This window comes from Ovis aries, chromosome 7 (assembly GCF_016772045.2).
Source record: "Ovis aries strain OAR_USU_Benz2616 breed Rambouillet chromosome 7, ARS-UI_Ramb_v3.0, whole genome shotgun sequence".
NCBI classification, from domain to species: Eukaryota; Metazoa; Chordata; class Mammalia; order Artiodactyla; family Bovidae; genus Ovis; species Ovis aries.
In genome coordinates this window covers 75,145,254-75,216,529 of record NC_056060.1, presented here as the reverse complement: position 1 = coordinate 75,216,529, position 71,276 = coordinate 75,145,254, and the positions used below count along the sequence as shown (strand labels likewise).

The following is a 71,276-nucleotide window of genomic DNA, read 5'->3' as shown; positions in this document are numbered from 1 at the left end:
ATGGTCCAAAGCCTTCTTGGGATGGACCACCTCACTCCAGAGAAGATGCATGTTTCACAGTCTGAGAGCAAGGAAAACCATTTCTGGGATGAGGAAAAAATGGCAGGATGTAACAACATTCAGCTTCAGCCTTGAATTTCAGCCAAATCTTCTACTTGGCAGTGGCTCTGAAAGGCTGAATAGATGGATGCCTTCTCAGAATCATCCCTGACATCCCTGGGCCAGGGCATGGCCAGTGGTCTCAGGAGTATGTGTGTGTTTCTATCACATCCAATCACCATCATGACCTCAGAGACACAAACAAGCTGTGTCACCTAGATTAATCGCTAACATCTGAATATTCACTGTAGCTAACAAGGAAGGTTTATTCCTGCAATATAATATCAAAATTTTTAAATTTGACTGATGAAATGTTAAATATTATAACTGTGACAGTAATTTAAAATGCTGATTAAATTTTCATATCTCTTCTTATGTCCCAGAAATTCATTCTATGGTGAAGATGTTCGGCCCCAGCCTTATATTGATAAGCTGATTTACATTCTGTTATTCACCCACAATGTGTAATGTCTCTATATTAATTAGCATGCTGTGACATAAGATGCTATTTAGCATCCTTTAAAACACTCATTTTCATAGGCAACAATGATAAAATGGGAAATGTCAGATTCCTGAAATAAATCCAGAGCCCTAATGTATTCTATGTCCACGAAGGAGGAACACTTTTTGTTTTCTACCCACATCTTACCTAAAGACCTATGAATCAAGGGACTTCCCTCCTTTACTGTCCTCTACTACCACTCCCCAAACACAGCTTCTCAGATTATAACCTCCCAATCTCCCTCCCATCTCAGTAAGGATAAAAGGAAAGCCCAAGGCCTCTACTCTTATGGTGGGTGACAAGGGAATGTCAAATGATCAAAGGTCCTCTGGGAACACAGAAGACATATGTCCACAGTGGACAGAGACTCAGAGAACAACAGGTGAGTCATCCCAGTGCAACTCTAACCACAAACCCCTCCTGAAGCCACCATGCCCCACAGCATTACCAAGTCCCACCACCTCCGGGAAAACAGCCTGTACTGGCCAGAGGGCTCCTTCTCCCTGAGCTGTTTACATAAACAGTGCCATTTGCTAAGCTCCAGCTGCCACTCATGACAAGAGCCATAATTCATTTTCTGAGGTCGGGGCTTTGGGTTAATGCAGAGATTTAGGTTAGCAGTTTGGAAAAAGACTTCTCTGCTTAGCTGATGCTTTCCTTCCCCAGGGAAGGAAGTTGAAGAGAATTTTACCACCTGGCTTTCCCTTTTTCTGACTCTTTTTCTGTCTTGGCGAATCAGAGTTTTCTAGCTAAACTTCTGTTTTAGGGAAATAGGGACAAAAAACAAAGACACAAAGTTAACTGAGGCTAGAAATATTTGTAATGCTCCAGTAAGTAAAAGTACCCAGAGACTGACTTGCCCAGGAGTCAGCGTGTGAGGAGGCGTCAGGAAGTTGGGAGACGTGAACAAGATCGGGCCAGATTTTAGACCCATAAGCTTCCCACCCAGAGAGAACCAGCCTGTGGCCCAACTACTCTATGTTCAGAGATTGTCTAGGAAAAGTACTGTAACATCAATATAAAACGATGAGCAAACACAACTTGAACTACTGATGAGGAAAGATCGCACAGAGTGATTTCAGAGAAGCAATCTGTGATTACAAGAGAAACGCCCTTATGAAATTCTAGTGTGATACATTACAAAACGGGGGGGGGGGAGAGAAAATGAAGGTTCAAATTGATAAGTTTCTGTTTATAATCCCCCTTTTGGAATTTCTGCCTCAAAAGAGCCTAGAAGGCTTCAACTTGCTAAGCACCAAGGAAAACAAAAGGCATTGTCTTTCTCACTTAAAGTGTGGCCCCAAGAATCTGCTGCACAGCCACCAACAAGGGCCAGGCTAGGAGAGGCTCAAACACCCCACATTTCCCCAGTCAAGTCATAATATACACTAAAGGAATCCATCCTTTGCCATCCCCCTGACTCTACATCTGTTTCAAAGTGTTACGTGAAAGAGAAAACTTGAGAGTTCTGAACACCAGTGCAGCGGGTCAGAACTAAGCTACAGGATCACAAACTTTTTCTCTCTCTCCATCTTCAGAGCTCAGAGTTCAGGCCCTGAGGGGGATCCCCATGTAACACCTGATGGCCCAGCTCAAGCGCACAACTCCTCCAGTCGGTATTTTAATAGTGGCAGAAGCTGGCGTCAGGAGCATCTTCAGGGAGCCACAAGGAGAGGAAACACCAGCCTCATAGCTACAACACCCCAAGGTTGGACAAGCTCAAGGAGGAGAGAAGAAAGGCTCCCACGGGAGATGGTATTTCCCAGATCCACTCAGACAGCTTACCTTGGTACAAGGTGGTTGAACTTGTAAGAACTGAAGACCTCTTGGATCTTTTCTTCTACTTTTGCCTGGTAAGGATGTAGCAGATGGGAGAGAGAAAACAAAAGCAGGTAAGACTTTCATCAGCTTTTTGTTCCTCTTGCCACAAATGCCTACTGGCTAGAGTTCCTTGGTGTGGCTTTGAGCCTAACAGCATGATATGACTGCATGCAGGAGCTCTGCAGGATGACAGATGTGGGACAAGGACAGAAAGAATGATCTGAACCACGTTAACATCACAACCCACTTCTCCAGTAAACTAATCCATAATATCCAAACTAATGGTGGTTCTGTGGTTTGGCATCCCGACACCAGCTACTCGGAGATAAAGACAGATCCCCTTTGCTTGAAAGATCTGTTTTTGCCTGCTCTATGAAGTTGTCTAGGTGTTCGTTAACTGGTCATTCTCAAATACTCAATTTCTGCCAAGGGTCCTCCTTCTTACTGTCAGATTTAATAATTTAAATACAGATTGAACAGTATTAAAATTCCTGAAGGGAATTACAAGAATATCGATCGTGGAGACACCAAAGAAACAGCACATCTGGTCATTAGACCTGTGTTACACAGCAACTCCACAGTCCCATAAAACGGAGAATCTCAGAAAGTCAAGTCACAAAGGAAATGAGATGACCACTCTCCTCTGAAGACCACAGCATGATGTAAGGAAAGAGCATAGTAGTGCCAGAAGGGACTGATCAGCAGGACACAGGGTTTCACCTTCCCAGCCATCCTTGCTTTGTGACGCCAGTCCTTGCTGAGATTACAAGATATGGAATAATGTCCTCTCGCGGCTGTTGTTCAGTTTCTAAGTCATGTCCGACTCTTTGCGACCCCAAGGACTGCAGCGCACCAGGTTTTCCTGTCCTTCACTGTCTCCCACAGTTTGCTCAAATTCATGTCCACTGAGTCAGTGATGCTATCTAACCATCTTGGGAAATATAAAAAATGCATTATTTAATATTTCTGAAACACCCACTGAAGTTAGAGCTTCTAGCTCCTTTGACAAGTGTGCAAGAATCAAGATGAGGGGAGCAATGATGTGTATCAGCTAAAACGGCAGCCAATCTAAAATTCGTTTATATTCGGTTTCAGGATATGCTTTGGTATTTGCCTTTGAACATGAGTTTGAGGGACTGTCTGGCTAAGAATTTACAATACTTCGAAAAACAGACTGAAGTCACTGCGAGATTGTCTCACGAGGAGTAAGAAAGTTGTCCCAGACTCCTCAGGATTCTTTCGCCCTGCCAGACACTGATACGGGACTAATGCAAAGCAGCAGACTCGGCGGAACACAGACTGTATGGCCAGTCATGCCTTCCCGGGTATACGCTGAACAAGATTTAAAAAAAAGAAAGAAACATATGTCAGGAAGATCATTACATACAAAGACTTGTGTACTATATACTGGGGGGTTGTTGTTTTGTTTTTTTTTATAATATACTGTTATAGTGCAAGTGAACTGATGAATTTTGAATAAAACAAAAAGCAAGTAGGAGGAAAACTCACTTCCTGTACCTAAACACAAATCAATTCACATCCATATGACTTAATAATATTCAGAGGCTAATGGATGAGCATTCTAACTGACACTTAAGACCCCCAGGAGGCAAAGCTTCCAGCCAAGAACTTCTTAGGGAAGTCCCACCATCAGTCACCATTTGGGCAACATAAGCAGCCAGGAACCAGGTGATGAAAACCGAGGTTTATTTCTAAAGTAAGACACCTGACAGAAACACAGGTATGTTATACCTGCAAAGAAGAAATTGCTTAAACCATTCCCAACAGAGTCTCATTTCTCTTCTGGTTTCCTAATCACTCCTCTTCAGAATGAACAAGTGATAGTCCAATGAAGTTAGTAACTGACTTGTGTCTGAAAATATACATTATAAATTTTAATAAATACAAGAGTATTTCAGATCAGCTGTTCATGATAATGAACAAATAATTCACTTTATTTTCTCTTAAGAATGGGTACGTTTTTCCAACAGTTTTATCAAGATATAACTCACATACCATTCAATGTACCCATTAAAGTGTATCATTCAGAGCTTTTTACTATGTTCACAGAGCTGCATATCATCACCATAATCAATTTTAGAACACTTTCACTACTCCAAAAAGAAACCCTGCACCCCTAAGCAATCACCCTCAATCCTTCCAGCCCCTGTCAATCACTAATCTACTTTCTTTCACAATCCATTTAGCTATTCCGAGTATTTTATATAAATGGAATCAGTTGATGAGCATTTAGGTTGCTTCTACTTTTTGGCTATTATGAATAATACTGCTATGAATATTCTTGTCCAAGTTTTTGGATGGATATATGTTTTTGTATGTGTATACCTAGTGAAACTTCCCAGGTGGCGCTAGTGGTAAAGAACCTCCCTGCCAATGCAGGAGACATAAGAGATATGCATTCAGTCCCTGGGATGGGAATATCCCCTGGAGTATGAACTGGAAACCCACTGCAGTATTCTTGCCTGGAGAATCCCATGGACAGAGGAGCCTGGTGGGCCATAGTCCATAGGGTCACAAAAAGTCAGACACAACTGAAGTGACTTAGCACGCACGCATGCATGAAACTGAGAAGGACCCTTTGAGCCTCCTGGGCACAGGAGCCTTTCTCTGCCAGCACCCTTTGCCCATTCCTTGTTTGTAGGGAACAGACACCAGCCTCCATGATCTTCCCTGATTTCCAAAGGGCAGATTCAAACAGTTGCTAATCAGGGAAAGGAGGGAATGCGGAGATAAGGGAGTGTTAGCCAGGAAAGGATGGTGCAGCCTGGGACAGGGTCCTGGTGCTGTCTCAGTTCAGTCCAGTTCAGTCACTCAGTCATGTCCGACTCTTTGCAACCCCATGAACTGCAGCATGCCAGCCTTCCCTGGCCTTCACCAACTCCTGAAGCTTGCTCAAACTTATGTCAATTGAGTTGGTGATGCCATCCAACCATCTCGTCTTCTGTCATCCCCTTCTTCTCCTGCCTTCAATCTTTCCCAGTATCAGGGTCTTTAACATGAGCTAGTTCTTCACATCAGGGGGCCAAAGGATTGGAGTTTCAGCTTTAGCATCAATCCTTTCAATGAATATTCAGGATTAATTTCCTTTAGGATTCACTGATCTCCTAGCTGAGAAAAGAAGAGAAGCTAAAGCCAAAGGAGAAAACAAAAGATATACCCATCTGAATGCAGAATTCCAAAGAACAGCAAAGAGAGATAAGAAAGCCTTCCTCAGTGATCAATGCAAAGAAATAGAGGAAAACAACAGGATGGAAAAGACTAGAGATCTCTTCAAGAAAATTAGAGATACCAAGAAAACATGTCATGCAAAGATGGGCACAATAAAGGACAGGAACAGTATGGACCTAACAGAAGCAGAAGACATTAAGAAAAGGTGGCAAGAACACACAGAAGAACTATACAAAAAAGATCTTCATAACCCAGATAACTATGATGGTGTGATCACTCACCTAGAGCCAGACATCTTGGAGTCTGAAGTGAAGTGGGCCTTAGGAAGCATCACTATGAACAAAGCTAGTGGAGGTAATGGAATTCCAGCTGAGCTATTTCAAATCCTAAAACATGATGCTGTGAAACCCCTGCACTCAATATGTCAGCAAATCTGGAAAACTCAGCAGTGGCCACAGAACTGGAAAAGGTCAGTTTTCATTCCAATCCCAAAGAAAGGCAATGCCAAAGAATGCTCAAACTACCGCACAGTTGTACTCATCCCACACACCAGCAAAGTAATGCTCAAAATTCTCCAAGCTGTCTTCAACAGTACATGAACTGAGAACTTCCAGATGTTCAAGCTGGATTTAGAAAAGGCAGAGGAACCAGAGATCAAATTGCCAACATTTGTTGGATCATAGAAAAAGCAAGAGAGTTCAGAAAAACATCTACCTCTGCTTTAGTGACTATACCAAAGCCTTTGACTGTGTGGATCACAACAAATTGTGGAAAATTCTTGAAGAGATGGGAATACCAGACCACCTTACCTGCCTCCTAAGAAATCTGTATGCATGTCAAGAAGCAACAGTTAGAACTGGACATGGACCAACAGACTGGTTCCAAATAGGGAAAGGAGTAGGTCAAGGCTGTATATTGTCACCCTTCTTTTTTAACATACACAGAGCACATCATGCAAAATGCCGGCCTGGATGAAGCACAAGCTGGAATCAAGACTGCCAGGAGAAATATCAATAACCTCAGATATGCAGATGACACCTCCCTTATGGCAGAAAGCAAAGAGGAACTGAAGAGTCTCTTGATGAAAATGAAAAAGGAGAGTGAAACGGCTGGCTTAAAACTCCACATTCAAAAAACTAAGATCATGGCATCCAGTCCCATCACTTCATAGCAAATAGATGGGGAAACAATGGAAACAGTCAGAGACTTTATTTTCTTGGCTCCAAAATCCCTACAGAAGGTGACTGCAGCCATGAAATTAAAAGACACTTGCTCCTTGGAAGAAAAGCTATGACCAACCTAGACAGCATATTCAAAAGCAGAGACATTACTTTGCCAACCAAGGTCCATCTAGTCAAAGCTACGGTTTTTCCAGTAGTCATGTATGGATGTGAGGGTTGGACTATAAAGAAAGCTGAGTGCCAAAGAACTGATGTTTTGAACTGTGATATTGGAGAAGACTCTTAAGAGTCCCTTGAACTGCAAGGAGATCAAACCAGTCAATCCTAAAGGAAATCAGTCCTGAAATTGGAAGGACTGATGCTGAAGCTGAAACTCCAATCCTTTGGCCACCTGATGTGAAGAACTGACTCATCTGAAAGACCCTGATGCTGGGAAAGATTGAAGGCAGGAGGAGAAGGGGACGACAGAGGATGAGATGGTTGGATGGCATCACTGACTCAATGGACATGAGTTTGAGCAAGCTCCAGGAGTTGGTGATGGACAGGGCAATCCATGGGGTCTCAAAGAGTCAGATATGACTGAGATACTGAACTGAACTGAACCAATCTCCTTGCTGTCCAAGGGACTCTCAAGAGTCTTCTCCAATACAATTTAAAAGCATCAGTTCTTTGGCACTCAATCTTTATGGCCCAACTCTCATATCCATACCTGACTTCTGGGAAAACCATAGCTTTGACTATATGGACCTTTGTCAGCAATGTGATGTTTCTGCTTTTTACTACACTTTCCAGGTTTGTCATAGCTTTTCCAAGGATTAAGCGTCTTTTAATTCATGGCCGCAGTCACCCCATGAGCCAAAGTGATTTTGGAGCTCAAGAAAATAAAATGTTTAATAAAATAAAATAAAAAAGTGTTTCCACTTTTTCCCCATCTATTTGCCATGAAGTGATGGCACCAGATGCCATGATCTTTTGAATGTTGAGTTTTAAGCCAGCTTTTTCACCCCCTTCTTTCACCTTCCTCAAGTGGCTCTTTAGCCCCTCTTCACTAGCTGCCATTAGAGTGTTATCATCTGCATTTCTGAGGTTGCTGATATTTGTCCCAGCAAACTTGATTCCAGCTTGTAATTCATCCAGCCCAGTATTGTTTTCTACTTCACCCAAAACTCTGCCTCTGAGATTTGATTTGGCCCTAGTGCCCAGAGGCCGAGTTCTGGGCATCACTAGGAGTGAAACTGCTGGATCGTATATTAATGTGTAATCATTTGAGGAACTGCCAGACTTTTCCACAGCAGTCATACCATTTTATATTCCCATCAGCAGCATATGAGAGTCCCAGTTTCTTCATATCCTCAGCAACATGCTATTATGTGTTTTTATCATAGCCATCCTAGTGTTTCTGAAGCAGTAAGTCACTATAGTTTTGAATGCCTTTCCCTGATGGCTAATGATATTAAGCATCTTTTCACAGGTTTATTGGACACTTGTAGATATTAGTTGGAGAAATGTCTATTCAGATCTTTCTTCATTTTTTAAACTGGGTTATTTGTCTTTTGTCAATGAACTGTAATAAATCTTTATGTATTCTAGATACAAGTTCCCTATCCTACTCCCATTCTGTGGGTTGTTTTTAGGAACTGGTGTATTTTTTAAGAGAAAACAATCCAATCACTTCAAAGCACAAAGTACGATTTTCAGAGTACAACTTTCAAAATAGTACTAGCAATAAGCCTACAGTTTTTTAAACAAATAGTAGTGGACTGATACAGAAACTAAAAACTAGTCATCTGAGGATGAGAAAATGAAAGTAATCGCCAAAGCATGCAACATCCCTTTCTGCTTCCCCTTCTCCGCATGTCATCTGCCACTGTTATATAAATCTGAGTAATTTGGTCACTGAGAAGACATAAGCATTCTTTCAATGTTCTGATTTGCATAGCAGAAGGAAAGGAAAAAAGCTAGTTGTATATAAAACAGTTACCATAGCAGGCCTGAGACTGCTATCCTTAGGAAGGCCTCCTTGAAAGATAGATCCTCGCTGGAGTCTGGGAGCCTAGACCATGCCAGGGTTCCCACCATTCCCAGCGTTGACAAGACTGGCTCACTGAGCCTAAACTGTATCAGCAAGGTAGTTTATGCTGAGTAGCTACTTTCCTTCTGGGAGCCTGGAATTATTCTAAAAAGAGGGTGCTGGTTTTAGTGACCAGGCACACTAAAAACCATGAGCAACAAGTCTCTAATGGGCTTCCCTGGCAGTTCTGCATGTGCGGTCACAGTTTGATACCGGAGAAATTAAACTCCTTCTCTGTGACTCCACTGGGAGAGGACTCTTGGAAACTTGTCCTAGTTTCCTGCAGACTTCGTCCCATGAGCCTTCTCCCTTGGCTGATTTGCTTTCTAGCCTTTTGCTATAATAAATCATCACCTTGAGTACAGCTATATTCTGACTACTCTGAATCTTTGTGTAAGCAGAAAAGGTAGAGGTCCCCAGAGAAAGAAAATCAGACATGATTTTCCTGACATAAGAGAAGCCATTTTTGGCCTAAGCCAAAGTCATTCTGGGACCTAAGCCTGGCCACAATGCTTGCCCGTGAACAGGTCTTAGTAATCAATGATCTTAAGAGACCAAAGAATGCAGAAATTATCAGGCAAGAAAAATAACAGTAGCAAAGATAACACATCAGTTGGGAAAATTCCTAGTTCTCTTTTAATGGAAAAGAGTAGCTCGAGGCCTCAACCACCAGATCTACTGAAACCAAAGGCTGACCATGCTGACCTTTACTGATCCTTCTGACTTTAATCAACTAAAGCTTGGACTCAAGCCTAATCGTGAATATTCATGTACCCTAGCTTAAAACTTTTCCAGCTTTGCTGTTAAGGGAGATACTGCCTTGGGAAAGATTCCCCAGTGTCCTCCCTATTTTTATTAATAAATATTTCCTGCTTCCAATCTTTGATTTGGCTGTGTCTTTTGGCTCAACATCCACCAAGAGGGAAACCCAGTTTTCAGTAACATTAGTAGTGCTCAAAATCCTCCAAGCCAGGCTTCAACAATTCGTGAACTGTGAACTTCCAGATGTTCAAGCTGGTTGTAGAAAAGGCAGAGGAACCAGAGACAAAATTGCCAACATCTGCTGGATCATTGAAAAAGCAAGAGAGTTCCAGAAAAACATCTATTTCTTCTTTAGTGAATATGCCAAAGCATTTGACTGTGTGGATCACAACAAACTGTGGAAAATTCTGAAAGAGATGGGAATACCAGACCACCCGACTTACCTCATGAGAAATCTGTATACAGGTCAGGAAGCAACAGTTAGAACTGGACATGGAACAACAGACTGGTTCCAAATAGGGAAAGGAGTACGTCAAGGCTGTATATTGTCACCCTGCTTATTTAACTTCTATGCAGAGTACATCATGAGAAACACTGGGCTGGGTGAAGCACAAGCTGGAATCAAGATTGCCGAGAGAAATATCAATAACCTCAGATATGCAGATGACACCAACCTTATGGCAGAAAGTGAAGAACTAAAGAGCCTCTTGATGAAAGTGAAAGAGGAGAGTGAAAAAGTTGGCTTAAAGCTCACCATTCAGAAAACTAAGATCATGGCATCCAGTCCCATCACTTCATGGCAAATAGATGGGGAAACAGTGGCAGGTTTTATTTTTGGGGCTCCAAAATCCCTACAGATGGTGATTGCAGCCATGAAATTAAAAGATGCTTACTCCTTGGAAGGAATGTTATGATCAACCTAGACAGCATATTAAAAAGCAGAGACATTACTTTGCCAACAAAGCTCCCTCTAGTCAAAGCTATGGTTTTTCCAGTAGTCATGTATGGATGTGAGAGTTGGACTATAAAGAAAGCGGAGCACCAAAGAATGATGCTTTTGAACTGTAATGTTGGAGAAGACTCTTGAGAGTCCCTTGGACTGCAAGGAGATCCAATCCAAAAGGAAATCAGTCCTGAATATTCACTGGAAGGACTGATGTTGAAGCTGAAACTCCAATACTTTGGCCACCTGGTGCGAAGAGCTGACTCGTTTGAAAAGACCCTGATGCTAGGAAAGATTGAAGGCAGGAGGAGAAGGGGACAACAGAGGATGAGATGGTTGGATGGCATCACTGACTCAATGGACATGAGTTTGAATAAACTCTGGGAGTTGGTGATGGACAGGGAGGCCTGGTGTGCTGCAGTCCATAGAGTCGCAATGAGTTGGACACGACTGAGTGACTGAACCAAACTGAACTGAACTAGTAGTGAATCAGTGAATCTAAGAGTGGTCTTGGGGGCCTCCAAACATTAGTAAAATTAGAAATTTAGCCTTTGGGACAGAATTAAGAAAAGCAGTCACAACTGCATAGTGTCTATAAAACAAGAATTATAATTAAATTCCTTTTTAAAATTTTATCAAAATTCTCACTTTAAATATAGGAGAATTGAGGGTAACTATTTAAAAAGAAAGTTACCTAAATCATGAAGAACTCTAACACTGTATAGCTCTCAAGTCAGAATTAGGAAGGAAGGGAGTAAGAAAGAAAGGAAGGAAGGTTCAGCTTCAATATAGAGATGCTAAAGCATGTCCCCTTTCCCTGGCCTTTCATTTTATCTTGAATTTTATCTTGAATTTCCATGTCTCCTTTTTATCTCAAAGCAAGAGACTATTCTGTTCTAGTTAATCTCTCCTTTCGGCAGCTAGGCAAGGCAGCTACCAACTGGCTACAACACAAAAGGTATTAACAGCCCTACAGTAAAAGATAGTTTTCTCTTGTGTAAACAGCAAAAAGCCCATAGGTTCATTTTCCTTGAGGGCAAAGGACACAGTTTGTGACCATGTTAATGAAAGTGATTTGGCTCTCTTCAGAGGAGGATGACATCGGAAAGCATCTGTTTCAGAAACACTGCTACATGAAATGTTACAAGAAAGGTCATCAGGATTAGTCATAAGAAAATTCAATTCCCAAAGGATTAGCTCTTCAAAAATTTTAAACCACCTGAAATAAAGCATCTTTGATTGGCTCCAGATTCAAAACATACCAGAAAGCTATAAAAAGAATCTTAAGAAATTGGGGAAACTGAAAAACAAATGTGAATATTAGACGGTATTAAAGACTTCTTTTTAATCTTCTTAGTTCAGTTGCTCAGTTGTGTCCAACTCTTTGCGACCCCATGGACTGCAGCACACCAGGCCTCCCTATCCATCACCAACTCCCGGAGTTTACTCAAACTCATGTCCCCTTCTTCTCTCACCTTCAATCTTTCCCAGCATCAGGGTCTTTTCAAATGAGTCAGCTCTTCGCATCAGGTGACAAAAGTATTGGAGCTTCAGCTACAAATCAGTCCTTCCAACAAATATTCAGGACTGATTTCCCTTAGGATGGATTGGTTTGATCTCCTTGCAGTCCAAGGGACTCTCAAGAGTCTTCTCCAACATCACAGTTCAAAAGCATCAATTCTTTGGAAAAACGATAGTTTTGACTAGACAGACTTTTGTTGGCAAAGTAATGTCTCTGCTTTTGAATATGCTGTCTAGGTTGGTCATAGGTTATCTTCCAAGGAGCAAGTGTCTTTTAATTTCATGGCTGCAATCACCATCTGTAGGGATTTTGGAGCTCAAGAAAATAAAGTCTCTCACTGTTTCCACTGTTTCCCCATCTATTTCCCAAGAAGTGATAGGACCAGATGCCATGATCTTAGTTTTCTGAATGTTGAATTTTAAGCCAACTTTTTCACTCTCCTCTTTCACTTTCATCAGGAAGCTCTTTAGTTCTTCTTCACTTTCTGCCCATAAGGATGGTATCATCTGCATATCTGAGATTATTGATATTTCTCCCGGCAATCTTGATTCCAGCTTGTGTTTCACCCAGCCCAGCGTTTCTCATGATGTACTCTGCATAGAAGTTAAATAAGCAGAGTGACACTATACAGCCTTGAAGTACTCCTTTCCCTATTTGGAACCAGTCTGTTGTTCCATGTCCAGTTCTAACTGTTGCTTCCTGACCTGTATACAGATTTCTCATGAGGCAGGTCAGGTGGTCTGGTATTCCCATCTCCTTCAGAATTTTCCACAGTTTGTTGTGATTGGAAGGACTGATGTTGAAGCTGAAGCTCCAATACTTTGGCTACCTGATGCGAAGAACTGACTCATTTGAAAAGATGCTGATTCTGGGAAAGATTGAGGGCAGGAGGAGAAGGGGACGACAGAGGATGAGATGGTTGGATGGCATCACTGACTCAATGGACATGGGTTTGGGTAGACTCCGGGAGTTGGTGATGGACAGGGAGGCCTGGCATGCTGCAGGTCACTGGGTCTCAAAGAGTCGGACACGACTGAGTGACTAAATTGAACTAACACAGTCAAAGGCTTTGGCATAGTCAATAAAACAGAGTAGATGTTTTTCTGGAACTCTCTGCTTTTTTGATGATCCAACGGATGTTGGCAATTTGATCTCTGGTTCCTCTGTCTTTTCTAAATCCAGCTTGAACATCTAGAAGTTCACGGTTCATGTATTATTGAAGCCTGGCTTGCAGAATTCTGAGCATTACTTTGCTAGAGTGTGCGATGAGTACAACTGTGCAGTAGTTTGAACTTTCTTTGGCATTGCCTTTCTTTGGGATTGGGATGAAAACTGACCTTTTCCAGTCCTGTGGCCACTGCTGAGTTTTCCAAATTTGCTGGTGTATTGAGTGCAGCACTTTCACAGCATCATCTTTTAGGATTTGAAATAGCACAACTGGAATTCCATCACCTCCACTAGCTTTGTTCGTAGTGATGCTTTCTAAGGCCCACTCGACTTCGCACTTCAGGATGTCTGATCACTAGGTGAGTGACCATACCATCATGATTATCTGATTATTAATCTTCTTAGATGTAATTTTATTGTCTTTATGTAGAATGTTATTCTTAAGAGATGCATGCTTTATCGTTTAGTGGTTAACTGTCAAAATAACTTCATCTTCTTTCCAAATCCAGGGTCAAAAACAGTCATATACATATAGTCCCATACACACACACACACGCACACACCATGTAAACATACAGACGCAACCCCTAAAGGAAAACTTGTGTCCTGGCTGGATGATCCATTATTGGGTTATCTCTACTAGGTTATCTCTAGTCTAACTGTGAGACTAAACTGTCTCACAACTCTGTAGAGATAGAAGTTAATTCCCAGAAAACTGACAGTAATGCAAATAATTTCTGTCCACAGATATGCAAATTGTATCTAGTAAAGTGCAACTAACTATCACTCTATGACTATTGACCAGTTTTACATCCATTTGCAAATCTATTTCCACATTCCTATCTGACTATAAATGTATGGCATGTTGAGATCTTATCTGAAGTACTGGGTTCATCAGTCAAATAAAATCTTTGACAGGTGTTCATTTTATATCTGTATGAGTCATGATCTTATCTTTTAAAATTTCTCCTTGAACAGTTTATGGGAGTCAGGGAAATTAGGTGGAAGGCAAACAAATACTATCAATTTTTCTGTATATTTGAAAATTTTTATAATAAGAAGTTAGAAATTATTAAGAATTAAAATAAAACACTTAATATCAAGCTTCTGGGCTTCCCAGTGGTGGTAGCGGTAAAGAACCCACCTGCCAATGCAGGAGACTGGGGTTTGATCCCTAGGTCAGGAAGATCCCCTGGAAGAGGGCAAGGCAACCCACTCCAATATTCTCGCCTCGAGACTCACATAAACCATGGAACCTGGAGGGCTATAGTCTACAGGGTGACAAAGAGTTGGACACGACTGAAGTGACTTAGCACGCACACACCAAGATTTCACCACAACTACTTTTTTGAAAAGTCAAACACATCTGCGCACACACACTGTACATGTATTTATAGATATAGCAGTTAAATAGATGTTGAAATCAATTAGAGACTGCTTCTGTCGATTTAGAAGCAAATATTCTACACTGCAACATTGACAGAGACTATTGTTGTTGTGGTTCAGCCGCTCAGTCGTGTCCAGCTCTTTGCGACCCCATGGACTACAGCATGCCAGACCTCCCTGTCCGTCACTATCTCCCGGAGTTTGCTCAAACTCATGTCCACTAAGTCAGTGATGCTATCCAACCATCGCATCCTCTGTTGTCCCCTTTCCCTCCTGCCTTCAATTTTTCCCAGCATCAGGGTCTTTTCCAATGAGTCAGCTCTTCACATCAGGTAGCCAAAGTACTAGAGTTTCAGCTTCAACATCAGTACTTCCAATGAATATTCAGAGTCGATCTCCTTTAGGATTGACTGATTTGATCTCCTTGCTGTCCAAGAGACTCTACTTCATGAAACTTTAATTATGCTCCTCTGAATCCTCCTCCCAATCAGGCCTTGACTTTTGTATTTCTGTGTCCATCTTTGCAGCATGAAAAGGCAAAAAGATAAGACACTGAAAGATGAACTGCCCAGGTCAGTAGGTGCCCAATATGCTACTGGAAAACAATGGAGAAATAACTACAGAAAGAATGAAGAGACAGAGCCAAAGCAAAAACAACACCCAGTTGTAGATGTGACTGGTGATGGAAGTAAAGTCTGGAAAGAACAATATTGCTTAGGAACCTGGAATATTAGGTCCATGAATCAAGGTAAACTGGAAGTGGTCAAACAGGAGATGGCAAGAGTGAACATCAACATTTTAGGAATCAGTGAACTAAAATGGACTGGAATGGGTGAATTTAACTCAAATGACCATTATATCTACTACTGTGGGCAAGAATCCCTTAGAAGAAATGGAGTAGCCATCATAGTCAACAAAAGAGTCCAAAATGCAGTATTGGATGCAATCTCAAAAACGAGAGAATGATCTCTGTTCGTTTCCAAGGCAAACCATTCAATATCACAGTAATCCAAGTCTATGCCCAAACCAGTAATGCTGAAGAAGCTTAAGTTGAACAGTTCTATGAAGACCTACAACTTCTAAAACTAAAACCCAAAAAAGATGTCCTTTTCATTATAGGGGACTGCAATGCAAAAGTAGGAAGTCAAGAGATAACTGGAGTAACAGGCAAATTTGGTCTTGGAGTACAGAATGAAGCAGGGCAAAGGCTAACAGAGTTTTGCCAAGAGAACGCACTGGTCATAGCAAACACCCTCTTCTAACAACACAAGAGAAGACTCTACACATGGACATCACCAGGTGGTCAATACTAAAATCAGATTGATTATATTCTTTGCAACCAAAGATGGCGAAGCGCTATACAGTCAGCAAAAATAAGACTGGGAGCTGACTGTGGCTCAGATCATGAACTCCTTATTACCAAATTCAGACTTAAATTGAAGAAAGTGGGGAAAACCACCAGACCATTCAAGTATGACTTAAATCAAATCCCTTATGACTATACAGTGGACATAACAAACAAATTCAAGGGATTAGATCTAATAGAGTTCCTGAAGAACTATGGATGGAGGTTCGTGACATTGTACAGGAGGCAGTGATCAAGACCATCTGCAAGAAAAAAAAAAATGCAAAAAGGCAAAATGGTTGTCTGAGGAGGCCTTACTAATACCTGAGAAAAGAAGAGAAGCTAAAGGCAAAGGAGAAAAGGAAACATATACCCATCTGAATGGAGAGTTCCAAAGAATAGCAAGGAGAGATAAGAAAACCTTCCTCAGTGATCAATGCAAAGAAATAGAGGAAAACAACAGAATGGGAAAGACTAGAGAACTCTTCAAGAAAATTAGAGATACCAAGGGAACATTTCATGCAAAGATGGGCACAATAAGGGACAGAAATGGTACGGACCTAACAGAAGCAGAAGATATGAAGAAGAGGTGGCAAGAATACACAGAAGAACTACACAAAAAAGATCTTCACGACTCAGATAACCACAATGGTGTGATCACTCACCTAGAGCCAGACGTCCTGGAATGTGAAGTCAAGTGGGCCTTAGGACGTATCACTACGTACGAAGCTAATGGAGGTGATGGAATTCCAGTTGAGCTATTTCAAATCCTAAAAGATGATGCTGTGAAAGTGCTGCATTCATATGCCAGCAAATCTGGAAAACTCAGCACAGGACTGGAAAAGGTCAGTTTTCATTCCAATCCCAAAGAAAGGCAATGCCAAAGAATGCTATCAATTCCCAATTTTCCTTGCTGTATTCAGACTTGAGCCCAATCTCTCTCCCCCACTGCAAAACACCATCATAGTAGTCCTCCTTGAATAAAGTCTTCTTTAACATGTGTCATGAATCATTTTCTCTTTAACAATACCCCTCCATATCCACTAGCAGAATGACTAAAGTTGAAGAGGGACAACACCAAATGCTGGCAAGGGTGTCAAGGAACCAGAGCCCTCACACTGCTGGTGAGAGTGTGACATGTACGATCACTCTGGAAAAGGCTAGTGGTTTCATTTAGAACTAAACATACACCTACCCTGTGATCCAACAATTCCACATGCAGGTTTTTAACCCATGAAAGCACATGATCGTAAAAAGACTTCTACGAGAATGTTTGTAACAGCATTATTCATTATATCCAGAATCTGACAATGGCCCAGTTGTCCGTCATTAGGAGAAAGGATTTAAAAAACCAACAATGGAAAAAAAAAAAAAAAACCAACAAGAGAAACCTTTAGAGCAAGTAGCTCAGAGGCAGTGTACCTGCAACCAAGCTGAGCTTGTTAAAAATATAAATTTTCAGGTCATAGATTTATCGAATCAGAAACTACTGGGATGGGGCCCACCCAGAGGATTCTTTTTAACAAGTCCTCCAGAGGATTCTGATGCATTCTTATGTTTGATAGATCAAAAAGGTTTTCTTTAATAGTCACGGTGGATTTCAGCTCAGAGGCTGATGCTTGAGTTTGACTCCAAATAGGACTTTCTTAATTTATAACTATCTTTTTTTTCAACTGGTCACCACACTTTTCTTCTTCTTAACTAGTAAAGGTTAAACAAAGGTGACAAGGTAAAACATTCCTCTGAACAAATATCCTAATACTTTGAGTACAAGATTCAGCAGGTGGTCAGCGTTGACAGAGTCTCTGTAATTAGCTGGCATTCCTCTCTATCAAGGCTGAGATCTTCTGTGAATCCTTTATGAACCATGGGTTCTCAACCCTGGCTGCCTATTAGAAGAGCTTAAAAATACCAATGCCTGGGTCCCACCCCCAGGGGTTCTGTTTTAATTGGTTAGGGGTACAACCCTGGAGGAGGGGATGGGGAGGCCAAAACTCCCGAGGTGATTCTAATGGTCAGCCAGGTTTGAGACCCACTGCCCTCACTGCCAATTCCTTTTTTAGAAAACCTTGTTTTAACATCAGGTGTTCCAGAAGTAATGAAGGAAAATTAAGTTTAAATCATAAACATAAATGAACACTAGAAAAGAGTTCCCAACGGCCACAGATCCACAGCTACATTATCACTAGTAGCCCACATCATTCAAAGGTCAGGCGCACAGCATTACTGGGCTGTACTGTTCAGGAAATGTCCTCTAGTAGCATTTTTTTTTTTTTGGCCATGCTGGGTCTTAGTTGTGTTTAGCTACTGCATGTGGAATCTATTTCCCTGAACAGGGATTGAACCTGGGCTCCCGGCATTGGGAGTACAGGGTCTTAGCAACTAGGCCACCAGGGAAGTCCCTTTAGCTGCATTTTTCATTAAAGAATTCCTAACAGCCCATGTACATACGAAAACTTGGTTTAAGGCAGAGATGAGAAAATCCAACATTAAAGGAAAAAACATGGACAGTAAGTGATGCTAATAAAAACTACCTTCCAACCTCACATCCTAAAAGTAAATAAGTAAAAACCATGCTGATTAAACTCAAACATGAAAAACTTGAGTCAAGTGATAAAAACAGCATATAGGAGAATATCTTTATACCAAACTATAAGGAAAAAGACAAAGAAGAACATAAAAATAAGCAAGATTAAAGGCAAACAAGAGCCCAGGGGAAGATATTTGAAACGTATGTAAAAGATACTATTTTTCCCAAATTAAGACTGCTGACAACAAAGTCTCAGAGAGGGTGATGGCAAAATAGAACTCCACTAATTACTCACTCAGTCGTGTCCATCTCTTTGCGATCCCATGGACTGTAGCCTACCAGGCTCCATGGGATTTTCTAGGCAAGAGGACTGCAGTGAGATCTTCCCAATCCAGGGGTGGAACCCGGGTCTCCCACACTGTAGGCAGACGCTTTACCGCCTGGGCCAGCAGGGAAGTCCCGCTAATTGTAGTACACCACTAATTAATGCTTAAATTGCTAGAGGGCAACACAGTAGCAGGTAATAACACTGAAAGGACACAGACCCTACAACCCAGCAATTCTAACTCTGCAATGGAGATATACCTAAAGAAACCCTTGTCTGCCCTCCCAAACCTCTTTAATGAACAACATAACTTAGTCCTAACAATACATCTCTCACTTTCTCCAGTCATGAGGCAACTGGTCACTTAGGATATGGCCAAAAGGGAACATAAGAGTTCAGAGTTAAGTCTACTCATTTGTCAAAAGTTTACCCCTGCTTCTGACAGGGCACAGGTTAAGTGTTTCTATGGACAGAATGGTTTTAAGTTTATTGAAGTCAGATTACACAGATTGAGGAGTCCCAGAATATGCCATCCCAAAACAGGCCTTCTTGGTAGATAGATTATTTTAAGCTAAAGGCCACTGATAACCAGGAGATGAAGGAAAAGCTCTAAAAACAAGGCATCAAGTTTCCTTTTGTAAAGATGTCTCCCTCTCTATACCAGGGAGTGGAGGACTCCTAACAATTTTAATCAATGGAGAAGAACTGACTTAAATCTGAATGGCAAACCTAACTAAACAACTCTTGTTTGCCATACTTTTCCTGGATCGTTCCCATGAGTTGTCTCCCCAGCCCCAAAGCCTAAAACCCTTTCTTTGTTTTAGCCTAAGGTGGCATACAAGGGCATGTAATTACCCTTTGGGTGACCCATCAATGGGTGTTCCCAGGTGTACATACACAATGCACGTGTCAATAAATTTCTGTTTATTTTTCTCTTGTTAATTTGTTTTCGATCAGTCTAATTTACATGGCCCCATCTGGAGAATCTAAGCTGGGTACTGGAAAAGATTTTTTCCTTCCCTACTATATATTTAAATGGATGTACATTCACATGCAACTTTATATAATATGAACTATTAAATATGTGTGTGTGTGCCTAGTCTATGTACACGATATAAACTAATATGTGTATCAGTTTGTGGTTTTCAACAACCAAGAGACGATGTGAGAATCTAGGGATCAGATGCAGTGACTGCCCCCAAGTCCCCAAGACACAGGTGCCATGGCAACACAAATGCACATCTAGCCACCTGCCTGCATTCTCGACAGCTCTGTTTAAAAGACAGCTCATGGAATTTTTCTAGAAGTTCAATCGGAAGCACAGAATAATTTCCATTCATAGCTGAGTGGTTAAAAAAAACAACAACAACTCATACATTTGGTACTTTCTCTTTCACAGCTTCTATCTAAAGCAAATCTCATGCTGCACCAACTTTCATAGCATAGATCATCACTTCCCTTCTCCCTACATCTCCCCCTCTCTCCCAAAAAGGCCCATTCCAGAAAGCAGAGTTGCTGCCTGAGATTCACGCAAATGCTGAAGAAGTGGTAAAAGAATCATTAATAGATTAAATATAAGAAAAGGATTCATCCTAAAACAATTATCCCTCAGAAAAAACAAGTCACCTTATAGGAAAATACTTACAAAGTAACTCTTGCTGTGGGGAGTTCTTTCAATTCTTTATTTTGAATATGAACCAGTTGGGGTTGATACATCAGCCTAGAAGAACCTAAGTTAAGGTTGGTTTTGGCTGCCTACAGAGGTCACCTGATGGTATCAATGAAAGAAGACAAACACAGATTTAAATGCCTGGGGTTATGAGCTCACACTTTCATGTGTAAACGGCCACTGTAAACCCTTTCAAAGATCCCTTTAAAAAGTAATAAAGCGTTTAAATTGTGAAGATCAAAGATATGCACCAACTGGACACATTGTAAAATAATAATAATTGTAACTTGTGATAAGATATTCAGTATCTTTTCCATATTCAAAAGGGATGTACCTAGAAAAACTAAAAGTGTGGCCTGCAAAAACATATTCATAGATCTAAGATGTAGCTCCAATGATAATAAACACATTAAGGTCAAAGATGGATATGACGAATTTGAAGACAATGTTTTATGAATATGAGGAGGAGAAAGAACAATATTTCTAAATTAGTGTGATTTTAATAATGTGATTTTAAATAGTTCAGTTCAGTTCAGTTCAGTCGCTCAGTCGTGTCTGACTCTTGGCGACCCCATGAATCGCAGCACGCCAGGTTTCCCTGTCCATCACCAACTCCCAGAGTTCACTCAAACTCGTGTCCATCGAGTTGGTGATGCCATCCAGCCATCTCATCCATAGATACCTAAATTTAAAATGTAAATCTTGTCAGTAGGCTTTTGGTTTGTTTTGTTGTTGTCCAGTTGATAAGTCGGGTCCAATTCTTGGACAGCAGCACGCCAGGCTTCCCTGTCCTTCACTATCTTCTGGAGTCTACTCAGATTCATGTCTCTTGTGTCAGTGATGCCATCCAGTCATCTCATACTCTGTCATCCCCTTCTCCTCCTGCCCTCAATCTTTCTCAGCCAGCATCAGGCTCTTTTCCAATGAGTTGGCTTATCCCATCAGGTGGCCAAAGTATGGGAGCTTCAGCTCCTACAAGTATGTGTACTTGTATATACTCCAAGTATACTACAAAGTATACTCCAAGTATACTCCAAAAAGCACTTTAGGGAGCTTTGTAAAAGGAAAACTGGGAGATTTTGATATTTGCACTTTCTTATAGTTGAGTAACATGATATATGCTGAATTTCAATAAAATAAAATTGATTCACGTAACTAGCCTACTAAGCATTTAACAAGCAAAGCTCTGGTCCCTTTTATCAGAAGCATAAAAAACTAGTTAGTCTGACCATATGTAGGAACTTGTTCCACTTCCATTTAATAATCTTTCAGAGACTAGAGCTTGAAACATGTCATCAGCAGCAGTTCAGGATTCATTCCTGGATTCCCAGTGCTCCCTCCTTCAGGATCTGCAGTAGTGCAATGCCTGGCACTTGCAGCCAGCTCTTTGGCCTGGCTCTCTTCATCCCATTCTACCTTCCCCTCTTCCCCATCTACCATTAGATCAGCCCCCTCATCCATTGATGTAATTCCCTACCACAGCCAAACTGGTAAGACTTCCCTCTTAAGGGCTTCTCAAATTGGCATGGCTGCCCCTCAAACTCCATCTTTACAGCTCGACCCCATCCACATCCTCTATGAAGTTGTTCTGACTCCCTCAGCCCACAACAGATCAGCTTCCACTCCCTGAAACCTCGTGCAACGCTGTCAGAATTAAGCACTTCATTATATGCTCTTGTGAGTCATTCTATGATTGCTTCAGGAGTATTCTTTTTTTTTTTTTTCCTCTAAGAAAAAAGAATTCATCACCGACTCAATGGACATGAGTTGCACAAACTCCAAGAGATGATGAAGGACAGAAAAGCTGTATATTGTCACCCTGCTTATTTAATTTATATGCAGAGTACATCATGAGAAACACTGGGCTGGATGAAGCACAAGCTGGAATCAAGATTGCCAGGAGAAACATCAATAACCTCAGATATGCAGATGATACCACCCTTATGGCAGAAAGTGAAGAGGAACTAAAGAGCCTCTTGATGAAAGTGAAAGAGGAGAGTGAAAAAGTTGGCTTAAAGCTCAACATTCAGAAAACTAATGAGATGGCATCCAGTCCCATCACTTCATGGGGCTGACCATGGCTGATTTTATTTTTGGGGTCTCCAAAATCACTGTAGATGGTGATTGCAGCCATGAAATTAAAAGACGCTTACTCCTTGGAAGGAAAGTTATGACCAACCTAGACAGCATATTAAAAAGCAGAGACATTACTTTGTTAACAAAGGTCTGTCTAGTCAAGACTATGGTTCTTCCAGTGGTTATGTATAGATGTGAGAGTCTGACTATAAGGAAAGCTGAGCGCTGAAGAACTGATGCTTTTGAACTGTGGTGTTGGAGAAGACTCTTGAGAGTCCCTTGGACTGCAAGGAGACTGCAAGAACTCCAACCAGTCCATCCTAAAGGAAATCGGTCCTGGGTGTTCATCGGAAGGACTGATGTTGAAGCTGAAACTCCAATATTTTGGCCACCTGATGGAAAGAGCTGACTCATTTGAAAAGACCCTGATGTTGGGAAAGATTGAAGGCAGGAGGAGAAGGGGACAACAGAGGATGAGATGGTTGGATGGCATCACCGACTCAATGGACATGGGTTTGGGTGGACTCCGGGAGTTGGTGATGGACAGGGAGGCCTGGCATGCTGCAGTTCATGGGGTCGCAAAGAGTCGGACATGACTGAGTGACTGGACTGAACTGAGGGAAGCCTGGCGTGCTGCAGTACATGGGTTCGCAGAGTTGGACATAACCGAGCAATGGAACAACAACAAATAATTCTTCCAGATTTCCCTCCGAATTGACTGTTACTTGACGGAATGTTGTCTAATGACATCATGCCATTTCAGGTGGAGAATGCTTTTGCCTCTGTTCAAGGGCTGTCTAAAAGGAAAATGGGAGTAGTATCTTCAGTAACAACTGCTTTTGGTAAGCCTGCTACCTCTGAGACTGTACTGGTATTACCCTACCAGCCTGAATTATGGAACATTTGCAATGGGCTGGCTGCAGATGACACAAAAAGGAAGACAATCACTAATAATACAACAACATCTTGCTTTGTGGTCATAAAAGGTCCTCTGAGCATTAAGCTCATCAGTTCGTTGAGAAGTAAAACAGCTTGTCAAGACAGAGACCTCCAAAAGACACCCAGAATCTCAGCACTGCTCATTACCTCCACCACCACAGCCCTGAGCAAAGCCATCATCAATATTGCAATAGCCACCTAACTGGTTTCCCTGCAGCCACGCTGGCCTCCTCACAGTCTACTCTCAACAGGGCCCTAAATGGGCCTGCTCAAATGCTCAAAAGATTGTGGAAAAATCCTCCAGTTACAGATCAGTCTGACCTCTGGTAGGAAACAGATGGCACATTCAAAGTGGGTGATCTGAGGAGAGTTCCTATCACGACACGGGGGCTAGCAGCAGGGGGTACTTCACCGCCTTCTAGACCTGAAGAATGAAAAGAAGGAGTGGAGAAGGAGACGGAGAGCTCCATGGAGGAGACACTTAATTAGGGATTGACCTTAAGCCTAGCGACTGCCCCACCCACACACTTCTTTGAGAAGAGAATACAGATGCCCATCTCATCCTTCTCTCTCACTCATTCCCTACTAATACTCCCTGTGAGCAAATGCAACCAGAAGTCAGAAAGCAAGGCTGCCTGTCAGTGCAGGTCTGCCTACTGGGACCTGCAGAGCAGGTTAGAAAAGGGTGGAGTGACTCTGGGGAGGTAAATGGAAGCTACTCAGCCAAATGGCTTCCCATCCCAACCAGAATATCTGAAAGACAAGATCCAACCTCAGCTCCTATTCCATTTGCTAACCTCTCTGCTCAGTGGCTCTCCACTCACCAGGCACACCCCTGCCTCAGGTACCCTATACTTGCTGCCTTTTCTGCCCAGAATGCTTTTCCCCCAAATACAGGCATCACTTGTCCCCTCACCTACTTCAGGTCTCAGCCTAAACATCACATCAGCAGCAGCTTCCTTTATTACCAGCGTATATAAAAACCTCCCCTGCTCCTACCCTATCTATCCCTGACACATTCTATCTCCCTTATAGTGCTTTATTTTTCTCCACAGCACTTCTCTCTAACATTAGATAGAGATGGATGGACGGGCACTTTTTTTTTTTTTTCTCCTTTTTAATTTACTGCCTTCCCAGCCTAGAACAAAAGTTTCATAAAGGCATCAACTCAGCTTCTTTTGTTCACTCCCTTATGTCCAGCATCTAGAATAGTGCCTGGCACAAAGAAGGCACTCAAGTATTTGTTGGGTGAATAATAAAATGAATGAATGCAATGAAAAACCCAAGCTAAGGACTCTTTCCACTGTTTAGAAGTTTAACTTCTATTACCAAATTATTGTTAAGCCAATAGTCTCCTGATAATCAGATGGGAAGCAGGTGACAAGGACTTGTTTTTACTGGCAATGGCACAAAATTGAGCTCTGTCAGTAAATCCCTAAGTATAAATGGAATCTTCAGGCAGAACCAAATGAATAACAGTAGTATCTTCTGTAAACAACTCCTAGCAAGGTTGTTTTTTCTATGACTATATAATCATTAACCTACCAACCTGGTCCTTCTCTAAGACTCAGTCTTCTCATCTAAAAAATGCATAAGAATTGAATGATATATTGGGTATGGAAAATATATGCCCAATAAATGGATACTATAATGATTATTAAAACTACTGAGGCAGCTATGAAAATGAGATACTATGTTATCTTCCCATGATCTGGAACTGTTTATCCTAGACTTAAAATGTGAGCTGGAATAGCAACATGGAAAAGAAATGTAAGATGCTTTACTCTCCCCCACATAGTTGGGCCTAGACTTGAAAGACATCCTAATAGCGCCAATGTTCCATATCAGAACCTAGCTTCCACACCTGGTCCAGACACTGGCCAACACTTTTGTAGACCTGTGTTGCATCCATTTCTGCATCACTCATTATACCTAAGCACTTAGAATGTAAGTGCTGGATTTTCCCTGATAGAAACTAAGCAGGGCCTCAACTGAAAAAAAAAGTAGTGCAGGCAAAAGGGAAAGAACAGATCAGTAAAGTTCCTGATAAGGTTCCTTTTTTTGACTTACCCCTCTAACCCTGGACATCTCTGTTCTCCTCTGTAAATTAGACCAAATTCTGATTCCCTTTTTTCCACTAACATCTTATCTATCCGTAGCCTTATCTGCTGGGTCAATTCAATTAACTGCACAAAAGGTGACCCTATAGTCTTAGGTCAGATAAAAAGAAAAAGGCTTGACGTGGATCAATTCAACAATCCATTACTTAGGAATACTGCCAAGATCCTGGAGCTTTTTTGTTGATGGGAGATTTCTCTGCAATCTTTTGCAAAAGACTTCTGTAGAAGGACACACTGGTGGGCTAACTAACCTGGGACGCTAGATTCAAAAGGTAAGTTCCCTTTCTACCCTAAAACCCATGAAGCTTAGATCTCCAGTTAAAATATTCCCTCTCCTACTGAATGTATAAGTATGTATTCAAACCCTTGTTTTGTTATTATAGTCAATGCTTATAGTCAATACAATATAATACTTATCATTACTAATTTTACCAAAATTGAGGCTTCCAACCTCAGGTATGAAAATCAAAGGTTAAGCCTGGAGACTAATGTTACTAAGAGCTCTTATTTTTAGTAAGCAGCCTGATGCTTATTTGTTGGTGCTAAAAAGAATTGTTCTGATCATTTCTAGTGACAGATGGGTAAGCATTTCCACAATAACTAACTTGGGAACAATTCCAATTGGAGGATGAGAAGAAAAACAAAACCATAGTTCACTACTCATTCCCCAAATACATTTCAAAGTGACAGCTTCTATCTACTTTGAGGCTTCAGTGAATGGCAAGAAGTCCAAAATTCATAGTCTTATTACAGTCTTACTTCCCAAACTGTATTATTTTCCAGTCTGTCTACCCTAGCTGGGTTCTGCAGTGCTCAAGATCAGTGACTATTTTATTTCTTTGTATTTCCAGCATTCAACATTTTGTCCAACACATTGCTGGTGCTCAAATGATAGAAAAACTACTAAACTGCCCACCCAGGAGGCAGGCCTCAAATCTGGCATTGCAGCTCAGAAATTAAACAGAACCTGGAACTGTTGTTAGGGAACTGTTGACTGAAACCATCCGCCTTGGCCAAGCCCACTTGCCTAAGCTGTCTCACAAAAGGAGGTCCCATGGTGCTTCGACCAAACACTAACTGGGAGAATTCAGGAGGGGCCGAAAGAGGAAGGAGATGACCAATCTCCCAGAGTCCTTCTCCCTGGAATCCATCTTGGCTGAGAGATGCATGTGCTACCAGGAAGGACCCTGAATCGGACTACGGGGCAAGCAAGATGATTAGCCAGACAACCTGGAAACTAATCCCATGACCATAAAACCTGAGACCACGAGCCATGTGGCAGAGAAGTTCTTCTAGGTTCCCTGACCCTGCTAATCTCCACCCAGATGCCTCCTCCCAATAAAGTTTCTTGCTTTGTCAGCAGATGTGCCTTCTCCAACAATTCATTTCTTAGTGTTAGACAAGAGTCCACTCTCAGGCCCTGGAAGGGGTCCCCCTTCCTGTAACAACAGGCAACTCTGGTGGGACCCCTTTGCTACGACTGACAGCCTGACCACTGAGGAACTCAGGGACCAGCTCACTCACCCACAAACCAGACCCAGCAGCTGCTACCAGAGCTCTTTTGTCCCCGGCCTCCCCTTGATGCAGATGACTGGCCAGAATGCCCCGACCAGGTAACAAACAAGAGACTTTGTTGACCTTTTTTCCCTTCCCTCTCTTTTCTCTTTTCAATCCCTTCTATCCTACCCTCCTTTCTTCTGTCCTGGTACTGGACACAGAAGTCTGATTGAAGAGCCTCAGCCTGAGCTGAGGGACGGAGGCTGATCACCTCTGGTGGGCAAAGAACGCCAATGATCTTAACCTGGTTTCTGGTAGGGCCAAGTTCCCATCCTTCCTTCCTATAAGCCCAGGAAAAATCCCTATAATGCCTGGGCATCTGTAGGTGTCAGGAGATATCCATAAGACCACCCCTTTTTGTGCCGCCTTGTTCCCCTCTTCTTTCAATCTGTCCTCCTTTCCTCCCTTTGAAATCTTTGGCAACCTAAGATATTTCCATTTACTGTTTGTCAGTACTGAGGTTCTGTGACTCTGTAGGAGGTTTTCTGAGATCTGAAGTTTTGTGTCTCTGTAGGAGGTTTTCTGAGAGATTGTGATCTTGTGATGAAGGAAGTGTCTGATTACAAAACTGGGCCTATGTGTGTGTTCTACTCTGTGTCCTGGGTTGTGATTTATGACGGCCATTCTGCTCTGTGACATGGGAAAGTCTGGTTCTGTCCACTGCAGAGCCCTCTTAGATGAATGCTGTCTGACTAGAAGGATTTTACCTATGAGCCTACGAAGAAGATGATATTTTATTAAGAGATTAAGACGATACTTTATTATAGTCCTGTGTAGCCACAATATTCTTCAGGCTCCAGAGAAACTGGTTTAGGTGAAACTCTTTAAAAATTCCAGAACTGGTTATTTTTGTATATATGGTTAGAAAAAGAAAGCTTGATGAAACATCTTTTCAGAATTTTGACTTTGCGGGAACAAATTCTTCTAGGAGAACTTGCTCATCTCACCCTGTACCTTGAGACCATGGCTCTCAGGATTATTTATCTTATATAGATGATCACTAATTCTTGAGACTTAGGGGGGAAAAAAAAGAGGAAAGAAGCTACTGAATTTTATGTTGTAATACCTGATTCATGATTACGTTTAAAAAATGAATCTATGAGCTCTCTGGTTGTATCTGTCTAAATGTCAGTGCACATTATATATATGTCCTTACCTTTCGATGGTATTATCAAATACCATCCAAATTACCAAATGGTGTTATCAAAATTAATTTGTCAATGAGCTCTACTTAATTGGCTTAAACAAAATTAAGTGCTTATGTAAGTGCTCAAAAATACAGAAAATTACTGGTTAGAATTAATTTCAGGTTTACAAGAATGGGGAAATATTCAGTATTAAATTAGTATCTGGTATTAAACCTTGTTTGTTGATTTAATTAACACAGACAAGTCTTTAGAGTTATTAAAGTATAATGCCCTTATTGTACCTAGGTTTGATAGAAATCAAATAAATAATAAATACATAAATTTTTTAAATAGATATTTTTAAAAAGCAAATGTTTTTAGAAACTATCACAGGCATTTATGTTCACCAATCTACAGAATATTAATTTAGAAGACATCATAACTGGTTACTTTCTCAGTTTTCACTAGAAATTAAGGTTTTTAAGAGTTGAGGACTCTATAAATATGTAATTAGGGAAGAATTTCAGTATATAGTAGGAAAATAGGATGTGTGTTTTCAGGGAACAAGGTATGAGAAACGGAATTGCATTTTATTAGGGGAAAAGACAGAGAAGGCAATGGCACCCCACTCTAGTACTTTTGCCTGGAAAATCCCATGGATGGAGGAGCCTGGTAGGCTGTAGTCCATGGGGTCACCAAAGGTCGGACACGACTGAGCGACTTCACTTTCACTTTTCACTTTGATGCAATGGAGAAGGAAATGGCAACCCACTCCAGTGTTCTTGCCTGGAGAATCCCAGGGACAGGGGAGCCTGGTGGGCTGCTGTCTATGGGGTCGCACAGAGTCGGACATGACTGAAGCGACTTAGCAGCAGCAGCAGCAGGGGAAAAGAAAGTGAGCCTGTCTTAGAGCTGGTTGTTTCTGTACGGAGAAGACCACGGGGAACAGACTAACACGGGAGATTAACACGGGAGATAAAGACCATCCTGAGGGAGGTCAGGATTGGCTATGTTTAGACTGAAGTTAATTGAATTTTGTTGTTAAAGGCAAGCTGGTGCAAGACTAGATTTGCTTTTCACTCTCTATTAAGAAAACAAAGTTTCCTTTGAATGCTGTTTCGATAACAGGTTGTGTGAGTTTCTGTGCCTTTAAGCAGCCTGCATTTGCTGTTGATCTCTTGCAACTTTGGTTAGGGAATAAGTATTATCTCCCAGTGACCTATGCTCTTACTTGACCAAGTGTTTTGAAATTTTTGACAAACTTCCCACATACCAAATTTTGATTAAAGTTCTTTTGACCTCCAGTTAACTTCGGGACATTTTAGAGGGTCTCTGAGGCATCTTGGAGAGAAATATTTAACTAGTAGTATTTGATAGATTACACGGACAGCATTATCACATGAATGATAAACCTACTTAGAATATACTGTATGTATAAAAATTATTAATATAGACATTCTAAAAATTGTATCATGTTTTTAAATTTGGGTATGTCCTGATATCGGGCTTCCCAGGTGGTGCTAGTGGTAAAGAACCCGCCTGCCACTGTAAGAGATATGCGTTCAATCCCTGGGTATGGAAGATCCCCTGGAAGAGGGCATGGCAACCTACTCCAGCATTCTTGCCTGGAAAACCCCATGGGCAGAAGAGTCTGGCGGGCTACAGTCCATGTGGTCAAAAAGAGTCAGACATGACTGAAGTGACTTAGCACAACGTCCTGATATCATGTTATAATTTAAGCTGTTATTTTAAAATGTGTATCACAGCAGTAACTAAGTTTCTCTCATCAATTACATTGTCAAATGTTTAACCATGACTTCTTAAGTCTTTCTCTCATTTATAGACAGTTACTGTACTCTGATAAATCTCAGATTATACAGGGGAACTGGGTAAGAGAAAAAAATCCTAATAAAAAAATCTGACAGCTTCATAAAAAGTTAACAAAAAGGATTAGTTACATAGGTTTGAGTAAACTAATTAACGTGGTTATAATTTTTATGGTTTCTGTCTGAAACATTATTAGTTTTTAATCTGTGTTTTCCAGATATGAAGAAACACTCTCAGACTTCTCTGGTGGTACAGTGGATAAGAATCCGCCTGCCAATGCAGGGGACACAGGTTCCATCCCTTGTCCGAGAGGATTCTACATGCCATGGGGCCACTAAAGCCCACGTGCCACAACTACTGAGCCTGTGCTCTAGAGACCACAAGCCACAGCAAATAAGACCTACCACAATCAAAAAGAAATTAATTAAAAAATAAGAAACCCCTTCAAACTAATTATGACTTACAGCAAATTCGTAAATTATACCTTTATAAGCAGAATTAAAATTTTCTCTTTTCTCTCTACCTGAGCTCTCTGGAGACTGGAAACTCTTGGGTTCCTAGCAACTTCATCAGATAAATTAGGAAGGCCACCTCCTAACAGGTGCAGGAATCTCAAGGTGTTCTGTGGACCTCAAAAAGGGAGGAATTCACTTAAATCTACAAGGCAAAATCTGTGACAAAAGCCCTCGGTGTGGCCTTCCTGGCATCAGGAGGACTTTCATCAATGAATCAGATTTAATTTGAGGAAAAATTAATTTTGATTTGGCTATATTTGATAAACGGAGAAAGCAATGGCACCCCACTCCAGTACTCTTGCCTGGAAAATCCCATGGATGGAGGAGCCTGGTGGGCTGCAGTCCATGGGGTCGCTAAGAGTCGGACATGACTGAGCAACTTCACTTTCACTTTTCACTTTCATGCATTGGAGAAGGAACTGGCAACCCACTCCAGTGTTCTTGCCTGGAGAATCCCAAGAACGGGGGAGCCTGGTGGGCTGCCGTCAATGGGGTCACACAGAGTCGGACATGACTGAAGCGACTTAGCAGCAGCAGCAGCATATTTGATAAAAATGAGGGCGATTTTAGAGAAAAAATGTTCCAGATAGATACTAAATTCTGTTTCTTGAGGCCTATATTCACTAAGATTCACTTATCAGATAATTCATTCCTTGCTGTTATGTTACATTGCTGCAAAGTTTAATTGAATTATTAAAAAGACACACTTTGTTTCTGAAGCTTAACTCAGTAATCTATCTTTGGATGATGACAAGATGTTCCATGATCTGCAACCAGAAGGTTAGCATATGGTCATTTAAATGTAAAGGCTCCCTTATTTTGGTAACAATTAAAGGTTTCCGAGGTGGTGCAGTGGTAAAAAAATCTGCCTGCCAGTGAAGGAAACAAGGGAGACGTGGGTTCGATCCCTGGGTCAGGAAGATCCCCTGGAATAGGAAATGGCAACCCACTCCAGTATTCTTACTTGGAAAATTCCATAGACAGAGGAGACTGGTGGGCTATAGTCCATAGGGTCGCAAAGAGTTGGACATGACTGAGCATGCACACAACACACCAAAAAACCACTAGGGATAACCAGACTAGTAATACTAGGAAATCGGGCTGGGTGCTTTATGGACAATGCCAATATATAATTTCCCTTGAAGATAAAGACTGATACAAAGCAGATTAAATCAGATGACCTGGGATATACTGGGCTGCACCTAATAGAAGTTCTTGACTTTAATTTTAATTTGTGACCTTACTAATTCTGCTAGCTGTACTATTTTTTTCTATATTGCCTGTTTTACAAAACTGTTGTTTCTTGCATTTCCAAATATGTGGCTGAGCCTCTGATACAATGATGATACATAGTTCCACGTGAGATCAATGATTATAAAAGCATAACTTTAGATATAGGAAGGAGCAACAGGAAGGAATATTTTCCTGGACCATAAGAGACTAAGGTGGTCTAGAGACTTTGGGCCACTATTCATAGGGCCTAGTCCATCAGTGAAACCTTCACCAGACCTGGAAATGAGCAGTCCAAGCACTGTGGGACAAAATGGTCATGAAATGCCCCCCAAACTATGGTCGAATTTATGACCCGGAAGGGGCCCTGCCAACTGAAAATTGGCACTTTCCATCTGACTCTGCAACAAAGAGATCACTGGGTACTGTGGCCACTGACCTTCAACACATCCCCGAAAGGAGTTCAGTGTGGAGATCAAGGATGAGGTGCTCTGTGCGCTGGAAAAACTGACAGAACAAGCCTTCAGATGGTTATAGTTTCAAGAGATTTTATGAGCCCAAATTCTTACATCATCTCATACCTAGATAACACTAAAATTTTTATCAGAGACACCTGCTTTGGCCAATTAAGGAGAAAAATGAAACTGAAAGTCAAAGTGGAGTCGCTGTGGTTGAGACACTTAAGGTTATTAATATTAGGAGGCATTATGGACGTGATTTCAGACAAGGCCAAGTACTGCTGAGAACTTGAGTTTTCTGAGCTATGTCAGACATGGGATGTCACCGGCATTTCTCAAAACAATGTCCACTGGTGACTGGTAGCTGCAACATTATGGCTTCAAGGTATCCTCTTGTAACTAAAAAATGAAAGTGCTTTAGATCAGGTATTAACAAAAAGAAGAAATATATGTGTAGTGGCCAATAGCTCCTGTTATGTCAATGCTACATCAGAAGTTAAAACTTACTTAGGTGCAATTAGACAACTGGTTTCAAGTCTCCCAAAGGTGCAAGGTTCAGAAAGGCTTTCAAGCTTATTCTTCTAAATACCTCAGGGAATGAGATTTATTTTGCCTATTCCAGGTTTCACTCCTCTAATTACTTCTAATTAAGTCTGTTACACCAAAATGGTGGAACAGAGGATTAAGATCTTAATAATAAGAGACTCAGATCCAGTACCTAGAACTCAGAAACATTTCCAATTCAGTGTCTAGTCCCTAAACTGAGACAAGACTAGGCCCCATTTCAACAGGAATTTGCCACTGCTATTGTTGTCCCATTCCCTGAAAGACTGAGAAGTATCAAAGAAGGGACTGACACTGAGCAGGAATCTGTGGGGCTCCCACAGAGTACAAATCCTTTCTGTTTCCTGTTTGTAGGTTATAGGTTTCATTCAGCCTCCTTGACCTTCACTGAGTTCCAAAGGGCAGATTCAAACAGCTGCTAATCAGGGAAGGGAAAGGATGCAAAAACAGGGGAGGAACAGCCAAGTGGTGGGACATCCTTGGGGCAGGGTCCTGGTTCCTACTCCAGAAGCATGCATAACTGTATCTTTGAGTTCTAATGACAAACTGCCCCCCCCTCCCTCACAACACACACACACACACACACACACACACACACACACACACCCCCAAAGTGGAGGATGGTAACTTCAGGCTGAGCCCAAGATTCCTGGAGCACCATACCTCACCACCTACCAGTCAGAAGAAAGTCACACACTCTGCAGCCCTCACCCCAAATGTTGCCTTTCTTCCCCCCCTCTCCTCCAAGCCCCGCAATAAACATCCTATTAGGCCTCCTGTTTAGCCCCTGTCTGTTTCATCTGCTTACAAGGTTTATCTCCGACAGAGTCCAACAGTTTCAGGCCAAATTGTTACTATAAGGGTGGAAGTCAGTTTTAGACACAGAATGCCTAGATTTAGATCAGGTGGAGAGAGATTTCTACTCTAGAAGGAAATGGCAACCCACTCCAGTGTTCCTGCCTGGAGAATCCCAGGGATGGGGGAGCCTGGTGGGCTGCTGTCTATGGGGTCGCACAGAGTCGGACACTACTGAAGCGACTTAGCAGCAGCAGCAGCAGATAAGAAGGTGCCCACTGCCAACAGGAAGTAGCTACAGAAGAAAGAAACCTCTGCCCCAATTCCCAATAAGTATGTTGAGTATGAAGTGTCTCAGGGGAGTTAGGTAAGTGTTGACCAAAATCACCCAACTTGGCCAACAAGAGGTCCCCATAAGCAACGTGGTGCTTCAGAGAAAAACTAACCAGGAGAATTCAGGAGGGGCTCAACGATAGAGACCAACCTCCCAGAGTCTTTCTCCCTGGAATCCATCTTGGCTGAGAGATGCATGCCAAAAAAGGACCCTGAGTTAGGCTATGAACCAAGCAACATGATTGGCCAGAGACAACCTAGTAATTAATCCCAATACCATAAAACCTGAAACTGTGAGCCACACGTGGCAGACCAGTTCCCCTGGGTTCCTTTACCCTGCTGCTTCTCCACCCAGGCACCCCGTTCTCAGTAAAATCTCTTGCTCTGTCAGCACACGTATCTCCTTAGACAATTCATTCCCGAGTGTTAGGCAAAAGCCCACTATCAGGCCCTACAAAGGTTCCCCCTTCCTACAACAGAACGGCATGACCACAGTCTGGGCAATTCTCTTCCCCTTCTTTGTCCCACAACTACAATCAGGCTGTAAAAAGTGAACTCTCCATCAGAGAACCTCCCAATGTCAGGCAGAAAGGAGTGGGCTGTAAATCCGTTTGGGCTGCTTCAGTACTCCAGGTACGGAACAAAATCCTCTCTGCTCCCCAAGGCTTAGGTACTGTTCTCTCGCTCCAGCTTTGACATCGACCCCTCCCCAACCTGGGCCAAAAAACCTCCACTCCCCCAGCCCAAGCCTGGGCGCCCGGAGCTTCCCAAAGGGGAAGCGCCGCGGTGCACCCTGGGAGCTGTAGTTCCCAGGTGAGTTCCGCGCCCCAGCAGCCCTGAAGACCGGACTCCCGCTCCCAGAAGCCCGCGCGCGGGCGCCTCACCCAGTCAAGCCACCTCACCTGTTCTATGGACGTGACTGTTTCCACCGAGTCGTCCTGCAACCGCTCCCGCGCGTGCTCTGGCCTCAGACTGTACAGCGGCTCTGACCAGACAGGGGAGGAAGATGGAGGGCAACAGTAGGTGAAGGAACTCGGAGAAGCCATGATCCGGAAAGCAGCAGGCGGTGTATAGGGCTCAGCTTCGGCAAGCCACAACGCGCATTGAAACTCGAGCGGGCTAAGGCGCTACGGTGAGCGGGTAGAGTCAAAAGATTCTGAACGCGAATTGCTCCTGCCACCTACACATCTTCAGGGAGTGGGATGCTGCCGCCCCCAACTGGACAGAGGGTTTGCTGCAAGAGGCTCAGTTTCCTAGCGGCAGGGAAGAATGTGTACGTCCGAATTTCATTTCACACACACCCCTCTTTTCAACATTCTGCACATTCTCACTTAATTGTTATGTCAGTAGTCTGCAGTTGCGAGTGCCCAAGAGCCCAATGAGTGTAACTCGTAAAGCATTTCTGACAGCTCTCCTGTCTCAGTCATGCTATTACGAATAGAATTATTGTTCACCTTTGTGTACGTGACAGCCGCCCAGGAAAAGCCAGCAAGTAGCTTCTCCACAAAGGCATCGCCATCTCCGCACTTAGTGATGGAGGGAAGGGGCACTATAATTTTCTCCTATCTCATTGGGGTTACAGTGCAGTAGCAGAAACGAAAACTCAGTAGAAGGAACAAGTATAAGTGAAACAACCAAGAAATATTTACTCATTCATTTAGAAATTTTAAATGAAGTCAGGGCACCCGTGCAAGGTGCCAGGAATACAAAAGTGAGCGAAGCAAATAAGGCCCTTGCCCGTGGGAATCCTACAGTCTGGTAGAATTGACAGAATTTAAGTGAATGAACACAATAAATACATGAAAACTTGTGATAAATTGTATGAAGGAAAAACAACAGGATCTGTGAAAATAAAGGAGGAGGGGACTAATTAGACTGGCTGGTCTGGCCAAGCCTCTCCAGGTAAGTGACATGGAGAATGAGACTTGAGAGATAACAAGGAGCCATCCACGTCAACAACATCAAGAAGAACCTCACAAGAGAAAGGAACAGCAAGTTCCAAGAACATGCAATAAATATGCTCACGTGTGTTTGTATTTAATCTGAAGGTGTTCCAAATAAAATTCCTCTTAAGTGGGGTTAATCATCATATACGTCTCCATTAAATGTTCAAGTAGTGATTTTAGGAAAACTCTGCTACCTTTGGGCAAGCGATAGAAGAGACCCTCTTTCAGGGACCCACAACAAAAAGACTACTCCAAAATTATAATACCAAGAGGTTAAATTATTTAGAGTAGGGGTGGGGGCTTGGGGGTTTGAGACGACAAGATGGTAACAGACTTTCCAGATAAACTTGGACACAAGATCCATTTCCAGCTCAGAGGATTTTGCTCTGTTCCCACTCAATTCCAAGTCACATGTCTAGGACCCAGGAAACCATGGTATGATATTTCACAACCAGCCATCCCCCTGTTCTCAGTGTCTAAAGATGAGGCCGGAATGGTCCAGAGGCCCAAGGTAGGTAAACACTATCACCATGTCCATTTTAGAAGTGCTGTTGTTGAGTGAAGTCCTGGAGGTGCCAGAATAATTCTAAATCTGGGAATAAGTAGGTCTGTGTGAGTTAGAGTCACGGATATAGCTGTATGACATGAAATGGTCTCTATTCTTTCCTCTGTATTGGCATCTTATTACCTTTTATTTCTGTTTTGGAAAAAATGATCTGTTAAGGTCTGGGTCAAATCTAAGAACGCCACCATCTTTGTAAAGAGTTGTTTTGCTACCTAAAAATTTAAATTGAGCTACTGAAAGAGTAACTGGAACAATTCTGTAACAAATTATAACATCTGTTGCAAGTGTACCTAAAGCAATTGCAAATTGTATTCAAGAAATAGAAATCTATTTCTGAATGCAGTCTCCTCCACAGTGGGATCAGAACGAGGTTAATAGGGAGGAAGCAAGAGCCTCCTGCAGGATAGTGTCTTGACGTGCTGCTCAGTGAACTAAGTGCTGAGGAGACAGTGGTGAATAAGCCACACACGTGCTCAGCCCTTACGGGTCTCAAGATTTACCAGAAGAAACAGACATTAAACAATCTTACAGAACTGACTATTATTGCAGTTGGGGGAAATGGCATGAGGGAGAAAAAAGCACAGGATAGGGTGAGACTATATGGCAGGGGAGACTGAAGGCAGTCTAGAAGATCATGAGCAAATGATGAGGGTGGGAGGACAATCCTAGGCAGAGGGAACCCAGTGGCAACAAAATCAAGTGAAACAAGGAATGGAAAATACAAGGAGTTTATACTCTACGTGGGATTGGGAAGACTTTTCAGCCTTGGATCAGCAATGGCCTACAAGTCATCTTTCCTCTGAGTTTAATAAAAATGGTTTGTTCAAGAAGCACAATGTACATAAACATTGGCAGTATGGCAGAAAATGATATATTTACAGGAGAAAGTCTTAGCAATGATAATAGCACCTCCAGCTTGGACTACAGATGGTTTGGGTTTATTTAACTCAAATGTATGCCATTCTTCTAAATTAAACTGAATTGTAATTGTTTCTTTAAAAAATAAGATGTGGATAGTGCTATTTTGTATTAATACTTCTATCTAGAGCAATAAGAAAAAAGATTAATGGTCCAAATGAACCACTAGAGGGCGCTTCTGCCCCAGAGTAGATTCCAGCTGCTGCTAAGTCGCTTCTGTCTGTGTCCGACTCTGTGCGACCCCATAGACAGCAGCCCACCAGACTCCCCCTGTCCCTGGGATTCTCCAGGCAAGAACACTGGAGTGGGTTGCCATTTCCTTCTCCAATGCATGAAAGTGAAGAGTGAAAGTAAAGCCACTTAGTCGTATCCGACTCACAGTGACCCCATGGACTGCAGCCTACCAGGCTCCTCTGTCCATGGGATTTTCCAGGCAAGAGTACTGGAATGGGGTGCCGTTGCCTTCTCCCAGAGTAGCTTCCAGAGAAAGCTTTAAAACTGCTCTCACTGCATTACTCACAGAAGCCCATATGTCAGCATGAATTGTTTCTTTTAATATCTTGCAAACCTATGTTGTCATACATATTTTGGAAAGAACTCATCTATTATCCTGCTAGGTAATTAATTTTCTCCCCCACAATGACTTCTCTACCAGCATCTGCAGTCTCCTATTCTGCCTTCCCTGTCCCTGGCCCTCCTCAGATGAAAGGGTTACCCAGCTCTTACCTAGGGCCAAACCCTCCCTCTCCCCTCATGCCCATCCTCCCTTACCTCTCCTAAGACATCTAATTGTTCCTGTACTTGATCATAGCCATCACCCACAAACAGGCTACTTCTCCATTCACGGGGGGGACGGGGGGGGGAGACACTTTTAAGCTTCTTGATTCCACTCGTCCTTCAGCTACCTCCCCATTCCTCCTTCCCTCTCTACCAGTGGCTCCAGTTCCTCTCCTCCTCCTGTCTCCTGAACCCATTGAGATCTGGCTTCCCCACTGGCTCTTGTCAAGTCCCCATTAAACTTTTAATTGCTAAATCCAAGGGCCAATCTCAGCGTTCATCCTGACCTCCTAGCAGCATGTGACAGGGTTGATCATTCCCTTCTCCTTGAAATACCTTCTTGCAATGTCTAGCACCGGCCTTTTCTATTTCCTCATCTCCCTCACGCTGTAACTTTGAAGTCCCTTGGAGTTCTCTGTCTACACTCACCTATGAGCTCAGTCAGGTTCAGTGTTGCAAATACTGCCAGTAGATTGGAAACACCCTCATTTACATCTCCAACCTGGATCTCTCTCCTGAACTCGCGTTTGTATCTAACATCCTATTTGCATTTCCACTTAGATATCTAACGTACATCTTAGCACGGTAAACGTGTTCACAACAGAGCTGTTGGTTTCTCTTCCAAACCCGTGCCCTCAGCCTTCTCCCCTCAATTACCGTAACTCCATCCTCCCACTTTCCTACAAATCTCTTGGAGCCATCCTTGATGCCTCTCTTCCTCTCATTCCCCATAACCCTTACTGAAAATACATCCAGAATTTAACCCCTGCTTAAGAAATCCCACAGCTGAGGTCCTGGGCCGAGCCACCACCATCTGCCACTTGGATTCTTACTCTTATCTCTTAACTGTGTTCCCTGTTTCCACTCTTGTCCTCCAACAGTTTAATACAAACTCAAAAGCCAGACTGAACTTCTTCAGTGAAAGCAAATGACCCCTTCGTCTGAAGACTTCTGATTATCTCAGAGGCAGCCTCGAGGTTCTTATCCTAGCCTAGAAGGCCCCACAACTTGGCCTTTTCCTGCACTTGCCTGCTCACTCTGTCCACCACACTGGCCTCCTGCTGTTCTGCGTACACCCCGGGGCCAGCCTCCAAGGGTGGTGCTTGCTCTTACCTCCCACACAACGCTCCACCCCCAGATGTAAACCTGGCCTGCCCTCTCACTTCTGCTCTTTACTCAAATTTTAATACTCTGTCCCACTCTCCTATATTCTTTTTCCCCAGAGCACATATCACCAGCTGACAAACTCCATACTTTATGCATTTGTTTACTGTTTGTCTTCCTCCCACTAAACTGTAAGCTCTCAGGACAGGGATTTTTATATTGTTCATCGCTTACTCTCTAGAACATAATAGGCACTGAGTAAGTTCAATGACTCGAATGATTTTCAGTCATTGTAATAAACATTTGCGTGCTTATTTGTGTAACGTACTGTAAAAAATGATGACAATGAACATAATATTATACTAGTCTTGTCCTTCAAGAGCTCACTAGCTAATAAATACAGAACCTGTGTAAATATAAATAAATATAAACATACAAAATAGAAACATAAAATGTATAGATATAGACATAAAATAGGACATAACACACACAGAATTCAGTGAAATAAAATAGGAAAGGAATAATTCATTTTAACCTGTGAAGATGGCCTTTTAATATATAACATAAGCGTTTAGTTATATTTTCAATAGAGTAAATATTCTCTGGTAAATATTTTAAATAGTTACATTAGAATGTGGGAATTGTGAAATTCTACTTTTTATTCTTATTTCCTGTAGCACATACAACATATGGCTTCCCTGGTGACTCAGTAAAGAATCTGCCTGCAATGTGGGAGACCTGGGTTCAGTTCCTGGGTTGGGGAGATCTCCTGGAGGAGGGCATGGCAGCCCACTCCAGTATTCTTGCCTGGAGAATCCCCATGGACAGAGAAGCCTGTCCATGGGTTACAGTCCATGAGGTTGCAAAGAGTCGGACATGGCTAAGCAACTAAGCACAGCAGCTTATGACTACGAGCTTCCTTGATAGCAGCATGGTAAAGAATACACCTATCAATGCAGGAGACACAAGAGACATGGGTTCAATCCTTGGGTCAAGAATCCCATGGACAGAGGAACCCGGCAGGCTACAGTCCATAGGGCCACAAAGAGTTGCACACGACTGAAGCTACTTAGCACACATGCATACGTACAACATATACAAATATTTAATTGGTTTGCTGTGCACCTAAAACTAATATAATGTTATATGCCAATTATATTTCAATAAAACAAGGAAGAGAGGATGGGAAGAGAGGATTATTCTATTTACAGCACGCTGCCACTTGCTTTCTTCGGTGATGATGATTACATTCACCTTTCCATGTCAGCCCTCCTCCCTCCCCCTAGTTCCTTCTAACCTCTCCCTGGTCTCTGCTCCATCCTAGATTTTCCATCTGCAGCAACAAGACTACCCCAGCAGATGCTTGCACCTACTACTCTCTGAAATTTCAGAAGGGGACCACTGAGGGGAAAGAAGTTTTTCAAATCACTCCAAAAAGAATAGCTTTCTGAACAATGATTTTGTGGCATTGAGAACAACTGTGAGCTTCTCAGAAATCAATATATCATCAATCATACACACTTGCACCATTGTGTCAAATATTGAGGCAAAATTAACACCATTATATATTACTAATCATTACATAGACTCTACTACTGAAAGCCTGTACAAAAGTATCGACTTTTAGTCCTACTTGGGATTTATTATGGTGAAAACTACTTTACCAGCACACACAGAATGGAAGCCAATTAGCATTGTTCACATTGAGAAAGCGGAGAAATGGTTTTAAAAACTGTTGAGAGGCAATGCCAGACACATACGCTCCAGAGTTAACAAGAGAACTTCAACATCATCTGTGCCTTTAAAAATACAGATATTCCTGGGCATCCGTGAAGACCTACCCAATCAGAATCTCTGGGGCTGGGTCCCAGACACGTGCATTTTTAAAGCTCCACACGTGATGCTGATACACAGGCAGGGTTGGGAGCCACCCCAGCCTTCTTTTTATGTGACGGAAATGCTGGCTATTCACTAAAGTCCTGCTTCCCTCCCACAGCGGGCACTGCAGCTGCGAAGTGACAGCCCAGCAGTCCCCAAATGCATGCAGGCAGAGCCTTCTGAGTGAGTTCTGGCCAATAGAACATGGGCGAAATCAACATCCACCACATCCACGCCTGGCCCTTTACCACCTTCCACTCACCCTCTCCTCCCCTCTCTGCAAGCAGGCGGTTGATGCCTGGGGCAGCCCTCCCTAGGCTGTTAAAATTGAGATTTTTTTTTTAACTTTCTAGGCCCTTCTTAGAAAGTTAAAAATCTCAATTAACAAAGAGATCTTCATGTTTTACTCCACTAGATAATGGTAAAATAGGTTCAAAATGAGTTTCTGGATGAACATTGTGACTTCTTTCAAATGTGTATTAATATTACCACTCCTTCCAAACAGCCTTTTTGAAGCTTGTTAATTTATGACTGGTAGCTCAGCTGGTAAAGAATCTGCCTGCAATGCAGGAAACCCAGTTCAATTCCTGGGTCAGGAAGATCCCCTAGAGAAGGGCATGACAACCCACTCCAGTAATCTTGCCTGGAGAATCCCCATGACAGAGGAGCCTGGTGGGCTACAGTCCACGGGGTCAAAAGGAGTCGGACACGACTGAGCAACTGAGCACTGCAGTTTATGACTACGAGCTCCCTTGGTGGTGCTGTAGTAAAGAATCCTCCTGCCAGTGCAGGAAACACAGAGACATGGGTTCAATCCTTGGGTCGGGAAGATCCTCCGGAGCAGGAAATGGCAACCCTCTCCAGTATTCTTGCCTAAGAGTCAGACATGACTGAACAAGTGAGCACACAGCTTATGGCTACAGGATCAACTCTTCCTACATCTGTTGAATGTCGCAAAATTTTACCTTCCCTACCCAAGTGTCACAGAGCCCCTCCTCCCCTGCCATCTACAAGGCAACCTCAGAGGGGCTTCAGGTGTATATGCACTTGTCTCTGACAGCTTAGCTTGCCCTGTCCCCTTTTCCCTTGTCATTTCAGTCTCTTCCTTTTTCTATTTCTCAGAGACAGAGAAGGAAAAGGATTTGAATAGAAGACGGTACTGAGACAATCAGAGGGTATGGGGTCTGTCTATTTCCTCTGATCCTGAGATAAGGCAGAAATCCTTCTGCTAGGTGAGCACAGTACTTACATTCACCCAGAGTTGGGAACCCGAATGTGAGTCTGGAAGAGGCATGGGATTTTGCTAACCTGGAGTCCCACAGCCCACCTGTGTTGAGTCTCAGCAGCGGGCTGCCTGTTGGCTCATTTCTCCAGTTAATTCAGCCACTGTTACAACAGATCCCACAGCGGTGCCCTTGCTGGCTGTTTAAACACAGAGCACGCTCAGTGTGGCTGGGGTGGAGGTGGTGGGGAGCGGGGAAGGCACTTGTCTCCCTGGTAAAAGAATCAGTTCAATGTACTTGAGAGAATGATTCTCGGAGGCATTTGGCAGGAGAGACATCCAGCAACCATTCCTCGGATGTCGCCCAGCTCTACTAAAGACCGCCCCAGTCCAAACTGACTTCCCTGGAGAGGATGTCAAAATGTCCCACTGAGTGACTGCAGCAAGGGGAGAATTAAGTATTTTCTTTACAAAGACCGCGGTTAAAGCAAGCTTTGTTGTCTTGACCAGTTTTGTGGTTCTTTCGCTAACATTGTCCCCAAATCTCAGCTCTTCCACCTCAGAGTGTGTGCCCAAGGGCACATGCCCATGTGTACACACACACACACAACAGGGATCTCTCTAAGACAGCTCTGAAAATAGGTGAGCTAGTTTAGGCTTCTAGACTATTCCACTATTGATTCTGCTTTTTTTAAAAAGAAATGTAAGCTACCGAATTTGAGGTCAGCCTAGTATGATGAAATCTCTTCTATTATTTTTATGAGTCTGGGCATTCATTTCCCTGGATTTGTTTAAGAAGCCGCACTCCCTTGCCTGTCTTAACCTATGCAAAGCCATTTCCTTCAAAGCCAAGTTTCTTCTTGGACAAGGAACTTACCTCAGGTTTCATTTTCCTTCCCGTTCCCTTAACAGAAGCAAGCAGAGAGCCACTAACGTCCCAGTAAGGAGGCCTGTGGAAGTACTGACCATTACAGTGCCCATCCATCAATGGGAGGGCAGCTGCAGTGCCCAGAGGGGGCCAGGCTGAGCTGAACCTTCCCCCCCGGCCATGTATGGTGGTATGGATGAAAATCACGGCAGGACGATGGGAATGAAAACATCCCTGACCATCTGTGGGATAGGCTTACCACCTACGTGGTGGCTCAGACGGTCAAGAATCTGACTGCAATGGGGTAGACGCGGGTTCGATCCCTGGGTCAGGAAGATCCCCTGGAAAAGGGAATGACAACCCACTCCAGTATTCTTGCCTGGAGAATCCCATGGACAGAGGAGCCTGGCAGGATACAGTCCATGGGGTCCCAAAGAGTCAGATAAGATTGACTAACAAAAACACACACATACACACAGGGAAATCAAAGAAGGGTGATTTCCATCCCTCAGCATTTACTGAGTACTGGGGTTCAATAACATGCTCAAGACTGCAGAGCTGGTGAGGGGAAGAGCTAGGACTGGAACCCAAGTGAGCCCAACTCCAGAGCCCACAGCATGTATTTGAAACCCAGTGTAACGCCAGTGAAGAGAATCACACCTGGACATCTTAGAGGATTCTGCAAAATAGATTTCCTTGGCTTTTAATGCCATCTAAGTAACTGTCAGTTCAGGATTTTTTCCCTCTTTATTATAAATTTATACCCTTTGCCTGCAATATAGCTCTTCAAGCCAAGTAAATGGACTTACTGCTTTCCTTGACCTACTACTGAAAAACATATTCACATCCAATACTCAGCCTGAAAACAGTCAAACACACCCAATTTTTCATCACTGTTTAAAGATCTAATGGGCTAGACGTGTTCTCCTTTTGTACTTATTCTCAGGAATAGGCCATTTTCCTGAGACTCCAGAGAGCATTTATTTGCCTCTCTCTGGTGCTAACACATTCAGTGGTAGTAAACTGGGTCTTGAACAGAGGTCTATTCATTCTTTGGAGTCATTGGTGTGCACCAGCAGAAATACTTAGTGGGTTGAAATAATATATTGGCATCCTGAGCACCGACCCTAAGCAGCTTAGACTCAAAACAGACTTGCCTGCACAACACTTCCGAAGGATTGTGCATTTGGAAGTGTTTTTATGATCCGCTGTCTTTTCAGCCTGGTGAAGGTCAGCAGACATTTCCCCTGGGGTTAGTGGGGGAGGGGGAGGTTGAAGGGAGGACACAGTCATGCAAGGTTATGGAGAAGCCAGATGGCAGAGAGGGAGAATTCTAGCAATACTCTCCAGGGTTTCTGGAGGCAGCGACTTCTAAGCGAAAACGCGCGCTTTAATCCAGACCCAGACCGAGGCCTTCCGACCCGGGGTGAGCCCAGGTGAGGACCAACCACAGTCCCTCTCGGGCCCTCTGCCCGGGCCGGGTAAGCTCCCGCGGAGGGCGGGCGCTCGGCTAGGGCGGAGCTATCAGGGCCAGGTTCGGGATGGGATTGGGGAACAAGTGAGGAGTTTGGTGGAGGTGGGCTGGATAGCTCATCCCAGCATCCCAGGCTCCCAGTGCACTCGGAAGATCTACAGGAAAACAAAACCGTTCCCCAACCCCCTCACCCCTGCGTCTCGGATCCTCGCCCAAAGCGGGCGGGAGGGGGTCGGGCCCCGGCCGGGGCAGCACACCCTGGGGACGGGGCGCGCGCACCGGCCTCGCCCTCGCCCCCGCCGAGGGGTCGGCTCCCCGGCGCGCGCTCCCCGCCTCTTCCCCGGGCGGCGGCGGCGGCGCGGGGGAAGGGGCGGGCGGGGGCCGGCTCTCTCCTCCCACCGCGCTCCCGCCGCACACGCTTCCCAGCACCGAGCTAGCGGCGGCCAGGCGGCGGTGCCAGCCCCGCTCCCTTCTCGCCGCCGGCGCCGTTCTCGGCCGGGCGAGCGCGCGCCGCGATGGCCCAGGCGGAGCAGGGCTGAGCCCGCCGCCAGCAGCCCCCGGCCCTCTCCGGCCCAGCCATGGCGAAACAGTACGATGTGCTGTTCCGGCTGCTCCTGATCGGGGACTCTGGGGTGGGCAAGACCTGCCTGCTGTGCCGCTTCACCGACAACGAGTTCCACTCCTCGCACATCTCCACCATCGGTAAGGGGCGATGGCCGGGGGGCGCCCCACCCTCCCCGCGCCGCCGCCTCCACCTGTCCGGGCGGCCGTGCCCCTTCTCCATCCCGGGAGCGAGGGTCCGCCGCTCTGGCTAGAGGCGGAGGCTCCAGAGGCAAGGGCGCGGGGATGAACCCCAGGGTGCGGGACCGCCGGCTGGGGATTTAAGCCTGGGTTCCTGGAGATAACAGGCCGCCTACTGCTGTCGGTGACTAGGGTAGGCGCTCGGGCCTCAGGCTGGGGCGCCTCCCCGCAGAAGCCGAGAAAACGGGGTGGCCTAGGCCTGGGTACTCCAAGCTGGGGCAGTGGAGAATCATAGCCACCGATATGACACCCTCACCCCCAGGTGCAGAGGGGGAGGGGAAGGAAAGCTTGTGCTCAGGGTGAGGGGGTTCAGAGTAGAGGGAGCCGAGCCACTGGGTACCCCTCAGTTCAGGGGTGACCCAGTGTGGAGCCAAAGCGGAGAAGAGAGGAGGAAGGGAGGGGCCAAAGGGATTGAATTGACAGGGCGCAGCTGTGGAGGTAAGCCACAAGGTGGGACACACCTGGAGGAGGGCATAGGTAAGGGCGAGCCAGTGCGCGGAATGGGGCATGGCTAGCCAGCTCCAGAAAAACGTCAGCGGAGGCGTTTGTTTTGAAGGAGGCTGAGGGGGATGAGGGCCAGGAGGGTTACATGCGAGGCAAGGGGCTCAGAAGGCAGGCCGGACTCAGAATACATCTCTGCTCCGGCAGTGCCCGAGCCGGTGCTTAGAGGGGACAAGGCCTGTGGCATTTGCTGGACAGGACTGTTATGGAATCACTCATTCTGGGAGGGAATGGGTGGCCGCCCCTCTGAGCCGTCGTTCGCCCTGAGTGGCCTCCGCCTCTGAGAGGCCTGAGTTGAGGGCGTTTCACCCACGTCTAGCAGGTTCTCTGATGCCGCCCTCGAGTGGCCTCAGCACTGACCAGGCCCTTCTCCCGTCAGGAAGGGCCCCACACTCGGCTTCCACTTGAGACTTCCACCCTCCCTTCCCACACCCACTCCTTGCCAAGAGAGGAGAGGAGGCAGGTAGAGCCAGGAGGAGCAGAGCCCCGTGGTTTAGAGGCAGTCTTTGTTGTCAGACAGACCTGGGAACCTCACTTTGGGGCAGGGCGTCCTTGAATATCACGTAAGCATCTCACCTGTAGAATGGGGAGGATAACACATTCCTGCCTGTCCAGGTGTTGTAAAGATTAGATGAGGTGATGTTTGTAAAAGCACTTTGAGTCAGACACAGAACCTGGAAAAGGCTGGTCACTACTACTGTCGTCATCATCATGGAGCTCCTAGGATCTCATTCTCTCTTTGCTTCACTGTCTTCAAGGGACTCAGGGTCAGGGGACAGACGCATTCATCTTCCTCAAGGGAGCTGTTAGCCTAGCTCCTTGGATGTCCAGGAGCTTGGCTGGGCTGCTGTTTGAATGAGAGACATCTTAGGAATGGGGAGGGTCTGGAGGCCAAGGGAGGGCTACAGGCCTCTGGGGCAGGCTCAGGGAAGAGGAGATGTTGGGGAAATGCCTGGGAGTGGCTGAGGAACCAGATGGGATGTGAGGACAGGTTGCAGCAGGTGAGGACTCTCTCTGTACTCACAGCTGGGCCTGCCTTTCCCTAGGATGCAGAGGACTGTATAGGAGTTTGGATTCTATGGAAGAGGAAGAAACCTGCCTTTCTTCACACCAGCCTTTTAAAATCTGCCCCACTGGGTTTCCTGAATGCTTTCCTGTTTAAAGCTTACTGTTACGTTTGTGATTTGCGTTGTCTTGGTCATATTTTTCAGCTGTAACTAAGAACCTAGGGGAGAAGTTGGATGGTCAAGAAAAGCATTCCCTTTTGTGATGCAGAAAGGTCCTCAGGGAGATGGGAGGGGCAGCCAAGAGACAAATCAAGGAGCCACAAGGATGGGTACTACCAAGCCCTATTCATTAGTTTATCCATTCCTCCCCACCACCCCCCACAAAAAACTGTGTTCTGTAACTAGGCTCAGCACTGCGACCTGAAGATTCTCAGATGAATAAAACCTGGAGTCACCTCTCCCGAGCTGCTCCTTGTCTAAGACACATTCTCTTACCATCTTGGACATTGATCTCGGCACCTTTCCCAGGGCTGCTTCTGTGAATAGGGAAAATGGGGCAATTTTCCAGTTACTGCCAAGACGGAGTTCAGATTCTTGGACCATGTCGATTTGTGATTCACTGTTGAGGTCACTTACTGTAAGAGCATGTGACATTCCAGAGAAGAACCTGCAGGGGGTGATGAGGAGGCCTACCGCCACTCCTCTTTCGTAGGTGGGTAGGTGGCCCTGCGCTGGCATTTCTTTCCCATGCAGCTCTGCTGACCTGGAAGGGGGCCCACGCAGAGGAGGGCAGTCAGTGCCATGATGTTCCCTACTATTTCTTCACCTGTTAAACCAATTCATTAAGCGTTCACCATGAAGTACAGTGCCAGGTGTGTTAGATTGCAATCCACCTTTGCCTGCCCACAGAAGCCTGTGATCCAGCTGGGAAAGCAACACAGGCCAAGAAAGAGCCTTGGTCACAGGGAGAGAGTCTGTCTGAGAGCACGTGGTGAAGCATTCTTCAAGTGTAAGGGAGGGATGACGATCCTTATCATTACTAGTAATGAAGGTATCACGCTCGGTACCAGCAGCTGAATAACCCTGGAAGACCTGCCTGAGGCAGCCCGTGAATGGTGAGGGGCCCGTGCACAAGCGCTGATGCTCCCCGAAGCGCTCGATGGAGGAGGCCACAGAAGGAGAGGCAGCCCGGTGGATGGGAAGCGGCAGGAAGGCTCAGGGAGGAGGGGAGGCTGGAGCGAGGCCTTGCAGTGTGGGCTGCCTCTCAGTTCCTCCTGCAAGGGAAGGAGCAGACGGAGGGGCAGGAGCGGAGATGACAGAGGTGGGAGTTCAGTGGGTGTTCACGGAACTCTGGGCAGTCTGGCTGGAACCGAAGAGAGGGAAGGAGTGAGAACATTCCTCTGTTTATCTCTCTGTCTGCCAAACTGTAGTTCAGGTGCCTTGAGGCTCAGACCAAACCTCATTCCTCGTTGTTTGCATCGTCCTACTACAGGGCCAGGCACGCTCTCCATAAACATCCCACTGGTGAGGGAAGGAGGGTAGAGGGTACCGCGGGCCTGGCTGAGGAGCTGGCTGAGCCCCTTCGTGATGGTGTCAAGGGTTTCTGAGCAGGGGGATGACAGGAAGAAGGGACAAAATGGCATTTAGGATGTTGGCTGGGAGACCAGTTAAGGGAGACCAGTGGTAGTATCTGGGCATGTCAGACCCTCTCAGCTCGTCCCTTCTCTCTCTTCCCCCCCTCCCCATCCTGTGGCCCCAATACCTGTTCTGGAGCCCCTCACAGTCACCTGTTCTTGTGTCCCTCCAGAAGTGGAGAGTAGTTCAAATCCATTGACCTGGCCCCTTCCGAGAGGCCTCATGTAGCTGGCACTGCCTGCCCAGCAGGGAGACAATGTCCCGTCCCAATGGACATCTCCATGCAGTGACCTTTGACTTCCTTTCTGCGCAGCGGCCACATGTCAGCCAGGCATGGAAGCTGTCGGGATGGCCCATGAGTTGGCGTTCTCCCTCCAGTCCTTGGTCTTCTCTTCTTCCTTGGAAGACCTGTCACCTGGTCTTGAGACTGTTTTGTCTTAAAGGCCACCTTCTGAGCTCATAGGAGGCTTTGGCCTATGATTTTCCGGTTTGACTGGTTGAATGGCTGTGGCTTCGGGCCTGGTTCCTCAGCTGGGTTTGCTGATGCCATATCATCTTTCTCAGGAAGTTCTGTTCTCTCCCTGCCTAGGGCAAGGGCTTGTGGCAAACTGAAGAGGGGAAAGTGGGCTGGGGAAGGACCAGAGGGGAGAGATCTGAGCCTGCTGTCAAGTGGCCTAACAAACACGGGGGCTGATGCTTGGGCACCACAGTCCCGAGGTCTCTGGGCCCCCAGACCATAAGGCGCTGTGTATACATGCTTTGTGAACTGTGGGAGGGTCAGGAGGGTCTCTGTGTCCCCCAGCTCCCCCAGACCCTGAAGAAGGGGAGGTAAGAAGCTGAGTTGAACAAAAAGAGCACATGCCTGAGGTTCGCCATGGCCTTACAGACAGTTAACGTCTCTGTCGTTAATTTCCACATCTGTATATTGAAGATAGTAACAGAATCTGCCTTAATGCTCATTGTGAAGATTACAGGGGCTAACAGATACAAAGCACTTGGCAGAGCTCTCAGAAAAAATGGCAGCTGTCCTCATTGTGTTATTGTGGTTATTCCTAGTTCACAAGAACGTTGGAGATGAACAATACGTGCTCTGAGGCCCTCCTGTCCATCACTCATGCATTCGGTCATTCAGGCACTATCGGTGGAGCACCCGCCACTCCAAGCCAGGAGCCAGGCGAGGAGCTGGGGAGACACCAGTGAGCAACACAGGAACTGGGGGGCACATGAGTAGGCTCTGGGTTTTAGTGCAGTTTTGGTGCTGGTTTCCCCCTTGCCCTGGCAGAGCCAGGGGCTGAGAAGGAAGAGTGAGTTTGTGAAGACATCCAGAGGTGGAGGAGTGGGGCAAGAGGTGACCTGAGGGGACAGGGTGGCCCTGCCTTAAGGCTCCGACCTCAGCCACGTGTTGCTCGGCTCCCTGGCCCTGCTGCACACACCCCCTCCCCCGAGGACGTGATCCCCGAGCACGGCTCGAAAAGCCTGCTTTCGGCTGCTCTGTGCTCCCGTACCACCTGCACAGCTCTGCAGATTCACCCACGGCTCCGAGCACCCTGGTGCCGCCTTCTTCCTCCCCTCTCCTCCAGCCTGCTTCCCAGACAGCTGGGTGAGGAGCTTCATAACGTCCAAATCAATATTTGGCCATTACCCTTCCACCCTGATTGCCAGCTCTTCTCAGCGTGCCTTCTGCTGTAATCTAATATTTGTGCCTGTTTCCCTGTAAAATTGCCAGTTTTCTGCACAGGCCCCTGACCTCTCCTTGGCTGTTGTGCCCTGGGCAATGTGCTTTGTCAAGCGGATCACAGAGCTTCCTGGACACTCAATTCCTCCCACTGAGGAGGGAAGAATGAATCATCGGCCCTATTTTATTACTAGGAAAACTGAGGCCCTGGAGAAGTGATGACTCACGTCTTACACGCAGGTGAACCCAACATGAACCATCGCCTCTCCTCCACTTGCCCCAAACTGCACTGGGTGTGTCCTTGCTCACCCCAGAAGGCCCTCCAAAGGCACGAAGCAGACCCTGTCTCCTGTGAGCCAAGGGGGAGACAGTGCCTCCCTCACCTGCTCTGAGTGCTCCGGGCTGGAGGGCCAGTTGTGCCTCCGCTGTTGGCTGAGTCTGGGGACTGTCAGGGGCCATGATTGAGGAGTCTGGCTGGGGGCACCTCTGAAGTTGAGATCTGAGTATTGCCCTCATGTTACTTTTCTGTGAACATATTTATGGAGAACTCGGTGACTGGAGCCCCCTGTTCCATAGAGAGGGCCAACAGTTGGCTATAAAATAGGGGTCATTCCCTGATCCCTCTTCTCTGATTAAAATTTTCTCTCTACTCATCTTTTCTCCTAGAACGTAATGACTTCATTCATTCACTCATTTATTCCCTCACCTATGCATTCTTTTTTTTTCTTTCATTTATTCAATTTTGTTGAATAATATATACTGAGTGGACATCCCTGGTGGCTCAGATGGTAAAGAATCTGCCTGCAACGCAGGAGACCCAGGTTGGGAAGATCTCCTGGAGCAGGGAATGGCAACCCACTTCAGGAGTCTTGCCTGAAGAATTCCACGGACAGAGGAGCCTGGAGGGCTACAGTCTATGGGGTCACAGCTAGCACACACACACATGTATACTGAGTATCTGCCTTCTGCCAGGCCGTGAGAATATAGAGTAAAAAAGAAGCTGTGCTGCCCTCTGGGACTCACAGTGCTATTGAGGAGTCAGACATCCAAACAGACAACCAGAATATCATGCAAAAGCAATATCAGAATGCTTTGGAATCACAGAGGAGTGATATATTCCCCCTGCGTTGGTTGGTGATGGCTTCACAGAAGAAGTGACATTTGAGTGAGGCCTCTGAATTGAGCAGGGTTTCCAAAAGGATGGGGATGGAGGAAGGGTGTGTGGAAAACACCTCACAACTTGGGGCTGCTACTCTTCTGTCCAGCTGGCCCAGCTGGCAGTGGCTGGTCATAGTTTTGTCAACTAGACCCTTGATGGAGTTTGCTTTGTGGGCTCGGTGTGTGGGCAGACATGTCTAGAGGCCCTGTCCCCTCTGAGATGTTTGCTCCTGAGGCTCCAGGCCCTTGTTTCTTCCCCCTTTGCCTTCTGCTTCTGGGCCACATTGACAGGCCCACCTGGGAAAAGGCTTGGCAGAGGGTGGAGGAGTGGGTGGTCAGAAGCCTGGCAGACCTTGGCTGCCTCAGCAGTACCCACCGACCACTCGGCAGTCAGCTGCCAGAGCCAAGCCCAGGTCATGTGAGAGTGGGTCAGGATGGGGTTGGCTGGAGCGCATGGCACATGGCCTGGAGGCCCAGTGGGGGTCTATGCATGCAACAGTCGGGAGGGCAAGGGGACCGATGTTTCCTGAACACCCACTCTGCACAGGAATGGGGCACTTACACACATGAGGTAGAAATCTCATCACAAAGTGGGCGTGAGGAGTCTCCAAGAGGGCCTTGCCAGCATTTGAGGGGTTTCTCAGTGCGTCCTTCAGTTAGAGCCTCTAGATGAGTTCCTGCGTGATGAGGGTGGGTCCCCAGGAGCCCCCTTGCTGAGCTTTCCCTCTTTATCACAGAACAGAATGATGTGGCTCCTGTGTTTTTCCCCTTCTGAGGAACTGTGAGTTTCAGTGAAATGTGTTCCAGCCTGAGGGATATTTGCCGCCTTCCCTGCCTGGGGCCCCGACCCTTCAGACCCTCTCCCGGCAGGTGCCTTCCTGTCATTCCGACCTCAGCTCAGGTATCACCTCCTCTAAAAGGTCTTCTCTGACCAGCCAGTCTAAAGCAGGCCATACCTGGGTGTCCTCACCCTCTACTCCATGATTCTGCTTTTGCATCAACACTTCTTACTCTCTGGAATGACTGGTTTCCCTATTTATTATCTGTCTTCCCCACTGTAATAGAACTCCACTGAAGACAAGGATATTTCTGTGTTATTCAAGGCTGTGTCCCCTGGCTTATTAGTTCCTGGCACATGAACTAACAATAACAGTTTGTTTTGAATGAATGAATGAATGCACACATTTCCTACAGAACTTCCCTAGAGGGAGTCTGCGGGGACTCACAGACAATAAGAAACTCACTCTGTACTCATGTGTTTGAGATTGTGAGGTGGGGAGAGTTCTGTAAGCGGTGAACAGTTTCCAGTAAGTTCTCTGCTCAGATACATGCCACAGGATAAGCTCAGACGTAGCAGGGAGCAAGAAGGCAGCTCCTGTGATCCCTATGTGAGTGGGGTCCTCCCTGGTGAATACACGCATGAGAGGTCAGTGTCTTAGACCAAGGTCAATATTGCCTGTTGCTCAGGGTCACTGCTGGCGTCAGACGACGCCCAGCAGCTTAGCCAGGCTGCTGAAGTGACCCTCCAGGACTCTGGAGTAGGAGCCCCCAGGGCTCAGGCACTGGGGCATGCATTCCTCCCAGCATCATGGGAGTTCACGTTTGACTGGGAAACCCTTCTGCGTGATAACAGCCCTTGGGTTCCTGCATCTCCAGAGAATCTCAAGATCTGTTGTGAAAATAGTTGCCTCCAGAGTTGTTGCCCCTATCATCACGTGCACTGCATCTGACTGTGTCTTAGAAAAGAGAGAGAGAATGTTGTTCTGACATCACCAGTCTGCCTTGTGGGTGGACAGCTGAACCAGGGCCTTTGACCTCAGGTTGAATCACGGCCTTGGAGTTAGAGGATCAGGACTCTGCCAGAGGCCCTTCTTCCCATCCCTCCAGAGTGTGATGGTTCAAATGCTGCCTGATGCCCTTTCTCAGAGAGCCTGTGGACACCTTTTCCCCAGCATGAGGGACAGTCATCCCAGATCTGGATAAGGGGAAGTCAGTGGCATGCAGCCCCACGGACAGGGAGGCTGGAAGTCCCCAGACAGAAGGAAGGGAGGAAGAAGGATGCAGCAAGTGGCAGGTTTGGAGCAGAGAACACTCTCCCCTGCCTTGCACCTGACCGGTGTGAGGCCTGTTGTGTGGCCTGAGCCTCTGTCTGGAATCTTCTCTCGAGCTTTGTCTCTCAGCTGTCCCTCGTCTTTCCCCTCTCCTTGTTCTTCCCCTTACTTGTCCCTCAGCTGGCAGGGACGTGGTGTTACACTTTGCTCTCTTGCTGAGGGAAGGGCATCACTCTGGTGCCTCGTTTGGGTGGCAAAGTCAGAAAGCCACAGCCCCACAGGGTCTGCCCTTTCCTCCAGACAGTGTTGGGGTTTCTCAGGGTGACCTCCCGCCGCGTCCCCCAGGAGCATCTTGCACCCAGCACATACTGGTTTCCTGTAGGGGACGGGGCTGGGGGCCTTCCTGGGACTTGAGCTTCGTAACTGGAGCCACCACGGCTCCAGGGATTGGGTGTCTGCCTTGGGTTTCAGGCGTATTAAGTGGTTCCTGTGGTGGCGTCGCATTGCTGAGAAGGCTCAGGTCCCCAGGCTGCTGGGCCTCTGGGCTGTGGTTGATCACAATGATAGCATTTGGCACAGAAAAACCCTGTTTCCACCTGATGCCCGTGGCACCGGGCAGGCAGGCAACCTGGCACCTGACGTTAACCCATGAGGTTCTGGCCCGCCAACAGGCTACAGTTAACTTTGCCAGATTTCAGGTTGTAGCCGGACTCCGGGGGCCATCTGGCTCCCACTGCGGGCAGCATTTTCACTTTTTGTTGAAATGCTGTGGCTTAGTGTGGCTGACTCCCCTCTTTGCACCTCTCTCCTTCCTTGTCCTAACACAAGCCCCTTCCAGCTTTCTAGGGCTCTTTCCATCCCCCAAGCCAGGACCCTAATCGCATCCCCTTCATAGGACACTGATAGTTTCCTCAACTAACATTTAATAAAACTCAATGTGCCAGGCTCTGTTGTGGGTTTATCTCATGATCCTCACAGAAATCCTCTGACAATAGGGAATGTCATCCCCATTTTACAGGTGGGGAAACTGAGGCAAAGAGGAGTTGAGTAGCTTTCCCAAGACCACAGAGGTAATTAGTGGTAAAGGCAGGATTGGAACCAAACTCTGGCCCCACAGTTGTGTTGTTAATGACCTTGCCCGTCTGTTTCTTGAGCTGCACACTCCTGTGCTTTCCAGGGCTTTCTCTGGAGGCAGACAGAGACGAGGAGTGCTGGTCCCCTGGATGTATCTGTCCCCTCATTTCCCTGGTCTTCACAGGCCCTCTGCCGCCAGACTGGGCTGGCAGTAAGCTCCTAAGCTTGTCTTAGGAGTGGGGCCAGTGGCAGCGCCGTGTTCCCCGCCTGGTCCCTCTGCTCCAAGCCTCCAGTCCTCTGACGGCAGTGCTGTGATTGCGCTCCAGGGCGCAGGTGGGGCTTGGCAGGCACCGCCGGTTGCTGCTGAAGGAGAGAGCCCCACAGCCAGGGACCTGGGAGGAGCCAGAGGCCACCAGGGTGGTGAGGGCACCACCATCACAGGTGCGTCAGGAGCTGGCACTGTGGCTTCACTGAGGTGTTTTCTTGTCGTTGATGCGAGATGTTCAGACAGCAGGACACACGCCCTGCTCTTGAGCCATGGGCACCCATCCCTCCTCCTCCTCTCTGGGGCAGGGGGGTGCTGCTAATGAAATTGCTACTCTTATGCCTGGCAGCGAGCAGGGATGGAGGTGGAGATTTTGAAAACAGACACAGAATTTTGTCAAATACAAAATTTCTCCCCTGCCTCATTGGTACTGTGCATCTAGTAGGGGCTGGAAGAGAAGAAGGGGGGAGGTGAGGAGCAGGGTACCTCCTCTGTTCCCGGGCCTGTAGCTGAGACCACCAGCCTAGGGGAGCCGTGGGCAAGCACAGGCTGAGGCTCTTCTGGCATTCTGAGATGTGCTGTAAGGAAAGGGGTCTATGCTATAAGCACACCCACCAGCTGAGACCTGGAGCCTGGCACGGATGGGTGGCTGTGCTAGGACCCACGCCGCACATCTGTCTGCCTCCTGCTCCTCTCGCTGCCAGCTGGCCGGTCCCCTTTGCACCACCTGGAAGGCGCTGCTTTGGTAGGCTAAGCCAGCTCCCCTGCCCCTGTTGGCCAGGTCATGCTGTGGGTCACCGGCAAGCCCATTGATGGCCCTCTTTGGAGTTAGACGTCCATGCTGGCCCAGGCAGGAGCTGCTTCTCCACAAAGAACATGCTGCGGCCAGCTCTGCTTTCCCGAGCGGAGGCTTCAGGCTATGCAGTTTCACCCAGAACGGATTGCTGGGTGTGGCAGACACCACGACTGATGGATCTGAGGTCCCGAGAGGAGACAGTGAGCTGCTTGTCATGCTTTGGACCCTTGGGTGGGAGACAACCACATCTTGACTTTCTTGTCCCTGGACCCCGCGGTCTCCAAGAAGCTCTGCCTGCGCCGTGTGGAGGGAGCTGCTAGTTTCTTCACACCTGAGTGTCCCCTGTGCCCGGGAAGGGATGTCAGCCGCTTGAGGAAACTCTGAGGTGGCGCTGTCCAGGGTGGTGCCTATGGGCTTAAAATGGAATCACGAACTCTCGAGGAGCAAGAGGTTCCTTGGAAATAGTTACGGTGGGCGTGCTCCACGTGTGCCCACTGCCTCACTGCTAGACGCCTCATGATACAGAACAGGTGTGGGGAAGGCGGGGATGAGACAGAAAGGCAGTGGGATTCCACAGTCTCGGAGGGTTGGGAAGCCGCTGGGCAGGAGAGGTGCCCCGGGCAGGTCTTAAGAGACTGATTCGCAGTTCTGGCTTGGCCATAGGATGTGGGAATGGGAGCAGGTTATCTGGGTTCTCTGTGCCCCATGGTGATAATCCCCACCCTGCCTCCTTTGTTGGACTGGTATGAGAACCAAGGGCTCTGGGTCCTCCAGCCAGGAGGTACTGCTTAGCAGTATCTTGAGCCATGCGTGTGGTTCTGCCTGGAAATAGGTTAGAAACTGGTTCTCAAGCATTAGTGTGCCTTAGGAATAGTAGGTCTGGGGGGTCCAGAAGACTGGCATTTCTAACAGGCTCCCCAGTGATGTTGATGCTGCCAGACAAGCAAAGGTAGAGGCGTAGCGAGAGACTAGACTGTGCTGTCTCTCCTGACAAGGGTGTTCTGGGTTTGTTTTTCTGGCTCCTCCCCAGGAACCTTTATTTCGCAAAGGGAACTATCTTCTATCTACTAGGAGGTGTACATATATTATCTAATTTATATCCTACACCGACCCTTAGGAGTCCAGTGATATTCTCATTCTTGTTGGTGTTGTTCAGTCGCTCAGTTGTGTCTGACTCTTTGCAACCCCATGGACTGCAGTGCGCCAGGCTTCTCTGTCCTTCTCTATCTCCTGGAGTTTGCTCAAACTCAGGTCCATTGAGTCGGTGATGCCATCCAACCATCTCATCCTCTGTCGTCCCCTTCTCCTCCTGCCTTCGATCTTTCCAGTGAGTAGGCTCTTTGCATCAGGTGGCCAAAAAGTATTGGAGTTTCAGCTTCAGCATCAGTCCTTCCAGTGAATATTCAGTGTTGGTTTTCTTTAGGAGTGACTGGTTTGATCTCCTTGCTGTCCAAGGGACTCTCAAGAGTCTTCTCCAGCACCACAGTTCAAAAGCATCAATTCTTCAGCACTCAGCCTTCTTTACAGTCCAACTCTCACATCCGTACATGACTACTGGAACAACCATAGCTTTGACTATATGGACCTTTGTTGGCAAGGTGATGTCTCTGCTACAGACAAGAAAACTGAGGCTCCGAGAAGTTGAAAGTTCCTCAAAGTCACACAGCCAGAATTAGGACTCAGACCCAGGTCTTTCTGACTCCAGTGCCAAGGATAGCTTTTCCACTGAATTAGAACCCTCAGACTTTCCTCTATCTAAAAATCACCCATGGGCCTTCCCTGGTGGCCCATGTTTAAGAATCTGCCTTCCAATGCAGGGGACACGGGTTTGATCCCTGCTCGGGAAACAGATCTCACACGCCACAGAACAACTAAGTTGGCGTGCCTCAGGTAGAGAGAAGCCTGCATGCCCCGATGAAAGAGCCCACACGCTGTAACTAAGACCCGACACAGCCAATAAATACATAATTTAAAAAGTAAAATCACTCATAGTCCTGTTAAAAATACAGACTCCAGCCCCTTGCTTTCAAATTCTGACTCATCAGGTCTAGGAAAGCCAAAGTATTGGGTTGGCCACAAAGTTCATTCAGATTTTTCCATAACATCTTAAGCTACCCACTAGTGTCATTTTGTTTAAAAAAAAAAATCACTTTGGGCGATTCTAAAGCTGAACTGCAGAGTAGCTGATCTTGAGAATCAGAGAATTCCTATGCTGCCTCCCTTGCGGCAAAGGAAATGCTTCACAGGCAAAGCTTATTTCAGATGGAATCCTCAGTCTTCATTCAGCATGTACTAGAATCACCTGGGGAGCTTGTTAAACCACAGATTCCTATCCACCGCCACCCAGAGTTTTGGATGCTAGAGATCTGAGGAGCTGGCATTTCTAACAAGCTCTGGCTGAGGCTGAGGGCTTGGGGACCACACTTGGAGAACCTCTGTCCTGAGACGCCTGCTGTCGAGAGTGTGATCCGTGGGCCAGTAATATCTTCCTCACCCCGAGGCTTGTGAAGCATCTCAGGCGCATCTCACGCCCCAACTGAATCAGAATCTGCATTTCAGCACGGTCCCCACGTGATCTGCATGAACTTTAAAGCCTGAGAAGCGCTGCCTTAGAGGAGCCAGAGTGAGAACACTCCGGGGGTGGAGGCAGATGAAGAATCTGTCTTCTCCCAGGAGAGGCTGCAGATGCAACACAGGAGAAACTTGGGATGTGCAGCCAGAGGGGCTGAGGACAGCTGAGAGGTGAGACTCGAAAAGGATAGAGGACTGTCCCCCCAGGGAAGGTGGAGATGGCAGGACAGCCTGAGAAAGTGAGGTGGGCCTCAGAAGAAAGCTGCATCGTGCAGCGGTCACTTTGCCCGTAAGACAGTGGCCAAGGTGTTCTCTGGGATGCTTTCAGTGCTAGGGGAGGGGAGAGGGTGGGCCGGGGCTGAGCCCTTCGGCGTGAAGGACAGTGGCCGTGAGGAATGTGGTGGGTGAGCCGCCTCAAATAAACAGCTTCTGAGCAGCAGCGAGGGCTGGCTGGGGTGGCAAGGCATGATTTCCTGGGTGACTGAACAAGGCCAGCATTTTGACTCTGCCCAGCAGAGCTCAGCGGTGGAAAAAGCCAGCAGCCACACGGGGACAAGAAAGGGGCCACGGACGGGCCCAGGGCCCAGGGCTGACTGTAGATAGACATGGTGGAAGGCACAGGGAGTGGGGGAACCGAGTAGAGGAGCAGCTTCCAGTGCAAGATCTCTTGGCTGTTACTCTTTCCGTTTAAAAAGGAGGTGAGTGGGTGGGAGAGGAAACCCCTCAGAAGGCTTAGACTTTCTTCCCTCGTGCAGGGGAAGAGCTGATTTTTTTTTTCCACTTCTCAGAGGTGTGTTACAGGTTTGATGGGTGGTCAGGAGGGCCTTGGTTGCAAGATGGTGGGGTGTGGGGGGGTGCAGTGAGCCCCCAGAATTCCGCAGATTTGCTCCCTGGCGGCCAAGCCCAGGGCAGCTCCCTGTCTTGTCAGCCCTGCTTCTCCTCAGACCTGCCTTCAGTCTTAGGGGGAAGCTTCCCGGCTCTGGGGGCTCCTCCCCTCGCCAAGTGCTTTTCCATTTTTTTCCAGAGAGAAACAGAAAAGCGTAGGTAAGACCCCTCCGCCTGGGTAACACACAGCTCTCCTCTCATTTCCCCCACCCCCTCCCGCCCCCGAGAGATAGTGCAAGAGCCCTGCCCTCTGACAGGCCCTGGCTACTTGCTATGCCGACCTGGACGCCTCATCTCACCTCCCTGGGCCTTTGTCTCCTGGCCAATAAACTCTGTACGGGCAGGGGCCATCTGTCTGCTTGGGCACTCTGTCTGCCTAGCACTGCACAGGGCAAACAGTTCCCGTGGAAGTTTCTGGAATAAAGGAAATAGACCCTCCCTCTCACCAGCCCCAACTATGTGACCACTTGCGAAAGGCATCCTTGGACTGAGCTGGTATGACGATGAGCCAGGTTTTTTATAAAATCAACAGCATTACTTGTTCTCCTAGGAAGAAGGCACTGTAACAGGAAAGGTTTCTTGATTCCTTTCCATACCACGTGTTGCGGAGAAGCAAATTCTTGACAGATGTTTGTTTAGGGAGCGGGTGAGCATGCTTCTGCACCGCCCCCCTCCGCCACCAAGGCCAGGGGTGCCCTCTCCTTCCTTCTCTCTCTGCTTTTCTACTTTCTGGGCACCCTTGGAAGAATGGCTGCCAGATGTCGCACATTTGGAAAAGTACAGCTCAATAGATATGAATCAGCTTGGGCAGGTGAAAAATGATTCATGTCCGACCAACTTGATTTAGTTCAGGTTGTCTGGTCTGAGTCTTCTCCTCCCTTTTAATTAAATGATGCTTGCTCTTGATGCTGAATTTAATCTGTCTGTGTTTGTAGAAAGCTGGGGGCAGGATGGATAAGTGGAGAAGTACTCATACTGAGGTGGGGTGGCGCTGGGGATTTCAGCACTTTGGGGCTGTGCTGTGCAGCCCAGGGACTGTTGTCCAGAAGTCTGCCTTCAGCCTGTTCCCCACCTGAACACTGGTTAATGGTGCCCCTTCCCAACTTGTCTCCAGGGAGTGCACAAAGACCACAGCTTAGCCACCTTACTAGACATAGCCCTTGAGTCACTGGCACAGCACCTCGCACAATTAGGGCTGGGGAGAGGCACCCCATCTCTGCTGTCACCAGATTGATGCTTGCGTGCTGCTGGTGGCGCTGACTTCTGTCGCAAAAATCCCCGGATATATTTCCTCCCTGGGCTGGTTTGCCAGACCCCTTACGTTCCCTATGTCTCGTGGCAGTTTAGCTCCTCATGCCCCTAGGCAGGTGAGAACCCTGTCTCTCTATACCTCCCTCCCCGATGACGTGCTGTGCCACGACCCCTTCACATGGTCACTGGCAGTCACCCAGGAGCACCGGTGTGCACCAGGGCTGTACTTGGTACAGTGATAGCTGTGACCGAGTGAATGGCCACCAGGTGCCAGGCACAGGATGTCATTTGGTCTCCTCAGTGACCCTCTGAAATGACTGGTAATGTCCCCATTTTACTGATGAGGAAATGGAGGCTCAGAGAAGCAAGATGCCCAGGGTCCTAGCTATGAATTATGTGGTCAGTCAGGATTCAAGTGCAGCCCTGACGTTCAAGCCCATGCTCCTTCTGGTAAACAGCAGTGCCTCTTGTGGCCAGGCCTAGTCAACAACGCATGCACTGGGCCATCTCCTTGGCAGGCCTTTGCTAGGTGCCGGAGGCTGATACACACCATGGGGCGAAAGTCCTCTTTTGCCACAATCTCTGCCTTTTCCACATTCATAACGGTGCCGTTAACCCCTCCTAGTTGCTCATAAGGCAGAGAGAGAAGCAACCCAGGCAAAGGAGGTAGACTATTGTTCCTAGGGAGCAAAGTTCCAGGAAGGATGAATACAGGTGGTTCTGTGCAGAAGTAGAGACAGGAAGACCTCTCATGGGATTAGAGTTAGACACGCTTTGGGGAGACGTAAGACAGCGATGGAGTGGATTCTGACTTGCTGTGTGTCCCAGCCCCTTTACTCCTGGCAACTCTAAGCTCAGATAGGAAGGGAAGCCCCATTCAAAGCCCTGGACACTGCCCAGGCTCTGTTTTTGGTTCAAGAAGGCCTTTCCCTCATGCCATCTTTCTGCCAAATTAAACCCAAAGGAGAACCTTCAGGTATGAGTACCCTGGGCCTTACTTCAGGTCTCAGCAGGTACCCTTGCTAACTTCCTTGCTTGCTTCCTTTCCCCAGGTGTCGACTTTAAGATGAAGACCATAGAGGTAGATGGCATCAAAGTACGGATACAGATTTGGTGAGTTAGGTGGGAGGAGAGGCCCAGGGGCTGCACCTGAGCTGCCATGCGCACAACCCCAAAGGTTCATCTGGAGAAACTGGCCACCTCTTTGATGGAAAGATGCAGAAGTCTCAGAGCCCATCTCCTGCTCCCATGAGCCTTAATCTCTCATCTTAGTTCCTCGACCAGGGATTGAACTCAGGCGCTTGGCAGTGAAAGCACAGAATCTTAACCACTGAACCACCCGGGAAGTCCATCTCATCTCTTTCTTAAGAAACTTTATGGGATTGACTGCAAGTCACAAAAAGCAAGAATTAGAAGGAATTGGCAAACTAAGTACTGTGGGTTTGTCTTCGAATAAAGCTTCTCCGTTGAGGCCAAGCCCCCCACTGCACTGCACTGCGGTAGGATTAGAAAGAGGGAGGGCTTACTCCCCATCCTGGTGTGAGAGTTCCTCGCCACAGCACAGTGCAGTTCCCACAAGTAGCCACAGGGGGCCGCTGTGACTCTAGCCTGGTGCTCTTGGAAGCACTGCCTTTCCAGCGTTGGGAGCCCCCTTCCAATTTCAGAGCGGTATGGGCGTTGCCTTCAGAGGTCCCGGAGGGACTGGAGGTGGAGCCATCCCACCAGTCTGGCCGCAGTGGCCCGATCCTAGAGACAGTCCTCCAAGGCCCGCGTATGGTTGTGGCTGCCGGTGCAGGTATAGTTGACAAGGCCCCGCAAGCCCCGTCAGCACCTATGACCAGTCCTCTCTCGTGTAGAGTCAGACACGTTTGGATCTACCTGGGGACCAAAGCGCCACTGATTTTTCACTCGTAGCTCTCCAGTTTCTCCTGCGAAGGCACAGGGTCTCCCAGCTCCTGTTCCTCCCCTCCCCACTAGCTCCCACGGTCCCTGCCTTTCTGACCGGCTGCCTTTCTGTTGCAGGGACACGGCAGGGCAGGAGAGGTATCAGACCATCACAAAGCAGTACTATAGACGGGCCCAGGTGAGACACTGTTCTCAGCGTTTAGAGGTGGAGTGCTGCCACCCTCCGCCTGGCTCTGGGCATTTGAGATGTTTGTGCCACTGATCCCCAAGTGGGCCCTCGGATTGCCTCCTGGGGAGTGGGGCAGGATGGGCTCAGGGCAGTCTTTCCGTCACTTATTGATCATTTATTCACTCATCAGCTCCTCTGTGGGCACTCAACTACAGGCAGGTCCTTACCCTCAACTTCCACCCTCCTCTCCCCGCCAAAGACCCATGTGCCTTCCTGCCTGAGAGAGCTCTGTGATCTAGGAAGCAGTGGCTTGGGGGCACTGAGAGAGAAGGCGATTTTTCTGGGTGCTTATGAATCTTCATTATGCTGAGCAGGGAAGGGGGACCCAGCATGTGAGGTGCCCCCTCCCCGCGGGGACTCAGCATGTAACGTGCCCCCCCCACCAGCTTCTGGCCCCTTGACTGCACTGTCTCCGTGTGTGTCTGCCTCCCCCATCTCTCTCTCCTCTCTCTCAGGGAATATTTTTAGTCTATGACATTAGCAGCGAGCGCTCTTACCAGCACATCATGAAGTGGGTCAGTGATGTGGACGAGGTAGGTCACGCGGCCTCACTGTGGTTGGGGGGGCGGGTGGCAAGGGTGGGGAAGGGTACTGGGAGGGGAGAGCATGGCGAGGCCCACACGGGAAGGGCTAAGGTGGTCAGAGTTGGTGAGCAGACACTACCAGGAACTCTCCCCTTCCTCTGCAGCCCTGGCTGCGGCCCCCGTGGGTAAGACACGGGTGTGAGTCCCCAGCAGCCATGCCCTCATGCTCTGTACCCTGCCAGGCCTCCATGGCTGTGTCTTCCCCAGAAATAAGCTAGTACAGAGCCTCCTCTGTGCATAGCTTCCTACCCGAAATCTCAGGACCAGGTGGAATTGGGAGATTGGGGTTCTGGTCTTGGCTCTGCCACCACAGCTCTGGAGCCTTGAGCATGCCCCTGGAGCTCTGAGTCCCCAGTTCCTCATCTGTAGGGTGAGAAGTTGGACTTAAGTCCGGGATCCTTTCCAGCTGTCCAACCCAAGGGAACACCAGTGTCTTCTATCCTCGACAGTCTCCACGACATCCCTCTAGGACCCCTGCGGTCAGCCGTGGTACTTGGGGGAGCCTGGAGCCTGCACCCCATTGGCCCACTCTGTCCCTGGGGCTCTGAACCTTGGTGCTGGCATGCACGCCTGTGGAGGCTCTATGGTGGGGAGATGGGGTGGGATGGGGAAGGCTGCACTCACTGGCGGTTCTGCCTTCCTCTGGCCCTAGTACGCACCAGAAGGTGTCCAGAAGATACTTATAGGGAACAAGGCCGATGAAGAGCAGAAACGGCAGGTGGGAAGAGAACAAGGGCAGCAGGTAAGTGGGAGTGAGCTGGCCGAATCCATCCCTGGGTTTTCCACGGGCCTCCAGGGACAGTCCTAGGAAGGACGGCCCAGGATTCTGTCACTGTCAGGGACCCCTCCCTCCCACCTCCCACAGCAGCCTAAGGCACTGGTGAGTTGCCATCCTTGAGGACAGTGACTTGGGGTCTATCCTGAAACAAAGCCCTATCTCAGCTCCAAGGCCCCCAGAGTGGGATTACCTCTGCCTGAGAGCCCATCCTGTTAATGAGGAAGAAGGGCTTTAGGTTGCTGCTTCTCTAGCAGCTCCAGGAGCAGCTTTGTCCCACCATCATCTCATCTCACCACCACCCCCACTCCCTGTCCTTCTGACACCTGGACAGAGGTTGGAAGGAAAATGCAGGAATGACAGGCCCACAGTCAGAGAAGCCACAGCAGCAGAGAGGTCAGGCAGATGGTGCTGAGGGAATGTCTGCGTAAACAGGGGGACCCTGCTCCCAGAGAACAGGAGGATCGATGGATGCCACTGAGGCCAGAGTCACCCACTTACTGTAAGGGGTCTCAAGAGTTTTTCTGTCCCTCTTCAGTCAATAGCACCCATTAGCCCTTGAAATAAAATTGTTTCTCAGTTGCTCAGTCGTGTCTGACTCTTTGCGGCCCCATGAATCGCAGCACGCCAGGCCTCCCTGTCCATCACCAACTCCCTGAGTTCACTCAGACTCACGTCCATTGAGTCAGTGATGCCATCCAACCATCTCATCCTCTGTTGTCCCCTTCTCCTCCTGCCCCCAATCCTTCCCAGCATCAGAGTCTTTTCCAATGAGTCAACTCTTCGCATGAGGTGGCCAAAGTACTGGAGTTTCAGCTTTAGCATCATTCCTTCCAAAGAAATCCCAGGGTTGATCTCCTTCAGAATGGACTGGTTGGATCTCCTTGCAGTCCAAGGGACTCTCAAGAGTCTTCTCTAACACCACAGTTCAAAAGCATCAATTCTTCGGCACTCAGCCTTCTTCACAGTCCAACTCTCACATCCATACATGACTACAGGAAAAACCATAGCCTTGACTAGACAGACCTTAGTCGGCAAAGTAATGTCTCTGCTTTTGAATATACTATCTAGGTTGGTCATAACTTTTCTTCCAAGGAGTAAGCATCTTTTAATTTCATGGCTGCAGTCACCATCTGCAGTGATTTTGGAGCCCCCCAAAATAAAGTCTGACCCTGTTTCCACTGTTTCCTCATCTATTTCCCATGAAGTGATGGGACCAGATGCCATGATCTTCGTTTTCTGAATGTTAAGCTTTAGGCCAACTTTTTCACTCTCCTCTTTCACTTTCATCCAGAGGCTTTTTAGCTTCTCTTCACTTTCTGCCATAAGGGTGGTATCATCTGCATATCTGAGGTTATTGATATTTCTCCAGCTTGTGTTTCTTCCAGCCCAGTGTTTCTCATGATGTACTCTGCATATAAATTGTTGTTTAGGATTTAATAAAAAAGAATACATGGTTATTGAAAAGTTTGAAAGTAGAAGCTAGCTCCTACTAGAATATTGTATTTGTTGAGTACTGTATGTGTGGCCCTGTGCTAAGCAAGTGCTTAGAGATAGATGCATTTAATCCTTCCACAACCTTGGCTGATAGACACACTCATCCCCTTTGAGCAGATGACGAAGCTGGGAGGCTTAAAGGGAATCAGTAATTGTCATCCAGCTCTTAAGTGACAGCACTGGTTTTCAAGTCTGGGTCTGTTTGACCGCCAAGCCCGTGTTTTTCATTGATTCGCCACAACATTTTGGGCCTCTCTGTCTCCTGATACATGATGTGTGCATGCTGGGTGTGTACGTGTGCCTGTGTGTAGCTGGGTGGGGTGGGGATGCATGGGTGGAGCACCTTCTCCTGAACTCTGCTGGCCTGTGTCTTTGGAGCTCCCAGTCTCATCCGAGAAGTGATCTACTTATCTCCTGAGAAATGGTCACGACATAGCAAGGGCCCTGAGTGCATTGGCAGGAGGATGTGCCAGGCGCTGCGGGGCACCTCCCTTCCCTTGCTGACTCCCTTTCAGGAATGTTCTTCTCTTGCAGCTGGCTAGAGAGTATGGCATGGACTTTTACGAAACAAGTGCCTGCACCAACCTCAACATTAAAGAGGTGAGCATTCCTGGGCTGAGTCCAATGGAGTGGTAAGCAGCTGAGGGGCCAAGAGCAGATGAGCCCTGCTTGGGCAGGGGGCGGGGCAGGGGTCAGCCACAGGGGCACTGGGGAAGAGAGGGAGATGCCCAGCCAACTGTGCTCCTTGCTTTCCCAGTCCTTCACGCGCCTGACGGAGCTGGTGCTGCAAGCCCACAGGAAGGAGCTGGAAGGTCTGCGGACACGTGCTAACCACGAATTGGCCTTGGCAGAGCTGGAGGAGGATGAAGGCAAACCTGAGGGCCCGGAAAACTCTTCAAAAACCTGCTGGTGCTGAGCATCCTGCGTGGAGCACCCCCGCACAACCCCCGCCTCCCCGCAGGAGGCCTGTGGGCACAAGGGAGCCTGGGCCTCGCCCCGCTGCCCCTCTCCTTCGGGTGACCCTGCGGCATGTTGGCCGCTGCTCCTCCTCCCCTGCCTGGCCCCGGGGAGCAGCCTCGCCCCCAGCCCTCCACCCGGGGGGGCCCCACCAGCCTGTGTCCCCAGCCACAGGCCTGCTGTGAGCCCCCCGATGTGTGACGAGCACGTCTTCACTGCCCGGAGCTCCCAGGCGATGCCCGAGTCTGGAATCAAGGCCACTGTAGGCTCCTTGTCTCTCAGTGCGTCTGGTCTCCTCTCCGCTGTTTCTCGCTTCTTCCCACTTCTCTGTCTGTCCCTTCTGCTCGGCTGTACTCGTATGGAAGCCCTCACCTCCCCACGCCCATGTGTCACTGCTGGGGCAGCGCCTTCCCCTTCCTCCTCACTCAGGCCCAGGGCTGCACTCCCCCTTCTCTGCTCCCAGGAGAAGCCCCACCTGCAGCCCCTCATCTCCCCCGGCCACCACCCACCCCTTCTTGTGCCACCCAGCCTGCCTCCCGGGTGCCCAGGCAGAGAGGAATGCAGGGGAGGAAGGAAAGCCCTAACTGGTGGTCCCCACATCTGGGGCTCTCCTCCCTCCCACCCCAGTTTACCCTGTGCTTGGCTGCCTGCCCACCTGCCTCTTGGGGGACCTGAGCTTGGAGACAGGTGCTTCAGAGAAAAAAAATGATGAGGGGTGGCAGGGATAAAAAGTCACCTCCATTCTCTACCTCCCGTACCCCCTGGGCTCCTGAATTTCAAGATGTGGATCAAGGCCTGTGGGCACTGCAGGGGTGAGGAGAGCCCCCCTACCCTACCCCGGAGTCAGCCACACACTGCAGGAAGGGGAGTGTTTGGAAGAGAAGGGCCAGCTCCTGCAAGCTAAGAGCTGGGACAGCAGTTTGCAAACCAGAGGGGAATTGGGCAGCAGCAGAAATTCCGGGTCCCCATCTTCCATTTCTTATGTAAGAAGGGCATTTCCCCAACACCCCCTGGCAGGTGACAGGGGACAGAACCAGGCTGGTGATCTTTCATTGAGCCCAGCCTTCGGCTCTTAAGGTTCTCCCAAGACCCAGAGTCTGTGGGAGAAGGGTGGGAGCGCGTGGGCAGGAGGCAGGCGAGCCCTGGGTGGGAATGCATGGTGCTGTCCCTTCAGCCTTCAGGACCAAGTGCTCATCTTGTTCCTCGAGCTCCTGAGTCAGAGGGTGTGGGTTTGCCAACTTCCCTGTGGCGACAGGTAGGGGGAAGCCGATTCCCTCCTCCGGGGCCCTTTGTTTCAGGAAGAAGTTTCTTTAACTCCATACAGTCCAGAGTAGTTTGCAGGAGGCCCTTTGAGAGGGAAAGCATGTCAGTTAGCAGCCTTAGGAGGGTTCTTCCCCACCTTCCCAAGATGCGAGAAGCCTCGGGAGGAGGATCAGTCGTAAGCTGTGAGGCATGGCTGGTGCTGGAGCAAAAACAAAGAACTAGGCCTTGCACATTCACCAGTTGTTAATAAGAAGTCCAGGACACACGTGTGTGAAGGATTAAGAGCCCCACTGACTCCTCTGGAAAAAATAGTGAGGGATGAAATCGCCAAACCTTCCCTCCTGACTCTTAAGATACCACATCAGGAGAGGGCAGCTCAGGATGTAGGGATGTGGAACAGGTTATATGGGAGGAAAAAGAAAGCCAGAGTAATTGTCGGCTGATGAGAAATGTAAAGAGCTGACTCTCTAGGATGAAGTTGCGACCACAGCTGAGAATGCTCCCTTGAGGACTTGACTCCTCAAACATCTAGACATAGGCAGCACCACCTCTGGGGTAGGGGGTTGACAGTGCCAGCCCTTGGTGTGCCCTCCATCAGGGACCTGAGGGAGGGGGAGTTTATGCTGGCCATTGGCTCCAGTCTGCGGATCAGTGTCGCCACTTCCCTGAAGGTCTGGCCAAGCACCATTGCCTTCCTCTCCTACCCCCTCAGGAAAGGGACTGTATTATTACTGTGCCCTAGGGGTTCTGGAAGGGAAACCTTGGGGTTGAGACTCTCTGGCCTGAGAAGCTGCATCCACGGGGCCACTGCTGGGGAGAGGTATGGGGCAGGAGGGACGCTGGGATTTTAGGGTGCAGCTAGGCTCACCAGGTACCAGAGTCGGCCTCTCATCCCCGAACTCTGATCCAGGAGGCGGCCTGGGCCCTGGCCTTAGACTGTTGAGCAGGCGCACCTGCCTGTGGACTCCTGACCACATCTGCATTTGCTGTCTTGAGACTCAGCGCCACCCCTGGCACCTGCTTGTGAGCCCCACCTTCTCCCTGTGATGGGTGAAATTTTGTGTGCTGTGTCTCGGGTCCAGTAGAGGAATTGTGAGCAGGGTTCATCTATTTTAAACACAGATGTTTACAAAATAAAGAATATTTCCAATCACAGTTGTGACTGCCTGTGTGAATCCCTGGGAGTGGGTCTCCATGGGACCCTGGTGGTTCAGGGGAAGGGGCAGCTCCGGTAGAAGAGGCTCCAGAACCCTAAAGCAACAGCAGTAGAAGGACACTGCAGGCAGCAAAAGTCATCCACTTGGTGCCTCTCCTAATGCCTCCTGCAGGGAGCCCAAGCACAGCAGCCATTGCTCTGCTGTGGACACACACTGCAGAAATAAGATTGAGTTGTCATAGGTGGGCTGGGAGTGGGGGGAATGCTGAATATCTAAGAGCCAAGAAGGTTCTCATCTCTTGGAATGGAACAGGTCTTCCTAAAGGCATGAGGCAGTATTAAGTAATCTTTCAGAAGTTCATCTTAGCTCTATGCTTGGATGGGCTTCCCTGATAGCTCAGTTGGTGAAGAATCTGCTTGCAATGCAGGAGACCCTGGTTCAGTTCCTAGGTCGGGAAGATCCCCTGGGAGAAGCAATAGGCTACCCACCCCAGTATTCTTGGGCTTCCCTTATGGCTCAGCTGGTAAAGAATCCACCTGCAATGTGGGAGACCTGGGTCCAATCCCTGGGTTGGGAAAATCCCCTGGAGAAGGGAAAGGCTCCCACTCCAGTATTCTGGCCTGGAGAATTCCACGGACTCTATAGTCCATGGGGTCACAAAGAGTCAGGCACGACTGAGCGACTTTCACTTCACTTCACTATGCTTGGATACCCCCAGAGAACGAGACAGTCTGGAGTCTAGGGGCCTGGGGGCTGGAATTGATGGAAGAGGCAGAGAATGAAGATAAAGCTTAAACAAGAAGGACGGAGTAAAACAAGGCAGGGCAATGGTAGCCTAAAATTTTAAATCTGTATTTTCCAATTTACAGAGAACTCATAAACCTTTATCTCCTCCACTGGAACAATCACTTCTCTGTGAGATAAGGAAGGTGATTATCCAGGTTCAACGGAAAAGGGAACAGGTGCCTAGGTGCCCCAAGGTACAGCAGCAGAGTCAAGCTGAAAAGGACCAACCTGAACGGAGATCTCTGGAGGGGAAAGCTTGGCATTTCTAGTTAGAAAAAGCTCTAACTGCAATTCTCAATTGCAGCCAGAGTTGGGAGCCGCTGACCAAGGCTTTCTGCCTACTAAGCCAGTGCAGTTTCCAGAACAACTGTCCTTGTAGAAAGCTGTGTTAGTGCATGTCCAAAATTACAAGCTTCCGAAAAGTGGGCCAGTTTGAGGGAAAGTTGGAAACAAAGAGCTACCTTAGCAGAGCTTCATCAGTTTTATTCAATCATGTAAGGTGAGAGCCCGGGTGACTCAAAGTGTCCTGAAGGAAAGAGATGGCGTGTACCTAAGGAAGACAGAACCCCTACCTCTCATCTCAGGATGTGCGTGGTCTTCCTGGAGAGGGTCCCAGAAGGGCAGTCAGTAAGAGGCTTCTGGAAGCCTGAGAGTACTTGGGGAGTGCCAGGCACGCAGGTGAATCTGGCAAGTTCATGTTAAAGTTCAGCCCACTGTCAGGGCCAAGTTCTGACTCAGCGGCTTCAGGGGGACGTTTATTGGTTTTTCCCAGGAATTCCACCCAGCCTCAGCGGGAACATACTTCTCTCTGTGTTTCCTGCTGCCTCTTCTAGTGGCAAAACTTTCCCTCCCCACTTAGGTAATGGAGGCTTGTTTGTGGGGAGCAGCCCGTGGAGATACGTGGGCTTCCCTGTTGCCAAGAACAGCCACAAATAGGCTACAAAACACAGAAAAGCCAGGTGCTGCCTGGAGAGTTGCTCCATCCTCCCAGCAAATCAGATTCTCAAGACCAGCTGCTCCCCAGCCTGGTTTCTTCTTGGTCTTGGAGACGGTTCCCAAGGGACACATACCTGTGAACACACTCTCTAGTAAACAACTGCACTGTTATTGAATTTTCACTCTAAAATCCCCAAATTAGTAAAGCCTAATTGCCAGCTTTACTGATGGAAAAATCCAGGCATTAAAAAATAAATAAGAACAAAACAAACCCCTGATTTGTTGTATCCGTGGGCGTTTGGAAGGATAAAGTGAAGTTTTAGGCCTTTATAGTTTCTGTGGGCTTCCGGGGCTCTGCTCCCCTGAGAGCCCTTAGCAGGTCCCCAGATGTGTTGAAAAACTGAGTGGTTTAGCTGGGTCTAGAACCACAGCAGCTTCGACTCCATGCACACTTTCTTCTGTGGAGAATGACCAGCACAACCGCCTCTGGAAAGTCTGCAGGACCTGAGCTTTTGTCTGAAAAAAGGTAAACCCCGCCCCGAGTTTACCCACCTGCTCTATGACTCTTCTCTGCTATCCCAGCCACAATCGACTGCATCCTCCTCACCCTTTGGGAGCAGGGTGAGGGGTATTAGAGGAGATGGCCCAGAGTAGGGGCAAGGGCAGATGTACCCTCTGGGACAAGTACCATCATTCACTGAAAGACTTTTCA

At 47.1% G+C, this 71,276-nt stretch overlaps 2 protein-coding genes across 6 annotated transcripts in view; one reads left to right on the top strand and one right to left on the bottom strand.

Annotated features, from left to right (window-relative positions):
• Positions 1-35,182, bottom strand: part of FNTB (farnesyltransferase, CAAX box, beta) — a 78,057-nt gene extending 42,875 nt beyond the window's left edge. Inside the window, exons 1-2 of the mRNA XM_012181840.4 lie at positions 34,956-35,182; positions 2,387-2,451 (exon numbers count right to left, since the gene is read on the bottom strand). Coding sequence (XP_012037230.2) covers positions 2,387-2,451; positions 34,956-35,099 — 209 coding nt within the window. The 5' untranslated portion in view covers positions 35,100-35,182. The remainder of the gene's footprint in view (positions 1-2,386; positions 2,452-34,955) is intronic.
• A 9,430-nt stretch (positions 35,183-44,612) lies between these two features.
• Positions 44,613-68,840, top strand: RAB15 (RAB15, member RAS oncogene family). Of its 5 annotated transcripts, none has more exons than XM_027971934.3 (7): positions 44,613-44,767; positions 61,528-61,588; positions 62,498-62,558; positions 63,065-63,142; positions 63,846-63,935; positions 66,000-66,065; positions 66,223-68,840. In XM_027971934.3, the coding sequence occupies exons 2-7, from the start codon at positions 61,542-61,544 to the stop codon at positions 66,379-66,381; spliced, it is 501 nt and encodes a 166-aa protein (XP_027827735.1). In that variant the 5' UTR covers positions 44,613-44,767; positions 61,528-61,541; the 3' UTR covers positions 66,382-68,840. The 5 variants fall into 5 exon arrangements, with proteins under 5 accessions (XP_027827735.1, XP_027827730.1, XP_027827734.1 ...); XM_027971929.3 differs by lacking the exon at positions 44,613-44,767 and adding an exon at positions 45,219-45,507; XM_027971933.3 differs by lacking the exon at positions 44,613-44,767 and adding an exon at positions 58,384-58,510.
• The last annotated feature ends 2,436 nt before the right edge of the window (positions 68,841-71,276 follow it).

What these genes read in the sequence shown, in the direction of transcription:
- RAB15 (XM_027971929.3), top strand. Translation starts at nt 45,384, where the DNA reads ATGGCGAAACAGTACGATGTGCTGTTCCGGCTGCTCCTGATCGGGGAC. An exon ending in AAAGTACGGATACAGATTTG is followed by an intron (nt 61,589 to 62,497) that starts GTGAGTTAGGTG and finishes TTTCTGTTGCAG; the next exon opens with GGACACGGCAGGGCAGGAGA. An exon ending in CCAACCTCAACATTAAAGAG is followed by an intron (nt 66,066 to 66,222) that starts GTGAGCATTCCT and finishes TTGCTTTCCCAG; the next exon opens with TCCTTCACGCGCCTGACGGA.